Raw genomic sequence first — 57971 nt, forward strand, 5'->3', positions numbered from 1 at the left:
TCATTATTGACTGCTACAAATCGCATTTAGAAGTGTTTTTTTTTTAATCAAATATAAGTCTCAGTATGCTGGTATAATTTTTTGACAGTATAAAAGTCGTTTTTGCAGAGATGGAGCAAAGAATTCTGTACGGTCGATAGACAGACGTAATGCATAATGGATCTAATTCAGATCTAGATCTAATGGATAGATCTAAATAATGAGAGAGGGGACAAACGAATTGGTGATATCAACTAAAAGTCATATCTTACGTTAATCCTTTCGTTGCGTTATGTACAAAATAAACATACCTCTGTGACTTTTCGAAGTTTTCTTGCGCTTCAGAAAACGAGAAAAGGGTTCTTTTCTGCTCGTCATCTTAGCCTTTTTTTCTTCGTTTCAGTTCTTTCGATAAAAGTACTTCTTTCTCTTCCCCCCTCCAGTTTTCGTCTGCATCGTAACACCAACTTTCAACAGATTCATTTGATTTCCGACAAAAGTACTACTGGGAGTAATCAAAAAGCTATGTCAAACATTGTCAACATACACACATGACTTTAATTGCTCGCGCATTGCTAGGTGACGTCATTATAAACGACGCGCATTGTGCGCTCACACGCGACAATGTTTATATGACGTAGTAATCAACAAATACAGGAAGGGTCAACGAACTGCTAAATGTACTGACATAACGCCATGAAAAACACTTCTGTACGGCATATAGTCTGCGGTCATTTCAGAAGGCCTTGAATATCTGTAAAACCCTTGAAATTACACGTTTGTACATGCAGTTTTTTTTCGGCGTGCGCAGCCAGCACGACGGTAGAGCAATATCATTTTCCACATAGGGCCCGCGCCCGGGGATAGGGCTTGCATCTCTCTTGCTCTCTCTCTCTCTCTCTCTCTCCTTCTCTCTCTCTGAATTTTACTGGTATGCACTTTATCAAAATTAAAACGGTTTATATTGAAAGTCATTGGAGTATTGCCTTCGCATTTACAAACAAAATAATACGGAGACTTCTCTGCGCAAAATCGGGGGGGGGGGGGAGGTGTTTCATAAAGCTGTTCGTAAAGTTACGAACGACTTACGAGTGACTGGTGATCAGTTCTTGTGCTAAATTATGGAAATTCTGATAAGTATAGCACATCTGCAGAACTGATCACCAGCCGCTCGTAAAGTTGTTCGTAACTTTATGAACAGCTTTATGAAGGGCTCACACCCGTAAATACAATGGAATGTCCCAGACCCCTTCACAAATTCGTACCAAAGATGCCAAAATAAATGAAGAAAAAAATTAATTAAAAATCAATGATGTAGTTTGGCAAAAAAACTGAATAGCTGTAGATATTGAGTATGAATTCCTCTACAAATTGCATTTTGGTTGGAAGATGATAGCTTTTCTGGTGGAATTTGAGGGGACTATATTTCATTGGGTACGTGTACGGAAAATTGGTGATTTTTTTGAGTGACAAGAACTCGTAGTCTGGCTTTGCGGACCCCTGGACAGAATTTGAACTGAATTATCCACCCGGAGAATTTGATGGATGAAAGGGTATATCTAACTTATCCAGGTTAGTGAAGCTGAAACACCTCATTTCTCCCAGCTATTTTACAGAATTTTTTGAAATTTGATTCTTAACACACATATTTATGGGTGTGAACCCTGAAACAGAGCCTGTTGTGCACAGATTGAAGAGCGCCAGCTTTTGCTGACTGTAGTTGCATGTGGTGCACCGGCCTATATTACTACGCTTCAAATATAGTTCTCCATTTAATCCATTTAGTTGGTTAAAAACGTGAAACATTCAATATTCAAATCAACATGATTTGATGTCAATTATAGGATATTCCTTTTTTTAAACACTGTAGTGGTTTATACACATAACCTGACATTTAGTAAGCCGAGCTTCACTAAGATATTATTACGCACACTGCCAAGCGGTCTTTTCCCCAGTCCCACGTACAGAAGGAAGGTACATGTGACAATTCATTTGCGAGAAAATCTGTAATTTGGGGGATAAAACCAATGAGTCCTGTAATGAATTTGTTATTCGATACGTTGAAATAAGTATAGAGTTTGTGTGTCTTGATTACAGTTTTGAAACAAACGCAAAATGACCCAACAATGTGATTTTGAGCCCAATGTCATGAGATGACCATTGACACATCGTATCCACGACACTGCGTGAATGGTGGCAATGCAATGCATGCTGTACTGGTACACTTATCACTTCTCACGGCCACGGAGCCTACATCGCATTGCCATTGGCTTGCTCACTTCGCGCTGGGAGGTGGAAGAGATCTCTCTCTTCCACCTCCCTGCTTCGCGCAACCTCCTGCGTGTGTAAATGTGTGTGGTGGTGTTCGTGTGGTGCCTATCAATGGCCGTACCCGTAGGCTTATGGCCGCTGTCCTGATTATAATCCTGTGATTTTAGCCAAAAACGGGTTGTTGGTTTGTCATGAAAACGATGCACAAGTTGTGTCGAGAATTATGCCATTTGGTGAATAGCAGAAATAACAACTGGTGCCTGTCCTTTTGCACTGGGTTGGGAAGGTCTAATGCACTTGTCAATGTAATGACGCACCCCACTACCCCCGGACATGGGTGCGTCATGGTCATTTTTTGACTGACCACACGGGGTTTTTGACGCACCCCCACAGTCACTTTTTGACGGACCACACGGGGTTTTTGACGAACACCACAGTCACTTTTTTGACGGACAACACGGGGTTTTTGACGAACACCTAGGTCACTTTCTTGACGGACATCCTCGGTACATTTGACGCACCCCGTAAATACTGAAAGGATTTTTGCATACGCTTTATTCACGCAATTTCATTTTCTTTCGGTTCGTAAACACAATTTGTCAAAGTTTCGGCAAGTTTCCCTTACCCTGGCCCTGTAAGCACCGTACCGTCATTCACCGTACATCACTCTGCTGCTACGATATTCCGAATGTATGTGTGCATGCAATCCATAGTCACCTAGTACCTAGCCATGACTTGTCTGCAGATGCGCTGTATGTGCGCGGCCATTTCTAGTCCGGTTGAATGCAACACATGGACGATGTACGTTCGATGAGGAATAACGAACACGCTGCTCACTTGCGAATTGCACAGCCATGACAGCATTAGGGAGCGAGTCGCGCACCACTAACACTCGACTTGCCTGCTACTATACTGCAGGTACGCGCAGTACGCACCACCACGCAACGGTATACCAAAGATCGTATACGGAATTCCGTATACGATCTTTGATTTTACTATTTAGTACTGTGAGGTTGAAATCGTTATATCGCTAAACAGTCCGTCTGGCTTGAGATTGAGTATGCGTGATTTCATGAGTTTGTTGGAAAGAAAATGTGAGGAGAAAGGGTGGCTTTTAAATCATTTGCTTGCCAGATTTGGGCAAGCATTTTTCCCTCTTAGGCCTACTCCAAAACGCTTCCCGACTTTGATTTTCACTTGCCGCGGGAAAGCGCTCACTGTAAATTCACTCGCGGTACGTACGTGTATCCGGTACTGGTAGCGTGCAAAAATGCGTGCAGTTTTCCATAGCCAAGTGCATACCATGACGCACCCCTCGGTTCAGAATAATGCGTGTTATTTTCCATAGCCAAGTGACGTACCATGACGCACCCCTCGGTCAAAAATTTGACGACAATGATGGGATTTTGACGCACCTCTCGGTCAAAAATTTGACGGACATAGCTAGTAAAATGACGCACACCTGGGTCACAAATTCGACGGACCAAACGAGGAAATGACGCACCCATGTCCGGGGGTAGTGGGGTGAGTCATTACATTGACAAGTGCATAAATTCCCTGTTTTTGTGTGCAATGTTTTGCCATCTAATTCGGAATTCAGATGTACCAATGCAATCGCCACTAGACCTTGACATTTTTTTTTTTTTTTTTGAGGGGGGGGGGGATTTGGGGAGACGAGCGTCATGTTTGTGGTTGGATATTCTGACTGGGGTATTAATGAATGTTTGTACTCGTAGCTAGCGAGCGCTTACTGCTATACTGGTGTAGTGAAGTAGATTGGACTGCCATAGGCATACGACTGGCAATTAATGCAATGTTAAAAACGTTCACTTGCAAAAGACTCGTGCGATAGCATGGGCATGTGCGCACTGTTTGGGTACAGAATTATGTTTCATTGTAACAAAAACGATGAAGAAACAATTCCGTTGCCTGTAAAAATACTGAACAAGTGCTTGGTGGACTATTCTATATATTTCTGTTAATCTAATTCAACTCTGCTGCTGCATTATGTATGCCTTACAAATTAGCAGCCAGTCATTTATACAATGTACTGTCTGCACCAAGCTTATTTTCACTATGTATCCACAGCCGTGCCCAATCTTAATGTGATTAACAGTGTGTAGGCTTGGATGGTGTGACTATGAGGAGTCATTTATTCCAAAAGCTTGGCAAAAAGAAGAAGTGTAGAATGGTGCATGTAAAGTTGTAAAATTATGTGTGCAGGGTCTTGCTCAAAAACTTGTATTTTCTCCAGTAATGCAGGTGACTCAGGGACTGTCCATAACAAAGTCTGGGGGAGCGGCAGATTTCTTTTGCTTTTTTTTTTTTTTTTTTTTTGCTTTTTTTTCATAGCCAAACATATGAATTATATAAAGATAAAGCTAATTCCTTATGGAGCTGAAATTTCATTTTAACGAATTTTTAGCCATTATGATGGGAGTGCACTGTACAAACGCATGGAGATCGGAATCTCGTTATAACAATGTACCAGGTACCAGGTACCAGGTACTGTAAGTTTCATCCCAAAAAGTTACTGTGTGATTTACTGCTAAATTTCTTGTTTTAGTACAACTTGCATGCTCCATTGGTTCTACCCCAAAGAGGTTTGTTACCAGTGTGAGCGTCCATTGTATATTCATATATGCAAGTAAATTCAAGTTTGTGCTATGTATCATTCTATCTCAGACAGGATGGCATCTGCTGATCTCCAGTGGCTAATTCTTCGTGACAACTCCTGCTTCCTGAGGAAGGGTGGCGGTGTTGTGCTCAGCACGGTGAGTGCATCACACTTTTCACTTTTTGGGTCTGAATTCACATCAGTTGTTTGAATTAATCTCCATGGTATAGATTTAGTCCATGGATTAGTGACAAAACAGCACAAGGTGTGTGTACCTTTCACATGCATGTATCAGCGCATTTTCATTACTGGATATCAGTTAATATTATGTGATCTGTCACACACTTTTACGCACAGACAAAATGTGAGTAATCCACGGGCTAAATTTGAACTAGATTTGTGAATTAGAACCTTAAGTTCTCACAATCTTGTGGGTGTTCAGCAATTGTTCCTGAGTGATTTGTGATGTTTCACTATGTGTTGTTATTATTGTGACTCATATTGATCTTAACTTGACTTACGTGATCTTTTTGCTGTCTACAATTGATTCTGCATGAGTTTTAAGTAAATGCTTGAACTGAAATGAAAAATATGTTGATTTACACCATTTATTTGGAGTATTGCTTATGCTGATATTAATACACAATGCTTATTTATGAATCCCAATGGATTAGAATTATGAACCATTAGATTGTGAATAGGTAGTGCTTTGTCTCATAAAGTAGACTGTGTTTATTACGAGAAAATAATCAGTTACCTTATGTATTTAAAGTTCATTTTGCATTTATACAATGTCATAGTGGTAGGCAGAATAGTTTGTGAGTTGTATGATATTTAGAGCTTTTCATTTTAAATTGGCTGACTTTTATTTGATTAGTTTGATATTGACAATGTGTGATGTTAGGTATCAAAGATGGAAGTGTAAATGCTAGGAAACAAAATGTTTCGAGACTGGAGAATGTAGTTTTTTAGCTCTCTCTCTCTTCAAGTAACAAGAAAATGACTTGCCGTGAGATGCTGCAAGTGATCAGAGCATGTCACAAGCAAGAGTTCAGGCTGCTCTCATCTTTAATCTTTACTATACATTATGTATGTTGCTTGTCTTTGTTGACAGCTACCACTGAATTGTATTCATAGGTTTGATAGTGAGAAACTCGCTGTATTTAAGATCAGGCTGACTTGTGAATGTTTGTAAGTTCTTCCAGAGACTGTCGCTTCTGTACCCTTCAGGTAACAAGAAAATGACCTCCTTGTAGGACACAGCAAGTGAACATAACAGGCGAGGGGAAAGCATAAGTTTCTCTGTTTATCTTAAATCCCATTCATGTCATGCTTTATGCATCTTGTCTTTGTCAACAGGAGCCAAACAACTTGAAGAACAGGAACTCCTTCAAGTACAATGGTCTCATTCACAAGAAGGTTTGTGAATTAATCTTTTTTTTTTCTGGATTGTATGAACAAGTTCAGTTATTTTTGATTACTTTTTTATTAAGTATAATTATGGTGTTGTTTTATTCAGGATGTGTCATTGAGCTTATGTGTTCACAATACAATCATTATTTCATTATGTACATGATTTGATTATTCTACATCAATTTGCATAGTGGCTCTACTTATGTTTGAAAAAGGGGGTATTGTGATCTGCCTAGATATATATTTGTCAATACCTGCTCTCACAAAATTTTGCTACAATGAAATGAACATTAAGGTTCCAAAATTAATATTTACATATCTGTAATATGATTTATTTGTTCGGCTTTGACAACATTTTAATGTAACGAAAGGAAACTGCTGGTCTTGAGGACTTTAAGCCTGTAACGTGTCTGCTTTGTACATCATAGCAATGCTGTGTACCATGGATTGTCTAATATCTTATTTCGATATCCTGCATAGACTGTCGGCGTTGAGGCTGCAGCTGATGGCAAGGGTGTTGTTCTTGTCACCAAGCGGATCAAGGGAGGTGAGTGGATCAAAGCACTTCATCAGAACTTTTAATATACCTCATATGTATTGTTGAATAAGAGGTGACAATTGAAAGCCATTCTGCATGTGTGCTGTTTGAATTGAATGTCTAGGGGAGATACTGATTGACTGCATTAATAATTTCCTGAGTTGTCAATTTAAAAGAAAAAATGTCAATGTATTAGCATAATCGTCTCATGTGTACATGACTATTTTTTATTAAAAGTGTAAATGTGCTCCCAGTAATACCTACTGAAGGTGATGCATATGAAATCCTCTGAGCAGAGTTTAATTGTGGCCCTTCATTGAAGCTCTTGGCGCTGTTGAACCTAATGTAATTAGCAAGAACGTGTTATGCTGTTTGTTTGTTTGTTTGTTTGTTTGTTTGCTTGTAAAGTTTCATCTTCATTAATATTGTTTTAGTAGATCAGGCAAGGTAAATGAAACAATGTGATACAGTAGGGAGCTATCCAGATATGATGTCTTCTCTTTTTATTGACAGAGAGTTCTTGACATCTTGAAAGCAAGGGAGCATTAGTGAAGCATATTACTGGAGGAGTTATGTTTTATATGTTAGGGGGTGTTTTGGTTAGAATTTAAACGTGATTTACATTTTTAATACATGCCCCATGTTTGCCATTTGACAGCAATGAACAAGCCCGCCAAGATGTACAATCGCGTGGAGATGAAGAAGGACTCCCGCCGCACCTTGACCGCCATCCGCCGTACCCTGAAGAAGGGATACCGCAAGGACCTCAAGATGGTGAGACTTTGCGAATCTACACTGCCAAATGAATGAAATCCTTGCCCCTGACTTCAGTGCTATGCATGCAGGGCCGTGTATCATAAAATTTGAGATCAAACATGAATCAGAAAATTAAACATACATGTAAGTCTCCCAGTATTCAATTCTGATTGGCTGATACCTGACTTATGTTTGCCTTTCTGACTGATGTTTGATTACATCTTTTTGTGTAACAGGGCCCAGATGTCAATTTTCTTTTCCTCCCCCTGGGATATTTATTTTTCTATGTCATATATGATACTCACCAAAGCAAATGCCTATCATATTTCTTCTTTTAAAAAAGATGCTATATTGGGACATACTATGAATCGCTGTGTCACAGAACAATGATAACATGATGTTATATCAAGGAAAGAAGTGTCTGAGCAAACACCACTTTTTTCTGAAATGCTTGCAGATTACAATTTTTTCTCAAAATGCATTTTTCATTATGATGCTCCCTAATGATATCCTTGCATGGATGGAAACATCAAATTAAGAACTACTGGTGCTTGTAAAAAGAAAAAAAAAATAATACTCATAATGATAAAAAATCAAATGCACTTGACCTAGGTTTGTGTCATTCTTTGCCTTTGCATTATGTTTGTTAGTCTTGTTTTAGTTCTTGGCCCTTTGTAACTTGGTGATGCCACAAAACAGCAGATGATTCTGAGCCCTATGCGAGCATACATTGACAAACTAATCAGAATGTGTCATTACGGGAAGGTTACAGTCAGAGGCCAAACATTTATGTTTCATTCAAAATATGTAAGGAGAGTATTCATATCCAGACTGTTAATTGGGTAATGGTTTGTACATTCTTTGTGATTCCCGAACCTTAGGACTTAGATCTGAATTGGTAAATTGAACTATGGTTTGAAGAGCATGGTACTTGAGTGACTGTGAGGAACCATCAAAAGCAGAGACGAGAGTAATTTCAAATTTTGAATATTTTCTGTGATAATACAGTCAAAATATTTTCTAAATAACCCAGCTCCGTACATAAAGATCATAAGAGAACTGTCAAATTGTTGTATGTGTGACAAGAGATGAGTTAATCGTTTGTGTCATGAATTTGAATCCTTCTCTCCTTCCAGGCCGCTCTCCGCCGAGCCAGTGCCATCATCAGGAGTCAGAGGCCGGTCACAACCGTTCAGAAGAAGCGCTCCGCCAAGAACAGGAGAACATAAGCTCCGTCTCCCCTCTTTTCGGGCGACTGGTCGTGATTTGTGAACTTTCATGACGTCATGTTGCTCATCCACCATGCTCAATAAATGATTGTCGGTCTGTACATGCAGCAAATGCAAATCCTCCCACAGTTTTTTTCTTGTTTTATTTGTTGTAACCTGTGCTTAACTCGTGAAATTCAGATCTGTATAATCGCATCAAGGAGGTCCAGGAATTTACTCTTAGAAGTGCAGTGACAATGTGCATCAAGTCATGTGTAGATTATGGCGTGTGTGTGTGTGTGTGTGTGTGTGTGTGGGGGGGGGTGGGGGCTTTGGTAGGGAGAAAATAATGATGCTTACACCAAGTTGACAGTAGCATGATTACCCTTCAGCTTTTGATGAATGTGTTGTTGGCAGTGGAATGACATGGAATTGAGTGCAATGATCAATTAAATTCTAATCCTATTACAGTATATTTTACACACACTCCTTCAGAATAAGAAGAGACAAATTCCGCCATGATATACATTACGGTAGCATGTATTAACAGGTACTTTTTGCTATCTTCACATGTATGTCTACTTACATGATGTTTATACATACATGTATCAAATATTACGATTTATTCCTTTGCCAATAAGGCCATTTGCCACTCCATGATGCAATAAGGACAATGCAAACTTGGACTTCACCACCAGCAGAACAGAAAGAAGTCCTGTGTGCCCAAGTGTATGAACAAGTGTGTGTGTGTGTGTACATGCTTCCATGTGAGTAAATGTCTCCACTCTCCTCTATTTATTCAATCTCGATGGTGAAATCAATTGACTCGGGTCTGTTCGCAGTACGTGTATGATGTGTGTTTTACTTTGTGCTTTGCAAGCATTCACACTGGGATTTTGCACAAGGACAGTGCAAAGGCAAATCCACTCATTTATACTTTTGCATTGTCAAAAATACACACCACACAACAATATTGCAACACATAATACTACAATGTAGTAGTCAAAAGGAGTGAAGGGAACAGATGAGTCAAAATTCCACGATCAACCACCAATACTCGGGGAAATGTGTGTTTATTAATGTATCACGCCTACTCTAGCGGCAAAACTTCTTCAAATCAAATTACATAAATCATGACTTCCATTTCTGATTTTGTTGTGCTTCAGATGAACATAAGCCTTGTCTCACTACCTGTGTCTCACAAATTGTGTCAGAGAAACCGTGGTGTCTCTGTTGGTATTGTCACATTCTAATTGTCACATTTTGTTGTGTTTGCATCTAATGTAACAGTACTCCCATCAACTGGAATACAAACAGTGTTTTCAGTGCAGTAATATCCATCGTTGCATAAGGCAGAAAACACTTGGGTAGTGTCAAAACATTGAACAGTTTTACTTAACTGCTGTACACTGCAATTAGCAAGCTTGTCTTGACATACAATAATGATGCACTCGGACAACACACCTAACAACACACTTGTATCACACAAGACAAAAGAAGTATATACATGTTGTACACGTCCAACCTATGTCAACTTTGGTCTTTGATATCTTTTTAAATCTTTTGAACGAAATGTGCCTTGAACTTACACACGCTAGTAATTGTCAATGTCTTAATATCTGTGGTTTATGGGAGGACCAATGTTACTTTTTTGAGTATTTTTGCCCTTTACCCTTCTGCGCTAACAGATAGAGAATTAGCAACTCTAAACGTAGAGCAGTTTATTGACAGATTCTCCGACATCGGAGATCTTGTCATTTGATGTGTTGGCTAACATGGCCTCAGTACTCTTGCCATAGAGGGCGATAGCACCTGTAAACAAATCAACAGAAGCAGAAGCAACTTAGCATGATGTCGAAAGAGAGAGGAGCAAGTCAGAATAATCATTAAACGTATTAGATTGCATTAATTTTTTTCTAGTGTGGTGGATTCACAATACATTTTGTTTTAATTGTGCCGTAATGCCTTTTAAAGACACTGTGTAACATAATGTATTATGATTGTGCTTGCTCAATTAGACGAAAATGAACAACTTCGACTGCTCTTTATAATGACGTTATATAATTGTGAAAACACACTCTGTCCATACACAAGTTTTGAATATTATACTTTCATTATGAGTATTATCTAAAAAAAAAAAAAAACAACATGATACATGTAACATGCACTCCCGATGGTAGGAAATTTTTGAGTCTGCGAAAACTGGTCCCTTCGATACATTTTTCATAATTTTTTTTTTCGGTATTTAATACATTTTAAGCAAGCATACCTCCATAGTTTATTATTATCTATGCAATTTCAGGAACAAAGCTTTTTTTTTTAGAATTGTAACGTCACCTTTTAGATAATGTATTGCCAATATCACACGACTGCCTCATATGATGCATTTCTCATCAATTACTATGTGATTGCATAATGGATAAATATGACGCAATGGGAAGGTTATTGAATAAGCTTTAGCAATTAGAATGAATTCTGAGAATTGGTTATAAAGGAAATTGATATCCATTTACTATTGATCATACTGATTATGACAGAACTCGTAATGATCGTGTATCTTCGTACCTGCGACGTGTGGACAAGCCATGGAAGTTCCGCTCAAAGTCGCGATGGCCGTGTCGCTGGTGTACCACGTGGAAGTTATGCTGACACCAGGGGCGAAGATATCAAGGCAGGAGCCGTAGTTAGAGGAGGATGAGCGAGTATCGGAGCTGTCCGTGGCGCCAACGGTGATGGCCTGTGCACAACACATAGTTTTATGTCATTATCCCTTTGTGTGCTTCGGTGCCGATTGACGCCGAAAGCCCCACAGCCTTGCACACACTGTCCATAATAATTTATAAATCCATGACGTGGTACATGCATGCTGAGTTCATTCAGTGACGTCACAAATATCGGGCATGTTCGGCGAGTTTCGGTAGGTTTTCGAAATACATGTAGAAAGGATTCTTCTCGCTTCATGTCACGCAAATCTTTTCCGTGAGGTCGGGAATTGTAATAACTGGGGCTAGCTTAAACTCTATATGCAATTTCATGAAATATTATTCATGTTTAACATCTTAGAATGTACAGTTTAAACCGCTCAAAATTGTGTGACAACGTAACAGAAATAGAAATTTGGCCAACACTTTCAAGCTCTATCACAGATTCTTAGCGGGCCATATACTAGTATATTCTATATTTCATAATGTTGATCTGTGACAGAAACGGTTCTAATATGCGTTATATGCTAGAATAGTGTGAAGCACCGTTGAACCAGGGTGCGTGAAGCTGCTTGATCGAACTGACCCTAATCCACTTTGACTTATCCGGTGTGTGGGTCGCTTCTCTAACAGTTTAACGACTCCTTACCGCCGAGACGCGAGCTGGAGAATAGTTGCACGCATCTGCATTGCTACCGCCAGCTGAAACGGCGGTTGGGATACCCGCTGCAATCATGGCCGAGACAGCGTCGTCGAGAGAAGTAGATGCTCCTCCACCCACAGACATGGACGCGATGGAGTTACCATCAGCATTGGCTATGACGTACTCGCATCCTGTAATTAAACCAAGAAGAAATGTACATTGTATACGAGGACAGGAGACTCCAGAGGACTTGAGCCGGACTGAACTTTAGCCCGACTCCGATGCCACGTATACTCTATTCTTTCTTTATATTGGCATCTGTTGGGTAGTAGAAGGCTTAATGGTACACTACAATATATTCTTTCTTGGTTATATATGACCCTGAAAAGGGGCCTATATACTCTCGACCGCCACGGAAGACTTCAAAGATTTCATCATACGCCTCTACGGGGAGCAGGTCTTCAAGGATACACTCAGGAAGTATTTTCTTATCCCGTTACCGTTAGGCCTTCTACCACCCAACTTTCTACTGTCACGGAAGCCTTCAAAAATTGGCATGTGTTGTTTTGCACATGATCTCGTTTATGGTTTATGATGTATGTGTGTGTCTTTTCATTTCGTTTTGGTTTTGTTTGTTTGTTTGTTGTTTTTTTTTAGGACATCCGGATTTTGATTTGTAGTCAACTTAAAACTAATGAAAATCGGTATTTGAAAGCCGATATGATACCGCTTAAAATGCCGCCAGTGCTACCGCTCCCAAAGCAGTTGAGGGTCTTGACACCCCTGATCTGAACCTCCGTAGCCACCCCGTAGGAGTCCGATCCCACGATACCAGCACAGTGGGTGCCGTGGCCGTTGCAATCTTCCTGTAATAAAAGGAGTGAAGGTGTAGCCAAACAATTTGGTGTAGCAAACAGTTACTGTCATAGAATCATTGGTTTACGGTGTTCATTCAAACCTTGTCATGATATAAGGAAGTATAATGATATACCCTTTTTGGAATACAAAAGGAAAATTCGCCAAACGTTATCTCGTGACCAGTTTCAAAGATGTGTGGTATGGAGTGTACTATGTATTTTACTGCTATCCACCAATGCCTACAGCTTGTTATCTTGCAAAATTTGATGTAGATTACACGGACTTCACTTGTCACAACTAAAGAAAATGACTTTGCCACTTAATGATGCAAAGACCAATACGTAGAATGGATTGATTACGGATGCTCAACATCAATAGAAACAATACAAAACTGACCTAGCCAGGAGTGCAGAAGTAGGATGAACATTCATACTCTTTCAGGGTTTTGTTTTACATGAAGACTTACGTTTTCACCTCCAGCATAGTTCACCACCTGCTGAGCACGGCCTGAAAATTCTTCATGGGTGTCGCGAACTCCGGTATCGATCACCCAGACAGTGTAGCCACTTCCGGTACCTTATACGAGATCATTGAAAAATCAGCACGTGCCTAAACTTTCTAATGTCTAATGCAGATCCTCTCCTATGATAGGCCATCATTGCTCATCACAATCAGATTTCATTCCTTTTTATTACAGGAAATTATGAAGTTTTTGATCATGCAAGATTTGAAAATTGTTTGGGGAATCTATCGTTAGGCCCTGCGGGATGGTGTGTTTATTTGGTTTCCTCATGTTTTGGTCAATGGATATGTCTGAGTTTCGTTTCATTCACACTTTTCGCTCTCACATAACTATACTTGCCTAATACGCTTCTGGTTTGATGGATAACATAACTATGTCATGTCTGATTTTCGTTTCGCTTCAACTCTATTTTCTCACAGAAGACGAATGCCTTTCAAATCTTGCCTACCCCTCGGTCCATAGTAGTTATCAAGGGGTAGATCCCTCTGGTCGATACGATCCAGACCCCAGGTCACCTGAGCGCGGTAAACGCCTTCCTGCTCCACATATTCAACGGCTTCAAGGCTGCGGACCTGTCAGGGTGTACAGCAACAAGAAGTCGAGAACCACTACTGAGGCCCTATATTATTGCTTCTCCAGGGACTCTGGAGGGAGTGGACGGAAGAGCGTATAGAGGGACCAGGAGAGTTGGGGAGGGATCTAGGGGAAGTTGGGTGCATGGATTGGGGCGGGGAGGGAAAGGATGGGAGGAGACATGAAGAAAGGGGGTCCGAAACCACTGCCGATGGTCATCATGTTCTTGGTTAATTCTTTTATTGCAGTTCGCGAATCAAACACAACAAAACATAAATTCATTCGACAAAGTACAATCTTATCAGCATTAACATAAGAAAGAAAAGGTTTGTACAACTGGCACGTACACATGAATAGAAGTCTTATACAGCGCTTGGTTTTCTACGAGTCTCTTTTCACACTTACGACATCAAGAACCCTGTCGGACAGATCCGCGGCGAATCCTCGCAGGACGCGACGGAACTTGTTTCCAACACGACCACCAGTAAGACTGACAGCGGAAGCGATTTCGTCGATATCGTACTCGTCCTGAAGTGGGATGTATTTTATGAAAGACACAATCATGATATTGATGCAAATGGAAAAAAAAAAGTTTAACAATGAATTACCCTGAAAGGGCCTATGATAGTTATTTTCTTTTTAAGTTTTTGTACAAGGAGGAGGTGGACACCATGCACCCTTCAAATCATCAACAGAAACCAGTAGTAAGGGTGCATACAAAATTTGAGAATGTTTGTTATATGTTATCAAGGTACATGTATGATGCATTAATACAGAACGTATAGCAATAACGAGACTCTCTATGAGACTGACCTTGAGTTTGATGATGTACTTGCCCGGGATGGGTTCCGAGTGCTTGAGTAGCGGAGCCAACTCGGCTGTGGCAGCAGCCACGAGAAGGAGAGCGAGAAAAGCACGCATCTTGCTATACGAGAGAGGTCACAGAATAATTATGTGCTGTTTGCAGTTCGTTATTTCGAAGGTTCGTTGATCCGAAAATGCATATAGGGGAGGGGGGGGGGGGGGGAGAAGGGGTTTCGTATCTCAGAAAGTTCCTGTATCCAAAATGAAATAAGGTTCTTTAATCCGAAGGTTCGTTATTCTTCTAGTTCGTTAATCCGAAAACGATGTAAGGTTCTTTATTCCGAACGTTTTATAGTAATTCCGAAGGTTCGTCAATCCAAAAATGATGTAAGGTTCGTTATTCCGAAAGTTCGTTAATCCGAAAATGAAATAAGGTTCGTTATTCCGAAGGTTCGTTAATCCGAAAACCAAACAAGGTGCTCAATTCCGAAGACTCGTTAGTATGATAGGCACTTTCTTCATGGATTATTTAGCGTTTTTCTACAAGAGTTTTGCCTTCTTAGTGAACGGAGATTGAGTTTGGTGGCGATGCCCACTTAGGAAACCTTGAATGAATATTGAGCAAAACTGACTACTGCACTATCAGTGTATGAAGAGTTTCCAAAATGTTTGCACAAAGACTCACCGTTTATGAAAAGCACCGGTCGATTTTGCAAAATATAAGTGTAATAAGATAATTTGGACGCCTTTTCACAGGAATATCTATAAAATGCGTCGTAGTTTTTAGTGTGCGCTCGTCCAACACTTATTATTTAATGCGCTTTGAGAGATACAATATGCGACGCATCAATGTTCAACTAAACCTTAGATAAAGCTGTTTACTCAATTTGTATTGCACGCATATCACATGACAAGACAAGCTGTTTAAACTCCCACAATATCATCCAGAAGATGATATTATGATATGTGCATATTCAGTAAATACTACTCATAATTTGACGAATTACATATAGATTCATGCAGGGTCATTATGCTTCATTCAACTGTGGATCGTGTTTCGGCATGAATCGTACATAATTTTATGATTTCAGTAAGTCACAAAATATGCACGTTGTCATTTTCTGATCACTAAAAAATCAGTAAAGAGTTATACCTTCCAGTTGCCATCATAGGCTAAAGAAGAATAATTTGTCAATGGAAACACCTCTCGAATTTCTCGTCGTATTTTGCTATAAAAGGCGAATAACGATATACAAGATTGTGAAGAGAGGGGTTTACGTGTATGTTCGAAATTATATATTACTTTTGTTTTTCCATAACCATGAAGAGAGCTTGCCTATGTAAATGTTCACAATCACAATGATACAAGCAGCAAACAGTTAGTAATGATACAGACTGTCAGACTGTTCCTGCAGAAAAAAAACACAATATGAAACACAGTGGGACCGTTTTAACAATGGGATCGCGAACACACCTTAATGGAACACTGTGTTCTTTTCTGCAGAGATGGTCCAATATACATCTCAGTACGACTGAGTTGGTCTGTCAGAAGAGCTGTATCTGAATTATCATGAACCATTAAACTGGCCTAGATAGATCAAGGCAGGCATAAGATTTGCATGTCAAGAAAACCGGTATGGTCGGCATCAATAGTGCCGAAACTCATAGGTTACTGATATTATGAAGGCTACCATGATCAATCTACAGATGTCTTACTATCTCATTTGACCTGGATCTGTCACATTTTGATGAACACATTATCATAATAGAGATAAGCACCATCTTCCACCCCAACGTAGCCTTTGTCAAATGCCCTCTCTATGTTAGTAATTGGAAGAGCAGCGAGCAGAGGTCTTCACGCGAGACTAATTCAGCGACAGTCGAGCCTCTGCGACAGGTCTCGAGCTGACGCGCTTGACATGAATGCTTGCTCACAGCTGTTTTAAGGACATCTAAAAAGAAAAAAGAAAAAAGGTAAGTAAACACTTGTGTTCATTATAGTTTATATATCCCTGTCTGCATAGCTTCTCAACAACAAGACGTGAAATAAAGGTTTTGATATTGTAAAAGGGGCATCTATCATTTTTTTGGATGCATAATGGGGGGGGGGGGAGGACAAAACTTGAAGGATTATTACCGTATGCGAGGGAGCGAGAGAGGGGGGTTCCTCCAACATGAGGGAGCTATTGATTTTTTTTTTTTTATTAAACACGATCTGGTGCACTCTTTCGATGGAATATTTGGACAATTACTAAATATTTCATAAGTTTTATTAGCTATCGGCCTATGCAACGCTTGCTCAATTTGCCATTCATGTTTTAGCAGTCTATACCTGTAACACAATACATGTACAATGTATATATATTTTTGCTCATTTCTGGAAATGGGGGGGGGGGGCAATATAATGCTTGCTCTCCTCACCAACTTTGTTTATTGGAGGAACATCTCCACCTGCTTCCCCCCCCCCCTCCCCTCCCATTGACGCCCCTGTAATATTGAAGGGATGGGGAGGATAAGGTTTTGGCGAGAAGTGCACAATGTTCACATAATCATATCGATATCACTTCGGGACTGCGACCAGTGCGCTTTTATGGGGTCCATGCGATAAAGAAGTGGTCCTCAGATCTAAGTTCTTCCCCGAGGGCAGAGATGACACATTTACGTATAGTAACTAACACAGCACAATTCCTGTGTATGAAATTGGCATGCTGTGATTCAATGAGTGGAGAAGCTGGCATTGAAGATGGGATTGTAGTGAACGAGAGAGATCGAGATGACATGTGTAGGCCCTATACTTCGCGATAATCAGCGAATAATTGACGGTTAATTGATATAGTATAGATCTGCGTCCGGGACTGCGTGCTTTCGTGTCGAAGTTTATCAAGAAGTGTGTAAATATAGCACGAGAATGAATGACCGAGTCCACATGAATGTTCAATGGGAAGTTGTAAAAGGCGAAGGAAACTTCTTCGAGAGTTTTAGCGCAAGAAAGAAAGTGATTGGTCAATAGTAATGTCCCTCTCGCGTAGCTATGGTAACGCAAGGCGTGACTTGTGGTGAAACGACGAACATGCATCGTCTCGAAACAGTCGAACCGTGGCGTAAAAGCATTCTTTGAGTCAAACCAAGGAGGTACTAGCTCGCCTAGTACCTCCTTGGTCAAACCAAGGAGGTGCTAATACCTCCTTGGTCAAACCCACTGATCTCCCACCGCACCCATAACCCACTCTAGAGATCATTAGACCATGGTCAAACCACGAGCAGATGTGATCTCGAGTCCAAAAACGAGAAGAGAATGGGCAAAACGATTTCAATGATGGAGGTGACGAGTTCTAAAAGTGAGGAGAAATGACAGTGTTCTTGATAGTGGCGCTACAATATGATATCATGGTACACTGTAGTTCTGATTGTTCTGTTGTCATTGCTCTAGGCAGCCGCTTTGTCAAAGGATATACTGTATTAGTTACTCTCCGTATTGGCACATTCGGATTAATTAATGTCCTCGTATAGGGGGTAAAATGGATGCTTGTAGCCCTGCATATTTTTGCTCCTATAAAAAAATCACTGATGGTGAAAATGAACTTTGAAACGAAGTGGAGGGTGCCATCATGGGACAAGAAGGTCTGACCTCTGTATCGGATGTAAATGAACGATCGACACGGGGAAAGGTAAACATCCCGACGATGGCCTTTGCTTTGACTTTGTACAAAAGGGAGCCTTCGCCCCCTCAAACTCCGACTGCCGATCACCGAAAAGTTACTGGCCTGCCTGCCGTCGGATCCCATCGATGCATATCCATGTGGGGAACGTAACCATATGCATAGCTAGCTAGCGATGTACCGTATGTACTACACAGCGTGCGTACGCGGTGCAGCCATATCCTAAAAATTCATCCAGCAGCGAGGATGTGGTACACAATCGCGCAGGCTTTCCACGTGCTCTTCTTACTTTGATCGTCATATTTAGTGCAATATATCATTATCTGGGCCCTACTTACAATGCTTCCTTACACTACTCATCGACTTTTGCTTACGCAAAGTCGTTTCGTCAAAACGTCGCGATGTTTATCCAGCACATTCTGGGATCAGCCGCTAAATTTTATCGGCGGCGAAAGGGTACGGCCCACCGGCGATCAGCGCAGCCAGGACTTCAGCGTGCTGGAGCCATCAACAGGTACTCTCGGGCCAGAAGTGCTCAGCGCTGTGATCAGATTTCTTTCGGCGTATCAATCAGATTCTGTTACGATTTTTATTGATTCGTTGCAAAAAGTATTTTTTTTTTAACTTTTGATTGATGTCTCACATCTCTCCACTATTTCACGTTAAATTTTGATGATCATTTGCCATTCTCAAGTGTAACACTAAATGCCATGGCATTAAATGAATGTTAACGTTAATTGTTACTTCTTTGTTTTCAATAGCTGAGGAGGACACATCAAACATAATTTCTCTTAGAAAAACGTTTCTTTTTCTCTAGACTCTAAATTAAATACCATCTGATTTGTCTTTTTTCTTACAAAAGCAGCACAATGTGAGAATGGAATTTCCCTTTAATTCATGTATGTTATCTGTGATGGTTTCTGAACATCTGTTTCCACTCCAACAGGTCGGTTGCTCTGTGAAAGTCCCAGCTCGGGGAAGGAGGATGTTGACAGGGCAGTGGCTGCAGCACAAGACGCCTTCGGGGTGTGGTCGGAGACTCCTGCCATTGAGAGAGCGCGGACGATGCAGCGCGCTGCTCAGAAAATGAGGGTAGGGCCAAGCAATTCAACCATCGATCTGTAGAGACTCTGTAACTGTAATGATAAAGTTAAACGTACCTATATGTAGTGAAAATGGCACAGGATATCACGATACTCTAGATATCAAATCGTATTGCCAGTCACGGTGGCTTTTATCAGTTTGGACTAAAATTTTAGTGAACATTGAAAAGACTCAGTTTCTGATTATGAGTACTCAGTTTGATCCTAGTCTAATTTTACACATATGATTGCATTATAATTTATGCGAGGCTCTGTGATTCCCAAAGGGACCCTGCTACAATAGGATGACATCAAAATCTCTTGGAATATTTCTTCATCAGTTTTGACTGATGTATATGCATACGACTTTGTGTCTGAATGTGTCTGAAATGCCAGTAACAGAAAAGTAGGTGACTGTAAATGAGCCCTAGAAGAAGAAGAAGAAGAAGGAAAGAAAGAATCACTTTTGAAACTTGATCTGTGCACCCACTTAAAGGACAAGTTCACCTTCATAGACATGTGGGTTGAGTGAATGCAGCAATATTAGTAGAACACATCAGTGAGAGTTTAATTGAGGAAAATCGGACAATCCATTAAAAAGTTATGAATTTTTGAAGTTTCTGCACAGTCACGGCTGGATGAAAAGACTAAGTAAGCTTGTGATGTCACATGAGTACAACGATATAAAGAAAGAATAAAGAAAATTAAACAGATTTCCATTTTTCTCACATAACAAAAGAACACTCGACTTCTCTCTTTCAGATGGCAGGGGGAATAATATTACCCTTAACATACATCAGTAGCAAGTCAAAGAAATGTGCACTTCATTCAAAAAGTAAAGTTTTGTAAAATTCTCTTTTTATTTTCCTTATATAGTTGTACGCATGTAAAATCATACACTGTAGTAATCTTCTCATCCAGCAGTGACTGTGCAGATACTTAAAATATTCATAACTTTTGAACGGATTGTCCGATTTTCCTCAAACTTTCACTGATGTGTTCTACTAATATTGCTGCATTCTCTCAATCCTAATGTATATGAAGGTGGACTTGTCCTTTAATAGCTTCAGCTGGATTATTTTCTCCTGTTGGTCTTCCTTGTGCTTCTTGTGCACTGCAGGATAACCTAGAAGATTTTGCCAGGCTAGAGTCGACCAACAATGGGAAAGCCATCTGGGAGGCCAGATTCGATATTCACTCTGCCATTGATGCCATCGATTTTTACGCCGGATTGGCCCCATCTTTGACTGGTGAGTCTCCATGTGAAGCTATCACCGTGACCCCTTTGCTGGTAAACATGCATGTGTCTGATTTTGAAGTTCTTGCTCTGAAAGGTCCTTTTGAAGATCACTGCATTACCCATTGAGGACGCACTGATTTTGCTACAACATGTATTTCCCATAGACACTTGCCAGAGTATACTCTGACTCGTCCTCAATGGGTTACAGGGAAGATTCATCTTGACATTATGTTGCTTTCTATGAAAATGGAATTAAACCAGAGGAGTAAGTTGGTGAAAACTTGGGGGGGGGGGGGGGCGGAAATCAAACTCCCCCTTAAACGTATGATTTGTAAGAGTTTAAAAGTGATACATTTTGGCAACTCTGTGTGTTTGAGTTGTTGAGCAGATCTCCATTTGTTTTGTAATAAAGATTTCACCAATTCATATTTTCTCAAATATTTGAGCACAGACAGAACTCATCCCATGAGGAGGACACACAAAAATGTATCACTGTTTGTTATATACCACGAACAGGTCTGGAGAAATTTATCCTTGGGAGATAAATTGAGAATTAGTGAAATTTCCATCATGTCTTTAATGGTATACTGTAGCAGTTGAGTAGACATTAAAGTTCCTCCTTTCATCCCATGTTCAAGTTTTTGGTATTACATACAGATAAATCTGACCAAAGAGATTTTTCTCCTCCCCACCATGAGAGGGTGGGCTCTACAATGGTGTCAGTGATTTCATGGGGGCTGCCATTGTACCCACTTAGTAATGGCGGACTTTGTTACTAAGTAACATTTCTACAGCGCGTATTGCGCGAACTTCTGAACTTTTACGTGAGTACGCACTTCTTGATTTTGCTGCTCGTTGGTTGCTCGTTTCCTAGCGTGTTAGCACAAGGGGTGAGCCTACCGCCTCGTTGTCATCCTGTGCTCCCCGTGTGCTCACAAAACAATAGCACAGGGCGTATGAAGAGTCCGCACTCTAGCAGTCACTGGGGAAAATCTCTTTGTATCAGGCAGACAAAATGGTAGCATTTTCATCAAATTTGGATATAAAATCAAGGTTTCACATGTTTTTACGAAATTATGATCAATGAGTCATAATGCATGTGCAAATCAGATGAGGGAATGATGAGTTTAGAGCAAAAACAATTTCCACCCAAGAGATATACAGGGTGCTCCTGGTACAAGTAAACAAAATTTTGTTATAACGAAGTAGAAATTCAGGTCCCAAAACTATTGTCACTAAAGTCTGTGGTGCAAATGTCCCTATGATTATAATGGAAATTTTGATGTAACTAAAGAAAACTGCCGGTCCCAAAGACTTTGTGACAATGGGAGTTGCTGGTATGAGTCAAGATTTTGTAGCATTGATTGTCATTTCGCATTTACTGTAAAACATGATATATTCGCGGCATGAATTTTTCGCGAATTGGAGCCGACAGCCTTTTTCGTGGCATGAAATTTTCGCGAAATGCCACTGGCGTTCAATGCGTATAGTGTAAACAAGGACTTTCGCGTGCATTTTAATTTCGCGAATCTTGGCGCTCGCGAAATTCGCGAAATTAAAATGCACGTGAAAATTCCTCATTTTATATCGTAATTTCGTGAGAGATTACGTCATATATGAGATCCCGCTAGTGCGCGCGCCACTCAATTCGTTAGTCGCCGCCATCTTGCTAACACGCGAATTTCTGTGCTCGGAAAATTCGCCGGAATTGCACTTGAATATTCAAGTTTTCGTTCGAGTTGGATCGACGTAATAGCGAAAGTTACCTCTACGGGAGGTTTTGCCAGGTTTTTTCTGGTTTTAACGATCATTCTTCAGCTGAACAGCAACGGAATTTATGTCTTCGACCAACGTTCCAAACGTGGGCGGCGCAGCCGCACCACCGCTGCTGACAGCAGTCGCGTCCCCGGCAGCCACCGGCGGGGGTCGCGGAGAACAGCACGCACAAGAGTGCAAGCAGAAAACTGCGACAGCCAAAGGTAAAACGCCTACTAGAGCCGGCAAGGCAGGTACTAGTAATAGTACTACTACAACAAGCAGTGCTAACCCTAGCGGTAGTACCGGTGCAAACAAAACAGTGAAACCACCTGCCAAACTGGCCTCTAAAGTTTCAACTTTGGAAGATAGACTCGGCAAGCTTGAAGGCCAATTAGCTGTGGTTGTTCAATTTGTGGAGGCACAGTCGGCAAAGCAGACACCAGCCCGTGAAGGCGGTGGCAATGGAAAGAGTATCAGGACTCGTTCTGAATACTCCCCTTCAGACTCGGCAGATACTGACTGCCATTATGATGATGAATATGCGGCACCATTTCTGGGCCGAGATATGGATGAAAACTCTGTGATTATCCAACCAGGTCAAGGGGATAGTCGTGATAACAAATTTGATATTGAAGAAGGCGAAGTTCCCCCTTCTGTAGTGGAGAAAGTGCCAAACATTGCAGCCAAATTTGCTGTGGCTGAGGAAGTTGGTCCCCCCATTGACCCAGAAATTGCTAAGTCTACAGCCTACCTTCTGACCCACCAGCTCGAGCCCAAAGTGGTAGATGAAACGATCACTAAATACCCCATTCCCAGCAACTGTGAGCTGGTGGATGTGCCGAAAGTCAACCAAAGAATCTGGAATGGGCTACCTGCCTTTTCAAAGACACGAGACCTCAAATTTCAGAGACTCCAAAAGAATCTCACGAGAGGCATCAATGCCTACATACATACAGTGTCGGCACAAGATATCACTGAACAGCAACAAGATGCACTAGCACTTCTGTGCAGTGCGAATTTCGAGCTAAATTCCTTGCGTAAGGAATTCATGAAACCAGACATTGGTTATCAATTCCAGCATCTCCGGTCTCCAAATTCCTTTTTGGTGACGACCTGGGAAGGCAAATGAAAGACATAAGAGATGAACAAAAAGCAACTGAGGGTGTCCTCAGGAGTGAGCATAGCAGACAATACAAAAAGCAGCGTTTCAGCCCATATGACTATGGCAGGAGTGCATATGGCAGGGGCAGGAGCAAGATTACATCAGGAAGCTCAAATTTGCCCCAACAGTACCGCGACGCGGGCTGGACTACTTCTCGTGCAAGTACAAGTGATGTCACTAGGCCTACAGGTGCAAAAGGACCGTGGACTGGAGCTACCAGCCATGCTTTTTTAGGCCAGCGCCCCAAGGGGAGGGGGAAGCCGTCGGCTCCCCACACCTTCACACATCCCAGCCAGCACCAACCGCACTGCGGCAGCAAGCAGGGCTCAGGGATGAAGAGAGCACGATAACCTCCAGTTCAACTGACGAGGTAAACATGACATCTGATTCTAGTGATTATGCAAAGCTATGTCATAATAATGTAGAACCTATGGTAGGAGGTCGACTGAAGCAATTCCTCCCAAAGTGGCGCAAAATTACTTCAGACCCACATGTGCTAAATGCTGTAAGTGGCTACAGGCTTGAATTCAGTAAAGAGATGGGTGCACCATCTAGAACTAAACCCCCTTACCTTTTTCGGTGTAATAAAGCCGAAGAGGCTGATATTGATCTTGAAATTTCTAAACTCCATGACAAGGGAGTAATCGAACCGTGCCAGATGGAAACTGGAGAATTCGTGTCTAATATTTTTACACGGCCTAAAAAAGACGGGGGTACACGCGTTATCCTAGACCTGTCTGATCTCAACAAATATCTCCAGTACCAGCATTTTAAGATGGAAAATATCCATACTGCTATTGAACTCATTTCAGAAAATAGCTTCTTAGCTTCAGTCGACCTTCGGGACGCGTACTATACAGTACCTGTGCACCCAACACACAGGAAGTTCTTAAAGTTCTCCTGGAAAAATCAACTTTGGCAATTCAAAGTACTGCCTAATGGCCTGAGCACGGCGCCAAGGTTATTCACTAAACTACTGAAACCTGTATTTACATTACTGAGAGAGCAAGGGCATGTAGTAATTGGATACCTTGACGATGTACTCATTATTGGAGAAAGTGAGAATCAAACATTGCAAACGGTTTTTGAAACCACTAGCATCCTTGCACAACTTGGGTTCTTGGTACACCCAGAAAAATCAGTACTATGCCCCACTCAAGAAATACAATTTCTTGGTTTCATTCTCAATCCCAGGTAACATGCCCATATGGGTTGCATATGGGCCCAATATGGGTTTGAATATGGGTCCCACATGGGTATGCCCATATGGGACCCCTAGGATTTTGCACCCAAGATTTACATGGGACCCATATGGGCGATCCCAGATGGCCCATATGAGTTCCCGCTGGGGCCCATGTGGGTAATGTATGTGGTAAATATGTGGGCACTATGAGGGTTTTCCCATATGGGCTTTAGCTGGGAAATCATCATGGGTCCCACATGGGTATGCCCATATGGGGCCCCTAGGATTTTGCACCCAAGATTTACATGGGACCCATATGGGCAATCCCAAATGACACATATGGGTTCCTTGTGGGACCCATCTGGGCAACGTATGTGGTAAATATGTGGGCACTGTGTGGGTTATCCCATATGGGCTTTGTGTGGGGTTTCATCATGGGTCCCACATGGGTTCGCCCATATGGGGCCCCTAGGATTTTGCACCCAAGATTTACATGGGACCCATATGGGCGATCCCAAATGACACATATGGGTTCCTTGTGGGACCCATCTGGGCAACGTATGTGGTAAATATGTGGGCACCATGTGGGTTATCCTATATGGGCTTTTGGTGGGGTTTCATCATGGGTCCCAAATGGGTATGCCCATATGGGGCCCCTAGTATTTTGCACCCTAGATTTACATGGGACCCATATGGGCAATCCAAAATGACCCATATGGGTTCCCAATGGGACCCATCTTGGTAATGTATGTGGTAAATATGTGGGCACCATGTGGGTTCCCCATATGGGCTTTTGATGGGGTTTCACCATGGGTCCCACATGGGTATGCATATATGGGGCCCCTAGGAATTTGCACCCAAGATTTACATGGGACCCATATGGGGGATCCAAGATGTTACATATAGGTACACCGTGGGTCCCATCTGGGTAATTTGGCTAACATTTTTGCAAACGGTGAGTTTACCATATCGTGTCTTTAACCTATGGAACAGGCCTACCTCATTATGATTAACCACAGCTTGCCCAGCGGCAATGGCAGGAGACACTGGCACGTTGAGTTGATGGAAAACTGACACCAAACCTCTGTTATGAGCAGTCCACTTATTGTGTAGATTTTGTGTTTATTTCTTCGATGAACAGCCCTAGTAAGGTGGCACATCTTCGAAATCTACCTAAATACCATGTAAACATACTGTAAATACACTGTACATCCACCACCACCAATGACCTACACATAGAGAAGTATTATTCCCCTCAATTCACTCTTGAATGTATGTAGTCAATAGATCAAGTATCTTATTCTCAAAGTGAATATACAAGTACAGTGTATTTGTGCATTGTTCTAATTGAAAACTGTTGACCTGTGTCCCTCAGCTGGATATAGGCATTCATATAATATTACTTGATAAACAAGCGTAAAAGCTATAAATGGTGAGATCTTTTTAACAGCTTCTGTAAGGGGAAAATACCCAAACTAAACATGTTGATTGAGTGAATGCAGCAATATGAAAAGAACAGTTCAGTAAGGTTTGAAGAAAATTGCACAATTCTGTCAAAAATTATGCACTTTTGAAATTTTGGTGTTGCTATCTAATTCTCCCTGAACCTGTGCTGCAAACCGCCTCTGTTTTTGTTCATCCTGCTATTTTATTCCACTGTTCTGATTTCTTATGAAATATTGTGTAGACCTTAAAATGTGTGCTGCGTGAAGTCTTGCTGTGTTTTTCCATCTTTTCTCTTCGCCAGATCTGCAAGGACAGAGGAAGAAATATATTCACGAAATTACAATCTTCATATAGAATGTGTTACACATGTTATTCATCAGAAATATTGCTAGATTCAATTATTGAGAGATACAAAATCAGTCCAAGGATAAATATAGTTGTTATACATGCAGAGCAAAGGAAATTACAACAATTACGAATTAGGATAAACGACTTAGAACATTGCATATTAAGTTACTGCTTGAGGGTGAGTAGAAAGATATCAACTTACACCTCATCTCATTACGTAGGATTTTTTTTTTTGAATGAATCTTTTAATTCATTTGATTGTAAAACAAACCCAGGAAGATCAAAGGACAAGTTTTGATTATCCATGAAATGGTAAATGACAATTAAGATTTAGGAGAAGCTATAATTTGAGTAAATTTTGAGTATAATTTGATTAAGTGAACAGAAAGACAGACACAGACAAAGGAATATGTGTATACATAAAAAAAGATTGCGAGTGGTCAATAAATATTTTGGACAAACGATATGAAGTTAAACCTACAATTAATTGCTATTTACTCGATATTGACTACCAGTAGGGCCTTTTGAAATTAAATCTATTTAAGCTCATAATCTGGTATGATTTATAAACCTATATATGACTTATTTCTTAGAAAGGATTTGAGATAACAATACACTATAGATAGCCTTTAAACCCCCCAAACTATCTTACAATTGTACTTCTATCATAAGAGGGAATGCATTGTGGTTATCAATTACCTCTTTAGAGAAGGAGTAATACAACTTAAACAACATAAATATATTTATAGTAGATAGAAAAAAAATATGCCAACTAGAGCTATGATGACACAAATATCAGTAGGCCTATACTTGTTTTCATATATTTCCAAATGCCACTGCTATACTGATTACTATACTGTGAAACGTATATACTGTGTTTAAAGTGTTACGTACACGTTATACACATCTCTGATAATACAGGAGCATGGAAATCGCAGTTAGGCTTCACTCAGATCTCCTCCTAAATACATTTTATGCATGTCACAGTAAAACTAACTGCAGTATTTCTGAAGCTAAGCCTCTTTCTCACACTAGCACGCTTAGTATTTGGTAACTGCAAAATACTTGTGCTTTCCAGTTAAAATTGTCAGGACATACAGTCAATCTAGTAATAGAGCCAAGCTAAATATGCATATGTCTTCCACTCATTTGAGAATTGGTGTTTTCTTATGGAATCAGGGAGGTGAGTCTCCCTGATGGAATGTGACCTTTGTGACTTTATAACCCAAACAACTGACCACAGCCTTCTGCAGAGATGCTGTGGAGTTGGGGAGTTGAATGACCTTGCCAGCTCCTCATACTAAGTACCGTACGGTGTGGGTGTGTTTAGATGGTTCAGGATTGAATACTACACAGCTGTACTACCACTACTGTGTGGGACGTGTTCATACCAATGCATTACACAGTACTGCGCATAAACTTATTCTCCACTTGGGCTTTCGTGGTGAACCCGAAAATAGCGAGTCTAGTTTTTTAATGTTTCCATTATAATACATGTATGTAAAAACGTAATTTCTGATTTGATATCATCATAATGTATACTTTACTTTAAACTATGAGTGAACTGCAATTGCAATCACTGAGTGCTTTCAGCAGCTCCCTTTGTTTCAATACAGCTCACAGCTAGTGTTTTCCCTCATTGCAATTATTTGTAAAATTTCGTATGCGTAAATGCTTTCTCAAATACTGTTACTGCATTTTTTTTAAATGAAGCTCAATGGTATGAAGTATTGAAATGAAAATGCAATAATGCTAGACAGGTTGAGCGGTATACAGCATTGATTTCTATACACAGAGTACGAGATTAAACCCCAAATCAAATCTATAAAGCAATATTGACATAAGAATTAAACAAAATCATATAACACAGCAGGCATATAACCTTAGAATACACCTCTCTATCAACATGACTTGTGTATAATTCTATGGATGATCCATTGAGGCAACATGCTCACATACCATCCCAACTTACATATTTGTTATATTGCCTATATAGCTTGCCGACTTGGGATTAGCTTTTTCAATAACTCGCAATCAACATCTTTACCTGAAATACAACATGCTGACAAAAATAAGTTTATTTACTTACCTAAAATGAGGCGAAGACAGATGATCATCAAGCTCTGACTGTACTGAAGGAGATCAATCAGTCCTAATGCCAATGCATATACTGCACTGCATAACGGGCATGAACCAGACCCTCTTTTCAAATTCTGGGTCAGTTCCATTTTTAGGTAGGGGTGTGTTATGATGAGCAGGTGGGTTAACCCAGTTCATTCCCATGTAAATCCCATATGGGCATTTGCATATCTTACCCAGATGGTTCTACCCAGGTTGACCCCATATGAAACCCATATAAGCATTTACATCTATTCCCCAGGTGGGTTTGCCCAGGTCATTCCCATATGATACCCAAATAGATATGCTCATCTCCTACCCAGATGGGTTCGCCCAGTTCATTCCAGTATGGTACCCACATCATCCCCTACCCAAATGGGTTTGCCCAGTTCATTCCAATATTTTACCCACATAAATATGTTCATCTCATGCCCTTATGGGTTTGCCCAGTTCATTCCCATAACGTACCCAAATAGATATGTCCATCTCTAACCCAGATGGGTTTACCAAGTTCATTCCCGTATGGCACCCACATAGATATGTTCATCTCTTACCCAGATTGGTTGCCCAGTTCATTCCAATAATATGGTATACCCTCATAGATATGTTAATCTATTACCCAGATGGCTTTGCCCAGTTCTTTCCCAAATGGTATAGCCAAAAAGATTATGTTCAGCTCTTACTCAAATGGGTTTGCCCAGTTCATTCCAACATGGTATACCACATAAATATGTTTATCTCCTACCCGGATTTGTGCTCAGTTCATTCCCATATGGTACCCACTTAATTATGTTCATCTCTTTCCCAGATGGGTTGCCCAGTTCATTCTAATATGGTACCTACATAGATATGTTCATCTATTACCCAGATGGGTTTGCCTAGTTTTTTTTCCCATAAAGTTCCCAAAAAGATATGATCAGCTCTTACCCAGATGGGTTTACCCAGTTCATTCTAATATGCTGCCCACAGAGATAATTATGTTCACCTCTAACCCACCTGGGTTTACCCACTTCATATCCATATGAAACCCATATGTATATTGACAGATCTCACACAGATCGGTTTGCCCAGTTGTATCCCATATGGTATGCATATGGGCATTTGTATATCTCATCCATATGGGTTTGCTCATTCCATGCCCATATGGAGCCCATACGGGCATAGGCCTATAGGCTACATGTATTACACGGGTGGGTTAACCCATTTACTTCCCATTTGGAGTCCATATGGGCATTTACATGTACTGCCCAGATGGTTTCCCCATTCATTTCCCATGTGAAACCCGTATGGGCATTGACTTATTTTACCCAGATGGGTTTGCCCAGCTCATTCCAATATGAAACCCATATAGATATTTACATATCTCACCCAGATGGGTTTACCCATTTATTTCACATGTGTAACCCATATAGACATTTACTTATTTTACCCAGATGGGTTTCCCCAGCTTATTCCCACATGAAACCCATATAGATATTTACATATCTCACCCAGATGGATTTGCCCATTTATTTCTCACACGAAACCCACATGGACATTCACTTATTTTACCCAGATGGGTATGCCCAGCTCATTCCCATATGAAGCCCATATGGATATTTACATTTATTACCCAGATAGATTCACCCAGTAGATTCCCATATGGTATGCATATGGGCTTTGCATATTCTACCCAGATACCTTTGCCCAATTTATACCCATATGAAACCCATATGGGCATTTACATATCTCACCCAGATGGGTTTACCCATTTTGTTCACATGTGTAACCCATATGGACATTTACTTATTTTACCCAGATGAGTTTGCCCAGCTCATTCCCATATGAAACCCATATGGATATTTACATTTATTACCCAGATGGATTCACCCAGTAGATTCCCATATGGTATGCATATGGGCATTGCATATCTTACCCAGATAGCTTAGCCCATTTTATACCCATATGAAACCCATATGGGTATTTACATATCTCGCCCAGATGGGTTTACCCATTTTGTTCACATGTGTAACCCATATGGACATTTACTTATTTCACCCAGATGGGTTTGCCCAGCTCATTCCCATGTGAAACCCATATGGATATTTACATTTAATACCCAGATGGATTCACCCAGTAGATTCCCATATGGTATGCATATGGGCATTGCATATCTTACCCAGATAGCTTTGCCCATTTTATACCCACATGAAACCCATATGGGTATTTACATATCTCGCCCAGATGGGTTTACCCATTTTTTTCGCATGTGTAACCCATATGGGCATTTAACAATCTTACCCAGATGGGTTTGCCCAGTTCATTTCCATTATGATACCCACATGGGCAGTCCCATTAAAAAACCCATATGGGTTATCCCATATGGGTCTGATGCTAAATACATATGGGATTCACCCTAACCCAGCTGGCCCACGTGGCCCGGAGTATGCCCATATGGGTCCCATATGGGCATGTTACCTGGGATACTCAGGCCATGACAATTCGACTGCCTGATAACAAATCAGAGGAAATACAGTCCTTGTGCAATGAACTTATGCAAATGGCAAACCCCAGTATCAGGCAGGTGGCTAGAATTATCGGGAAAATGGTAGCATCATTTCCCGCAGTCCAGTATGGACAGCTCTATTACAGGGCTTTAGAAAGGGACAAAATCAAAGCACTCAAAATGAATAAGGGGCATTTTGACAGAAAAATGAGCCTATCTTTGGAAGCAAAACAAGAGCTGCAATGGTGGACAGACAATGTGCAGTCTACTTTCTCACCCTTACGACACCCTAAACCTATGCTCGAATTGTGCACGGATGCCAGTGGCAAAGGCTGGGGGGCATCTGATCATACCACCCATACAGGGGGTAGATGGAATGAAGACGAGCTGCAAAAAGCCAGGGAGAATAAGATTAATTATCTGGAGACCCTGGCTGCTGGCATGGGACTCAAGTCCTTCTGTTCTAATTCACAAAACATTCATGTTTTGTTACGGCTAGATAACAGTACTGCTGTTGCGTACATTAACAACATGGGAGGCATTAAATCCCTTGACTGTGATCGGGCAGCCCGAGAGATTTGGCAGTGGTGCGAAACTCGTAAAATTTGGGTCACTGCAGCACACTTGCCAGGAAAGCTGAATGTGGAGGCAGACCGCATGTCTAGAATTTTCAATGACCGCACAGAATGGATGCTTGACCACACAGTTTTCCAAGAAATAACTTCACGTTTTGGGACACCAGAAATAGACCTATTTGCCTCCAGACTTAACAAGCAGGTAGAGAACTATGTCACATGGTTGCCCGACCCACATGCCAAGGCTGTTGATGCCTTTACTCTCGATTGGGGAAAGTGGTACTTTTACGCATTTCCTCCTTTCTGCTTAGTTGCTAAGTGCATTCAAAAAATCAAATCTGATAATGCAACTGGGATACTAGTAGTCCCAAAATGGCCAAGCCAGCCATGGTTTCCTCTCCTAAACAGGATGATGAATGAGGAACCACTTGTTATTCATAGGAGTGAATCCTTACTAACATTGCCAGTTTCTAACACTCCTCACCCACTAAACACTCAGATTGATCTTCTTGCTTGCAGGTTCTGTGCAAGCCCTTCAGAGATGCGGGATTGAATGCACGTATAACTGCTGTAATGGCCTCCTCTTGGAGAAAAGGGACTAAAAAACAGTATGCAGTGTACATAAACAAATGGAAAGCATTTTGTGACAAAAAATGCAGCAACTACTTGTACTCGGATGTTCAAGCTATCCTGGAATTCCTGAGTGACATTTTCTTCGATAAAGGGGCAGGTTACAGTGTCATAAACTTAGCACGGAGTGCTCTATCTTCATTTGTGATTCTTCGAGATACTATGTTTACAGTTGGAAACCATCCCTTTATCCAGAGGTTTATGAAGGGAGTCTTTCAGCTACGCCCACCCAAGCCTAGATACATGGAAATGTGGGACGTTAACCTTGTTTTCAATTTTCTTCGTTCTTGGTCCCCAGCGCACATTTTGGACCTGAAAAAATTGACGCTTAAATTGTGTGTGATTATTGCATTAATCTCAGCACAAAGGATTCAATCATTACACTATCTAAGCTTGGATGGTATGGTGTTAAGAGATAATGCAGTCAACTTTCACCTTCATGATCTCCTAAAACAGAGCAAGCCTGGAAATTACTCACACAGTGTCAAGCTCCAGGCATACCCGCCAGACAGGAGACTTTGTGTAGTCAGGTACTTGCAGGAATACATCAGCAGGACCCGCAGAATCAGAGCTAGTGAACGGTACCTTTTTGTTAGCTACAAGAAACCGTATCACAGGGTATCATCTCAAACAATCGCTCGCTGGATTAAGGAGGTTTTGGAGGCTGCGGGTATTGATACAGAGATCTACAAGGCGCACTCTACTCGGGCAGCGTCTACCTCCGCAGCCAATAAGGGAAATTTCCCAGTATCTAAAATACTTGCGCAAGCCGGTTGGGCCAACGAAAGAACATTTCGCAAGTACTACAACAAGCCCTGTCCTGCTGAGAAAACCTTTGTAGAAACAATTATCAAAAAATAGACTGTGAAGCCCTAAGATTTGGGCAGACATGTCTTGAACTGCCTGAACTTGTGAACTCTTGGAGACACAATATCTCTGCAGCATTCAACCTGAATGAGATTTGCAATGGAACCTCTTGTAAGGTATGCTTCCTACCCCTTTTCGGGGGGGTTGCCTCGAGAATGTAACCACTGGCTTTGAAATCTCATATATGACGTAATCTCTCACGAAATTACGATATAAAATGGAAGATTAAACGAGAACTTACCGTTTGAAGTTTAATATTAATTTTATGAGTAATTGGAGGGTGAGATTACGTCCCACCTCACCCTCCCCCAAATTTCAAACGGTAACTTAATCTCTCGTTATCTTCCTACATCAGTGGTCACATTCTTGCTTCTAATATTGAGTGGCGCGCGCACTAGCGGGATCTCATATATGACGTAATCTCACCCTCCAATTACTCATAAAATTAATATTAAACTTCAAACGGTAAGTTCTCGTTTAATCTTCCATTTTACAGTATCTATTCATGTTTTCTGTTAAGATACAGTGTAGACACACGCAGTCTGATAATTAACTGCTTTAATAATGCCTGCAAATAAAATGATATGTACATCAAAGGTGGAAGAGAACTTGGAGTGGGACAGAGTAGAAGTGAATAAACTGAAGGTGTTGGATTTATGGAGTACTTGTAGATCTGAAGCACTATGGATAAATCTTAACAACTTGTTTTAGATACATTAGCTGTACTTGCCCTGTTGCTAGTCTGAATAACACATATATTTTGCTCATGTACAAGAGAAAGTACTTTTGTCCTTGCTTCCTTGTGTCAAAGTAGAGTTTATCTGGCTGTCAAAGATTATCAAAATACTTACATAACCAACATGATATGTACTAATTTGGTGTTAAATTATTGGAGAGCAACCAATCTTTCATTATCTGCCCCGTTTCCTGCGGTGCTGTGGTAGGTCATCACATACCCTGCCCCGGGGGATCCTACGCCTACACGCGACGGGAGCCCCTGGGAGTGTGTGCGGGGATCGGGGCATGGAACTACCCCATCCAGATGGCGGGCTGGAAGTCGGCCCCCGCCCTGGCCTGTGGGAACACCATGGTCTTCAAACCTTCTCAGTTCACTCCAGCTACAGCACTGCTCCTTGCTGAGATCTACAGTGGTCAGTCTACATATGCAGCCCTGAAATGTAGTCTTAATGTGTCTATCCAGCTATTCATTACCTCCGCCAAGGGAGGAGGTTATGTTTTTGTTACTGTTTGTTTGTTTGTTTGTCCATGTGCAAAATAACTCAAAAAGTTGTAAATGGCTTTGGATGAAACTTATAGGAAAGGCTGAGAATGACACAAGGAACAGATTATTAAATTTTGGTAGTGATCCGGGAATTTTTATGGATTTTATGAAGGATTTTCGTTATTTTTGCAGGTAGGGTCAGTGAACTTGGGAGTTCAAGCTGCGTATTTTTGAGGTTTTCATACGCGCACTAGGATGCGTGCTCTAGTTTCTGGTCCAGGGTGTGGCGCGCCGCGCAGCTGGCATTGATGACGTAACAAAAGATTTCTATATTGGGATGGAAACTGGGCGATTTTCAGCATGCATACGTATGGGAAGAAACCACTGATCTCTATGGAAGAACAAGATCAGTGGTGGAAATGAGCTGCTTGGCGGAGGCCTGCGCTCTCAGAGTGCTTAAATCTAGTTCATTGATAAATTCATTTCATTGTTTGTACATTCCTTCCTTCATTTATTCTTTCATGCATTCATTTATCTATTCTTTCTCCATTCATTCATCATCCATTTCAGTTTAATCATCCATATTCATTTTCCTTCATTTATTCTTCCATTCATTCATTCATTCATTCATTCATTTATTCATTCACTTATAATCATTTTTTAAAGCCAAATACTCTAATGGTAGGCAAATTTTTAGAAGTACTCTCTCTCACTCTCTCTTTCTGTTTAGATTGTGGCTTGCCCAAAGGAGTTTTCAATGTTATCCAGGGCCAAGGTGAAACTGGTCACCTTTTGACCTCCCACCCTGGGGTCAGCAAGGTCTCATTTACCGGCAGTGTGCCAACCGGCAAGTTGGTGAGATATTTTTTTAATTCTTCTCAGATTTCTTGAATTGGTCTGTGAGCATAATGGTTGACATTTCCTGTTGTGATATCCCTTTGCTATTGAGGAGTGTGCATGCTGTAATAGCTCCAACCACTGGGTTTTATGTTGTGTTTTCAGATCATGAAGACTTGTGCTGATGATGTCAAACACCTGACCCTTGAACTTGGGGGCAAGTCTCCTCTTCTGATCTTCAGCGATGCTGACCTAGACAATGCTGCCAAGGGTGCTGTGATGGCCAACTTTCTCTCACAGGGGGAGGTAAGAATCAGTGGCTAAGTAGTTCATGGTCACCAGTGGCCATGATAAAATGCTTGTTTTTATTCAATCGGCCCGTACAAGCAGTTTCTACTTTAAAGCTTCTATTCCTTCATCTCCACCACTATACTATTTGAGAGAAGTTGATGTAACAGGATGTGAGTAGCTCAGTCAAACTTGTCCATCATCCCTGTGTTGAGTATGAGTGTTGAGTCTTTGTACAATTTTATGAGCAGATTGAGTTTGTGTGTTGGGTATTTGTATATTTTTATGAGCAGACGGTCAACAATGAGTAAAATTCTTTACTTGTGAGGGGATGATATCGATCATCTAATCAAAATCACATACACATGTAGTTGTAGAACACATTGAACATAATACTCCATTGGTTTCTTATCATTTATCCACTTTGAATGCATACTTGCACTGCAGAAGTTTTCTCATTTTGTGTTGTTTACTCAACTCATACTCTGTGTCGATTAATATATCAGAAAAGATATTTGTTTGCCGTACTATGCTAATAATCATTTGAAAATTTTTCAAGGTACACAGAAAAACTCAGTCTGAGGTTATGGAAGATGGAAGATTGCATAGAGCATCTTTTAGATTATTATGCACCATATTCTTGCATGTTATTAGTAGAGTGAAATGAACTTTGTTGCATCACTTTCGTTTTTAGTGAATGTCTACTTCTCTTTATTTGTTTTTCCCCACCTTACTTATAGCTTTAACAAGACATTGCATATGCTAGTAGTAATGTACATGACATTAATTTATGAAAGGTTTGTGAATTGTAGAAATACACAAACAGAAAACTTTAAATGTCTATGCATCATTGTATAGGTATGCAGCAATGCGACTAGAGTGTTTGTCCACCGCAGCATCAAGGATGCCTTCGTTGAGCGCTTCTTGGAGCGAACCAGGAGGATGAAGTTTGGCAACCCTCTCCTGGAAGACACGACGGTCGGGGCGGTCATCTCGAGGGAGCACCAGGAGAAGATCATGGGGTACATTGAGGGAGCCATAAAGGAGGTAAATGCTCTGTGGAAAGTTTATGAAACAGTTATAGTAGATGAAGACATCATTTAAGTCCATGCTTCTCAACCGGTTTTCCGCAAAGCTCTCACAAGTGGGCCGTGATGTCAGCCAAAAGTAAGATAAAAACAGATTTGTTTGAGATCTAACTGGGCCTAAAAAAAAATGTTGTAAGAGCCAAAGTGGGCCTGGGGCTAAGAAAAGGTTGAGAAGGGCAGATCTAAGCGATGCATGTCTGTGTGTTTGGGTGTGTATGTAAGTGTATCATAGTGCTTGAGACAGGGAATCATGTTTGTACATAGATATTTTCACAAGGGAATCAACTGCAGGCATTTTATCTGACACCTGAATACTGCCTTTCCATGGCTAATTTTATATTAAGTAAAGAGGTTTGCCCTGATGCATACTGCAACATTCGTCCAACTGTAATTATTATTATAAAAGTAACTAGGAGAAAAACAACAACACATAACTGAAATAAAAATTAATGTTACAAGAGGCAATATTTTTTTTCTCATTAATGATTTTGCAATGAAAGGATGACTCCTGTATTTCGCAAATATAATAACACTGCACGAGTAATACAGCATAGACATTACGTTTGAGGAAATTTCCCTTTAATTCTTTTTTTGTTGTTGACAAAATGATGATCTCATATCATATTTTTCTGGTGTCTCCTTTTCTCTCTTTATCCCCAGGGAGCCACAGTCCTATGTGGAGGTGAGCGTGCGGTCCCGGAGGACCCTGCCCTAGCCAGTGGTTTCTATGTCGCGCCCACCATCTTGGATGATGTCACTGATGACATGGTGATTGCTCAAGAGGAAGTCTTTGGTCCCGTGGCTACCATCTTGACCTTTGACACGGAGGAAGAGGCAATAGAGAGAGCCAACAACACCAAGCTCGGATTGGCTTGTGGGCTTTTCACCAGGTGGGGAGGAAAAACTTGACTCATGTCAGGTCACAAATAACTTGGATGTTATTTCATCAGTGTACCGCACGATATATTCCATATAGTTTTAAGAGAGGGACTTGTTTTGATGATGTTGAAACATCAGGGGCCCGTTTCATAAAACTTGTCATCAGTAACAACTGCCGCATTTCTGTGACAAATTTGCTCTCAGCCAATCAGATGCAAGGATTTCAGTAGCTTGTCACATCTATGACAACTTGTCACTGATGACAAGCTTTATGAAACGGGCCCCAGGTTGGCTGTGCTCTGAAGCTACTACAGTTTGTGCATGCCAGTTTCTTACATTGGCTTCACTGCTTTCAATGTCAACCAAATAATACCTGATGTCTAAAGTCTCTGAAATTCGTCCATTTCATAGTTTGTTGATTTAAAAAAAAAAAAAACACCCTCCCCACATTAAAGGATAGTAGTTACTCCTTAAACTATTGTAGAGATGCTTTGCTTTGAGATGCAACAATTTTTGCAATACTGTGGGCCGAAGAGTTTTGATGTGATTAAATGTGATTGATGTTGCATGCAAGGCAGGTTTTTGTTTTCCACCTAATTTGCAAAGAAATCCAAAGAGCAGCAGTTGCCTGTGTGTTGATACCCTGATTGATATGTGATTGACATTGTGTGCAATGCAAATTTTTGTTTTCCACCTGATTTGCAGAGACCTCCAGAGAGCACATCGTGTAGCAGCAAGACTCCAAGCTGGCAACTGCTGGATCAACAACTACAACAACCTGGCCCCCGGCGTGCCCTTTGGTGGTTACAAGCAGTCGGGGCTGGGTAGAGAGAATGGACTCGCAACTGTAGACTACTACACACAGATGAAGACTATCTATGTTGAGTTAGGCGATGTTGATTGCCCTGTGTGAAGAATGTGTGACTTCTAATCTTAAAATTAGCCTTGCCTCCAGACTGCTTGCCAATTTTCCCCTCAGCTGTGCCTTGTGGTTTTCGATAAATGGGCGAGTCTGCAAAAAAGGTCATCGTCTCCAATACTGACAGTCGTGTCCAGGTCCCTAATGCATTGTAATTTGCCTAAGAAGGATCTGTTTGAGAGTGAATATCCTCGCGTAAACTGACCAATGATGCAATACACAATGGGGGAAAAGAGGGCTCAAGCCTGGAAGATGGGCTAAGGTTTGATGACTGCATCTCATATGTCTCTGTAGAAGTTTTGATAGAAATGACAAACTTTTCAATTTCAAATGCTGCTGAAATATAAAACCAAATGCTCTTTCAAGACCAGAATGAAAGAAAGTGTTCCCCAGGGAGGAAGTTATTTTTAAATCAAAGAATTATGAAACAACAACAACAACAGAGAGAAGAAGAAAAAAAAAGGAAAGTGAGTGAAAATTTGATGGAAATGTAACAAACTGGAAAAAGATTATAATCATTTGAATTGCAGCAGTTCATCTGACTCGTCATTAATCTATCACCTATTTGAGCGTGGTTGAAATTTTTACTGATAAAATTTGTACATATTAGTACTCATATGAAAACAGTTTTTCACTGAGACATAGAATATCCTGCTATACTGTCTTAGCAATAAGTTATATGCTAGAATTCCTGCCCCCCCCCCCCTTTTTCCTTTCTTTCATTTTTCTTTGCTGGCACTAAAGTGATCTCGGCATATGGATACAGCTCGTGTGCTCATGCTGATTACTCATTCTCCGGTCACAAGATCTTGTATGTGTAATATGAAGTGCGCTAAATGTCACACAACTCTCTTGAATTAAACAGTTTAGTGCCATAAAACTTTGTGTATTTTTTGAAGATGCACAGTGAATCTGCTTTGAACATTCCTTATTATCTTTGAATCATCAGTTATCTTTGAGTCTATTGAGCCTGTTTCGTACATCTCTATGTGAAAGTTTACATTTTTGTATGAATATATAAATTTCAACGATTTTGGATTTGTTTTTTTAAGCTGTTTTGGGTATATATACATGTGTAATTTAAACAGCTATCAAGCAGACAGAAATCTATTGCAGTGCAGAAGAGTATACATAATAGCACCTGCACTATACAAATATACCTTATGGTTATAATTTTATGATAATGATTATCATTATTGTTATTGCTCATTTAGTTTTTATGTTAACAGTACACAATGTGACTGAAATGTTTCTTTTGCTGTGATTGAAAATTGTAAGCCACAAAGAGATGTACATATACGTGTACATTAAACAAAAAGAAAATCAAAAAGCAGTACTATCTATCATGACAAAGATGATTTCCCTCCTTGATACTGTATAAGCTGTTATTTTTGCAAATTTTGTGAATCACTGTTGGACCGCGAATTTAGCAACACGCGAAAATGTCGCCATGCCCTATAGGGTAATAGTGCACTTACGATAGGCGTGGTGTCAATTCGCAAAAACGACATCTCGCGAAAATGTTGATGACCTCATTTGTGAAAGTATCTGTACGCAAAAAGATAAGCACATACAGTATTCCTCTGGTGATATGGCGTTAGCTTAGCTGTAAGAGAGGAAAAAGCAGCCATTATGATGGAACCCATTGCTTGATGACAAGAGTTTGCTCTTGAACCATTTCATCTGTGTTTTTGTGAGAAAGAAAAATTGATTTCAGAAAATCTGATACATTATTCTTTTGTTTCTTTTTTTCAAATTTGCTGGCTCTCTGTTTACTGTAAAAATTGGTATTTTCATACGAGTAATTTTTCGTTGCTTAAGACAAGTTTAGACCTCAACTACTGGAACATGTGACAAGCAAAAATTTTTTTGTATTTTTTTTCGTGCTAGGTTCTGGTTGCGCAAAATGTATGAAAAATTCAACACCATGACAATTTCCACTTTTACAGAATTGAAGTTTTGTACTCCTGATGTAACAAACATAGTTACAACAAAATTTCATGACAAAAATTCAGGTCCCAGAATAACTATACATATCTTATAAACTTTATTTGTTCAGCTGTAATGAAATTTCCATGTAACAAAAGAAAACCTGCCGGTTCCAAGGACTTTGCTACGACAGTTGCCTGTATGAAATTATATTTTGTGAATTATTTGTGATTCAATCACAGTATAATTTACGTTTGTGTTACTGTCCATGGCCCTTCATGTACTGTAAAATTTGTTGGCTCTCCACTTGTAGCAATAGAATTGGGAGGTCATATATGCGAGATAATTATGATAGCCTTGCTCTGTAGAATTTCATGTTAGCTGTATTGTATGATACATATCTGTATTAGATTTTGTATCAAATTGATAATTTTATGCACCATTACACACTTTTGATATCATTGTATTGCTAGGGTTCAGTGTTTTCCAGTCTGATATTGTGCAAAGATTGGTGATGATATATCTCTATGCTGCACTTTGAATGCAGCGGAGGATGCTGCAAAATCAGGCAATTTTGCAAGCTTTGATCTGTTTGTATGACATTGTTGATTGAGGCTGTGATTGTGATGATATGACTTTATTTTTCTTGCAGCTGCAGATGCCACAAAACCAAACTATTTCAGCCAGCTTTGATCCAGTGTGTGATTTTTTTTTTTTTTTTTAATTGATAAAGGATGCGAAATAGAGCATGCAATGTATGAGGTAGCCTTTATTGCAAGCTTATAGGTCCAAACAATGTTATCTATATATTTCATGTTATACATGTGAATGAATGAAACTAGTGAGAGAAGTATGGTGAAAAGATGTATATGTAGATTAAAGTGTCATAATTTTTACATACATATTGTTATGGTCATTTTTTTTTTGTCGTAGTTTGTGGGGTTGGTTTTTTTTTCAGCAATAGGCATGAAAAACAGTTGTGATGTGGGCAATGAAAGTACACAGGTGCATTTTTACCGAAAAGGATTTCATCCGAGAAACAGAGTGTTGGATGTTAAGTTGTAAGGGAAGATATTTTCACTCTTGCTACTTTGCTCCAAAGATTTCTACAAAAGAATAAATCCTGGAGCTTAGGGATGTCCAAATTGAAGTCCCAACCCCCTAGCCATTTCACTTTTTACAAAATACTTGAAGATCAATAATTGGACAAGTATGGGAAAATCATATATGCAGTACATTGTAATGTGTTTCTTCGTTCTTATGTTTATAAACAGTGTATATTTATACTTGAAGATCAATAAATGACTAGCATGGGAAAATCACATATGCATTACATTGTAATGTGTTTCTTCCTTTGTATGTACCTCTACAATGTACAGTACATGTATTAGGGGAATGGAGGGGAAGCACCACTTAAAATCATAATACATGTACAGTATTATTCAATATTCAAGATGACTTTTTTTAAAAATAGACCTGGACACGAAATACATGTACTGTAAAGCCAGAAACATACGCAGTATGAAACTTTTGCAAATTGGAGCAGCCAGCCTTTTTCATGGGGCAAGACTGTCATTCAGTGCATTGCGCAAATACAGTATGTCCACACAAAAAAAAAAAATTACAGCCGGATTTTCGCACTGAAAACTTCCAGTATGATTTAACTGTCTGAATGCTACTTCAGGGTCTCAAAATATAACATCTTAGCCATATTTTGTTGAAAACTCCATTCAGTTTGGTTAAGGAGTCACAGAGAAATATAGATCTTTGTAAAGCATGTCATGTGTCTGATTCTTCCACATTTTATAGTACTTAGATGCTCTTGGAATTGCATAATGTGTGAACACAATAGATAGAACCTAGAGGGAAGGGATTCCTGACATCCTCTACAAAACTACTCATTTCTCTTTGAACACTGAAGCAAATCGGATGGGGTTTTCAGTAAGATGTGGGTAAGAAGTTATAGTTTGACACCCTGAAATTGCATGTGGATTGATTCACTACACTGTATTTCTAAAGTTACCAATGCAGAGGGTCCCGTTGTATTTTTTTTTTTTTTTTTGGGGGGGGGGGGGGGGGACATACGGTACAAAGCTTTCGTGTGCAATCTTGGCTCCTCACGAAATTCACAAGTCTCATGCAAGCAAAAATTTTCTCGTTTCATGGTAAAGTATGGAATTTCAATATATAGATTTACTCAATAATGTTGATACTGGTCACCATTACGCATACAAATAGGATGGATTGATGATGTCATCACCCTGGCCGGCCCTCAGATCTTCAAAAAATTTTCTTTTTGACATGAAATATAAACACAAACATACATGTACTTCATTTACATACACTGCACACTGAGAAAATGCAGCGTACATTGTATTGTGATCTTCACACTTTGTAATATCACATGAACACACAATGACATGACTAGAAATAACTAAACAGACAAAAAGCACAATATTCATTAAAAACGTATTTTATCTTCTCAATTTCTCTTGACATCACATGAACAGTGTTGAGGGAATTAATACATATTACACATTTGCATTATGTTTTCAAAAATAACAATGCTGAGCTGCTTACTGGACGAAATCACAACAAATCAGAAATAAGAATAACAGCCTCCCTCACTCAATGTGCATGGCATCTTTTGACCACATCACTTTTAATCATCGATTACCTTTGTTATCTACTGGTCAGTGGTTCTTGCTTTACATTGCACCTTTACAGTTTGTGTACAACATCTGTTTACATTTGTGTTTGCATCTGTGTGTCAAGAAGGTGTTTTTGAATTTTGATTCTTTTTTTAAATGTTGGGGAAAAGAAGAATTCAACAAAGTGCATTGTAAGAATTTTGACATAAATTATCTATATTTCAGAAATGTACTATGACTAAAACATGACACTCTGTCTGTAAAAACATTGTACATGTATTAATAACTATGCTCACTTACTGTGTGACATTTCTGACAGTTGTGTATGATTTTTAAAAGGTGCCAAAAAACAATTAGTGCCAAAGGGACAATATTGTCAAATGAGTATTATCTGGTGGCATTCTAATACAAAAGTAACTTGCAAATTAAGAATGATGTTAACTTGATATGGCACTCAGATGAGAGGCACTAATTCTGGGTTTGTTTTGGAGGAATGCTCATAATAAAACAGTATACCGGTACTCTACACTGATAACTTTAAATGGCTAATGACAATGAATGAATTACAAATTAGCGTCACAAATCATATTCTTTTGTGCAGTGAAGAAGAAGAAGAAGGAAAAAAAGAGAGATGAAAATAAATAGTGAAAATGGGAATAATACTATCTCTTCAGTAAATTACTCACATTGTTGTAGGATGTAGCAAGCTGCACCACACATAATTCATCCAACAGTGCACACCGTCCGGTTTCCTGCACTGTTTTCATCCAGTGTGGCACAGCCTGACCTTACTGCCAGTAACTATCGTACATGTATCACCAACTTGAAAAGTGTGAGTGTGCGTGCTTCTCATGCATGTGTGTGGACAAAATGTATCTGTCAGGCTCTCACCAGGTCTATTTTCCACTTCACACTCAAAAAAGGAGAATATCTTTTTTTTTTTTCATGCAAAGATTACTGAATATTGCAATATTTTCTCTGTAATGTGCAGCAGCCCACGCACGTTGGGGAAGTTCTAGCTAGAACAAAATTAGAGTGCGACTGACAAAAGCTCATCTTAGAATTAATAGACCATACAGTAGTTGGCAGAAACGATAGTTACTGAGAGCACAGATTCCTCCAACATGAAAGATGTCACACTAGTACATTGCTTTTTCTATCCAAAATCTAAACGGAGGAAGACAATACTACTTGGAATGTACATGTATGAACTGCATATGAGTAAGGACATCCACGACCTGAAAACGACATCCAGAAATAATCTTTGCCCTTTTTTAGCACAGAGGGAATCAGCTTTTTTTTTGCTTTTTTGGATACAAAAAAAAAGGTCTTCAAGACAGTCTAACCATCAGCTTTTGTTAACCATGTGCTGATATATAAAAATCTATAGGGCTGTTTGTAAGGGACTTAAAAAGTCGTCATCATATCAGTCAACAATCTGCTTCTTGATTTTCTTGCACACAGAAATTGTGACAGAAACATCTTGATTATGGGTCAGAAACAGATACGAAATATTTTTATAAAAAGAGGGCTTGGAGCAAGTCATACATGGAATTTCATTTTCTGAACTGCATCTCACTTCTTTAAAAAAAAATCCAGCTGCAATGTACTAGCGCGACATCTCTGTGAGTGCGTTTCTCGGAAGCCATCTATGCAAGTTTTTCCTGAAGGAATTCTTCAACGGAGTCGGTGTTCCACTTTTCAATGTTCAGAGTCTCGACCACATTCTTGTCCTCGTCCAGGAACTTCAGGACGGGATCAGCACCTCGCACATACTGCAAAGAAAGCAAAAAAGGACATCGAGATTCACATTCTAAATCAATCTCACAAGATGAATGTAGTACCACATAGGGAAAACACACAAAAAACAACAACAAAAAAAAAACAACAACAACAACAACAATTTGTACAGGGGGACTCCTGTTGTAATGAAGTCGTCAGGACGGGCATTTTTCCTTCGTTATCCATTATAACCGAACAATTAAACAATAAAGATATATATAATGGATAATGTTGCTGCCTGAATTCTTAATTCTCTGTAACTAGAATTTGTTACATGGATAACCGTGTTCATTATAACGGGAGTGCACTGTATTGCAGACTGCACAGAATTACAGTAGAGCACTGCCCACAGCAGTGTCATGCTCATTTGTTTACTGGCACAGTAACTGAAAAGTCAAAATCTATCATAAAACATGAAATGTTGCTATGGTGGCTGGCATGCCTCCATCATCTCGCGTTATTTTCCCAATAGTTCTGTAGTACATTGTGACAATGTGAGATGACAGTTTCACGAGATTGGCAAATAATCAAAATATCATGTTTGAAAGTTTGATGGCACAACCTCACATATGTTGAGCGTTGATACATATGTATTCCTTGAACCAAGATTCAGTTGATGGGTGAATTGTTTCAAAGTGCAAGTATCTGAGAATTTCAGCATTTTTATTTAACCTTTGACCCCAATGTCCACAACTTTCCTCAAATAATAACAATGGGTAACTACTGGTAATATCTAATTTTCACAATATTTGAGCTACATCAAAAATATGGGGAAAATAGTGACATTATAACATTTTCACTTCACCTTTAACCCCATTACCCAAATCTTTCCCCACAGAATTATTGTGCAGTAACACATACTGTACATGTATATATGTACCCAGTTTTATGTACATACTTCAATCAAGTGTATGCATTGAGTAATTTCCAAAGGTAGAAAAGAGAAAAGAAAAGAAATTATCACCATTCAACTACTTCATGACTCCATTTCTTACTCTATCAGTGTGTGTTTGATGCTAGCATTTCCAAATTTGCATGATAAAATAATGATCAACATTTCTGTGTGTGTCACCGTACCTTGATCTTGAGGTTTGGAAACTTCTTTGGTCTCTCACTCTTCACAAAGGCTGCAAAAAAATAGGAGAGAAAAAAGGAGGTAGGTAATGATTGTGTGCAACGAAAAGGAAAAACATTCCACTTACACTAACTTAATAAAAAAAAAAAATCATCTTTTGTTACTGTTAATGCTGATTTTGTTAATGTTATTGTGTTTTCTAATCTATTTGTATGAGTAGCAAAGTGCGCTTAGAAACGTCAGTATGAAGCGCCATATAAATGCAATTATTATTATTATTATAAATAAAGGCAGCTATAAAGGGGCTTTGTAGTGAAAGACACTGGGTGACAGAATGGGTTTTTATACTCAAGTTTGCTTGTAATTGAACACATTTTCACATTCATACATTACTTACATTATTTGTGATTTCATGCAGAACAAGCACAACTTCATTTCTCATTGCTTCTGGAGAACAATGATCATGTTATGGTAGGATAATAATCACTCCAGTGGTGTTAACATCAGGAACAGGTATGCAGGAAAAATGTGCAATTTCATTACCTATCCCATAATATCCCAGGGTGGATGCTCCAGTTATTAATTTAGACTAAACAGGTAATGATTCTGGTTCTAAACAAACAGAAGGTGTTGTATTCCCTTCGTATGCATACAGTTTTGAGCATCCAACCACACTATAAATGTATACAAGTACAGCAAAGGTGTCATATTCATTTAACAATTATACCCCACATCTAATAACATATTGGGCGAACATAAGATCTTGACTAACAATGACATGAATGTACACCAAATTTAATACAAGCAATCTGAATTACAATCACATTTCACTACAAGAAAAAAATAAATCCACTCATGATGAACAAGACACTCTTAAACATTGTAATCTACAATGTATGTGCCATAACATTATATCAGCAGCAGCAATCACTATCTTTCAAAAAAAAAAATAGAACAGTTTCCTTTTTGCTGCATTCCCACTACAGAAACCTTGACAGGGTCAAAGGTACCTCTCAACATTGCTACTGAGATCTGAATTGAACAACTACCCAAAAAAAAAAAAATGAATTAAAATAAAATATCATAATAATCTATCTTCTCCCTCAACATTAAAAGGTCAAAGGCTGCCTGTCAGTTGCTGTTACTTGCTGTATCATATGGTTCCATTCTTACCTTGAATTTGTGGAAACCGACCCAATTTTCATCCACATACTTCCAAGTGGGCATGCTTGAAGGACTGCAGTGACCAGGGAGAAATGAATAGACAACAAATTACACAGATGGGACGACATACAAGTGTATGTCACTGACATCATTATGCAGTGCATAGTGGACAGTTATTTTCCCACCATTACTGTATTCCACAAAAGAATTACGCAGAGGCAAAACATTTCAATGCATGTATTGAAATCTAATGAATCATTCACCAGGTAGGTTTTGACCAATTATAAACCAGTGTCACTTAATGAAAGACTGTCAATTGTCAGCACAGATACAGTGCACTCCCATTATAACCTAACGAAATTCTGCTTTCAACGAAATAAAAATTCAGGCCGTAACATCATCGGCTCTATGTTTTTTATTGTTTATATGTCTGCTTATAATGATACTGCGATACAATGGAAAAAAACTGCCTGTCCCAAGGACTTTTTATATAAAGGGAGTCCACTGTAGGGTGTGACTGATGTGGACCTAGAAACAGAAAACAACTTGGTCATATTATGACCATTCCAATCTCTGTAATGGAAGAGTTGTGAAAAAAGAGTGTGGGTAAAGCATACCACCACTGCTGTGTCTTCTGTGTCCTGCTGGCAGCAGTCCTTGCACTCCCCTACCAGACACTCCAGCTTGAAATCCTTGAGGGTGTCACAAGAGCTGCACAGCAGGTTGGAGGAAAAGCCCCTGGAGAGACAGAAATCTGGTGACAGTTGCCCCTGGCTCCCTGTCGTCCTCGAGATCTGTTGCCATTAGCAACAAGAGGGCAAAGAAACACAAAACAGTGGAAAAAAAAAATCAAGTTATCAACACACAAACTTTCTTGAAGACTAGGAGTTTCTGAGATTTTCTTTTGCACAGCTTGTGAATGTAGATCACCATTCATCAGCAACCCTGTATCGACAGCAATGACAATATTCATCTGACTATTAAAGGCATAATTTACCATTGCAGATGAAATAAAAACCCAGCATTAGTGCTTCAAAATGGTTCTAAAATGTGATTTAGGGATAGGAACAACCAATGCAAAAATTTGACCTAGTATAATCAATTTTAAGTAGTGTTAAATATACAAAATGTGGACAATGGTTTATAATAAAAATGTTTCAAGACTAACCCGTCTACAGTTACAGTTTATTGAGAAAAAGAATGATATCTCCTTTTATTTTAGGTTTTATTGCAAAATTCTTATATGTTAGGATGTTTTGTTACACAACTGACCACACATATGCATCAAATGTGATATCTTGAACATTTTTTAATCACTGCTCCCCGTGGTAAACAGGACCTTTAATGTCATGAATGCATTTTGTATTGTACAATTTGTATGCCTTCCTTATCACCAGTGATTTCTGTACAAGTGACATACATTGTACTTGATCATTCATAATTTGAATTAAAGACATATTGTGCATGTGAAGATCTAAACATTACACGCTTTTAATCACAACTGACAAAAATTGCACAATAATCTCTGTGAGATCATGATTTTTAAAAAGCTCTGCATTCTAAAGGACAAATCAATAAAAACTGCTCGTGATGCAGCATTACTTCACAATGTTCCAGTGCTGCTTAATTCAATGCAGATTTCATTTTCTCTACTTTTTTCCTTTAACTCTGGATTGATCACTATAATTTCTTTGGAATGGTATATTTCAACGATTAGTCAACTGACCTGGAAGATGAGGAGGAAGAGGGCCAGGAACAACCACAGGTCCACCATGTTGGTGGTGAATACTTTGCCACCTACAGCTGTAGGTGCACTTGATGAAGATGTCACACAGCAAATTCAATTAACCTAATGGAATACAAATCATAAAGATATTTTTTTTCTGTCTAAGAAAAATATCTAAGATGTAACTAAAAGCAAGCAAACAAACAAGCATACAGCTGTTTCATTTGCCACTGAGATGAGACATACAGTGTATATTGCACACACTTGATCATTTAAATGCTCATTTATTGTTTGCGAACTGACATTCCCAATATAAGATGCAGATTTTCCATGGTGTAACATGCCAAAGTACTGTATGTTGCTGTGTCATTCATAATATTAAGGGCAAAGTTTTGTTCCAGTCTCTATCATACAATGGGTGAAGACAATTCTATGATGTCATTGGTCAAGAGCTGTGATTTTCTCTTGTTACACATTCAATATCAAATCATCACAGCGATCACGGACAATGGCGACTGTAAACATGGTATCACGCACTTAAAGCAAGTTTGCACACTTGGCTCGCCATGCATCCTACTACTTTGTCATGTGTAAATGATTGATTGATGGTCATGATTAAAAAAAAAAAAAAATCCATAGTTGTAGTTGCCTTACAAATACATGCACAATTCCTACTGATGCACTCAGGCATGTACATCACTTTCTATTAATGCACTTGTCAATGTAATGACTCACCCCACTACCCCCGGACATGGGTGCGTCATTTCCTCGTTTGGTCCGTCAATTTTGTGACCCAGGTGTTCGTCATTTTACCAGCTTTGTCCGTCAAATTTTTGACCGAGGGGTGCGTCAAAATCCCATCAATGTCGGTCAAAATTTTGACCGAGGGGTGCGTCATGGTACGTCACTTGGCTATGGAAAATAACACGCATTTTCGCACGCTGGATACACGCACCGCGAGTGAAATTACAGTGAGCGCTTTCCCGCGGCAAGTGAAAATCAAAGTCGGGAAGCGTTTTGGAATAAGAGGAAAAAATGCTTGCCAGAATCTGGCAAGCAAAGAATTTAAAAGCCACCCTTTCTCCTTACATTTTCCCTCCAACAAACCCATGAAATCATGCATACTCAATCTCAAACCAGGGACTGTTCAGCGATGTAACAACTTAGTTCAATCTTTCCTGTCGAAACGGCAGCAGAAGAATTGCTTGCCGCATGCCATTTTCTGCTCGCGGGATAGCCCGACCAGCTGGCCAAACGCGCGCGCGACGCTGTTAGCTGTGCGAATCTCTACGTACCGCGACTTGGCTGTAGTTACGCAGTACTCGAGCGGGAATATGAATGCCGTGGCGTGGTGTGTACCTACCTGCGCTGCAGCAGTATACATCCACCGCACTAGCAATGGCCGCGCACACACAGCGCATTCTGCACACATTACATGTGATTGTCATGTATGGATTGCATGCACAGAATACTACTGCACGGAATATCGTAGCAGCAGCGTGATGTACGGTGAATGACAATACGGTGCTTACATGGTAAGGGAAACTTGCCGAAACTTTTACAAATTATGTGTACGAACCAAAAGAAAATGAAATTGCTTGAATAAAACGTATGCAAAAATCGTTTCAGTATTTACGGGGGTGCGTCAAATGTACCGAGGATGTCCGTCAAAAAAGTGACCGAGGTGTGCGTCACTTTCAACGTGTTGTCCGTCAAAAAAGTGACTGTGGTGTTCGTCACTTGCAGCGTTATGTCCGTCAAAAAAGTGACTGTGGTGTCCGTCAAAAACCCCGTGTGGTCAGTCAAAAAATGACCATGACGCACCCATGTCCGGGGGTAGTGGGGTGCGTCATTACATTGACAAGTGCATAATACTCCAGGTAGATAGAATAGACTGTGGAGTTTAGGTTACAAATACAATGTACAGTGAAACCCCATTTAAATAACGAGGTCTGTGGGGCTGTCAATTTCCTCATTCGGTATATTACTGCACGCATTAAAAACAAAGAAAAACATAAGCACAAAGTCATAAAACCAATAAATCAAACTTAGAGCAGTCTTTGCTTTGTTATTTCACAAGTATGGATCATTTTTCATTTAACATGAGAATATTAGCTAAAATTATTCTAACTCTGTTACAAGGAATTAATTATATTTGTGAATTGATACACACACAAAAAAAAAGAAGACAAAAAAGTTGGGGTTGAAATAGATCTATATTCTTTATATTTCTTCCGAATATCTCTTCGGATGCATGCACCCTGCGGTGGGGCCTATTCACGATTTTGCCATGGTTTATATTCGTGTTATTTACCTAACTGTAAAGACACATTAATTAATACGACTGCACTGGCTGGCTGGCCTTATCATTTTGCCACTGGAGCTGGAGTTAATCCCCACACGTAATTATAGGTGTGGGACTACAATGGCATTATTCCATTGCATTGATCGTTTCCCTGTCCCTGAAGCGTTTTCCATTTACAGATCTCACCATAAGGAACTGCCATTAAGTAAGAAATCTAAGAGTATCCTTTCCCTTTCACACCTTCATATCTAAAACATCATAATCATAATGACAATGAAATTAATGTTTGTTAGCTTACCAATTTTCAGGTCTTCATACCCGGCGTTTTGGTTTATTACCGTTCTTCCACGTTCATACATATCACATGTACATCACATACACACGATTCATACACCGTACACATACACACACACAACTGAGTACACGCACGCACACTCCAAACACCACGTCAGCTTTCCGAAGCAGCAGGATGTACTCTGTGTGTACCAGCTCGACTTTTCTTTTCTTTCTTTTCTTTTCTTTTCTTCTTTGCAGTTGGGAATTACAGGAAACTTGAAGTTAGTACATCGTGGATTGAGTGGAAACAGCGATATTACCAGAACACATCAGTGAAAATTTGAGGAATCCTCACACGTACTCGAGTAAAAAGTTATAAATTGTAAAATTTCCGGTGCAGAAAACTACATGCATGTACTACATTTGCGTACGTGCTCAAAAGGTAACCGAAAAAAAAAAAAGCAGAAAGGGATAATTTTCCACCTACAGATGTACATGTATTCCGCCGAAAATACGTATAGAGGCCTATCTTACCCTATGCACCAGCTGTTGCCAGGTATCTTGTCAGCAAACAATCAGGGGACCAAATAGCCGACCAAACAAAGGCCATCATTTTTTTTTACTAAATTCTGTGAGGAAAGTGATGAAACACGTACATCAATTTGACCAACAAAAAAAAAAGAGAGAAAAAGTGAAATGAAAAAGAACCTGATGGCGTAAATACATGTACTCAATTCTGAGTGATACACGCCATTAAAAACAAAACAACAACAAAAGCAATCGAAGAACGACCCTTTTTAAGTCCAATTTTTGGCCAAATTTAGTTTGACATGGAAAATTGTAGCTCATGCATGGACTCATCTTGTGTATAAATGATAAATCCTAATTACCCCCGGAAGTGCCTGAAATGAATGAGTTAAATCTATCAATGTAAGAATGAAGGACTTGGGTCATTCTTACATTCAGTGCCGTATACAAAGTCTGGCCAACTTGGTTTTTGGCTTACGTGTTTTGAAGCCTGTGATTGTTCAAAAGCTGGTCCCGTGATCTACAGGCGCCATGTCGTTACTGAAGTGCGCTCATACGCAATGCCCATTGTTAACTGCCCCTTATTTGGCTTGGTTATTTTGTTACGTCTGAGCGTACACGCTAATCCTGTGACGCGTAATACGCGCGGTAACGACATGGCGTCCAAATTAGCAGTTGGCCAGACTCTCTTAATATATACTGTATATATATATATATATATATATATATATTATATATACTGCTTACATTCATATAATAGCGCCCTCTTTCATCCTTCTCCCATCTCTATAGCAGAATATATAATGAATCAAAGAATGACCCAAGTCCATATGAATCAAAGAACGACCCAAGTCCACCACACAAAATGGCCTCTCCACAATTAATGTAAATGTTAATTATGTTCTAATTTGTATATACAATGTTGCCTTCCCATCACAGTTAGATAGAATATTATTGGACAAATAAAAAAGATATGAAGTTTTTTTTTAGTTTACTCGAAATGGTCTTCCATGGACTTGGGTCGTTCTTATATTCATATACTCAATTGCCCTGCAAATCGCTAAAACGTAAGCTTCCTCGCTTATATAGGGATACGTGGGAGGGGGCAAACAATTCCCCTTAAATTCTTTCTCGCGATCGGCCCTTTTTAAATAGTCCAAGAGCATTAGGGTATAGGCTTAAACATGGACATTTCTGGTAACAAGCTGATGTTCTTTTTTTCCAGGATAGGTCCAGAAATATGTCTTCAATAATTTACATACTAAAAGTCCTCATAAATCCTCCATGAGCGTTTTCCGCAATTCAAGACGGCGTCCAAAATGGTCGCCATTATTCCTGAAATTCGTATAACTCAAGAACTCAATAAAATAAAAGATATTGACGCACACAAGTACCAATCCAAGATGGCGTCCGAAATGGCCGCCATTGGGCCTGACTAAATTCGCATAACTTTTCAACCAGGTAACCCAAATAGAAAATTTAAATGTCTAAATATACTATGTTTTTAAGGATGCAGAACTCAATAAAATTCATAACTTAAAAGAGATGATGATGCACACAAGCTATGTAATCCAAGATGGCGTCCAAAGTGACTGCCATTTCCTAAGATTCTTATAACATTTTAACCAGGCATTTTCGATACAAAATTTACTTATAAGTGTTTGAATAACTGTTTTGAAACATGAAGAATTCAATGCATATGAAAATACGTTGATGCGCACAATACCGTAATCCAAGATGGCATCAAAAGTGCCGCCATTTCCTGAAATTCTTATAAACTTTCAACCAGGTAACCTAAACGTCTAAATTATGTTTTGAAGAATGGAGAACACAGTTTAAGCTCTTCCTAAAATGCAAAATAGCGAACAAAATGGCCGGCAATGACAAATTTATCTCACAATTCTGTAAATACCTGACAGTATATACGATTAACATGTGATTTTTCATCCGGAAAATATTCACAAACTTTTTAATGAACTGTCAATTACCACTGAGGAAGGAAAAACAATTATTTTTGGTATCTTTACATACATGTTCAAAATCAATGTCTTATGTGCTACAAAATAATGTGTAATTTATCACACGACAATGAATTTCTCTGGTGCAGCCTTTTGATCCACTTATAAAAATATAGTGATTGAATTTATTCATGTCATGTAGATTAGATAGATAGAAATCAGAGAATAGCACTCATATTTATTGGCACATGGAGGAGGAATTACTCACCTCCCATACGAGGGAGTTTTTTGGGTTTTTTTTTTTTTTTTTAGACTTGAAGATGAAACATAATTTTGTAAGTGCACACGATGGTAAGATATTGAATTGTTTCCATCAAGAGTAAGAAAAGTATAACGCAGTATACTGTATTCAGGGAAACGGGCAACGGGAGGGTGTGGAAGGGGGATCCCCCCCCCCCCCATTAGGGGGATTTTGCATTTTATTTTCAGATTTGATATTCAGACATCTGATGCGCCCTATTAGTTAATAGAATATTCGATTTTTTTTTTCCATGGTGGTATAGGGTTGCCCTTCCCGCACGAGGGAGATTTTTTAATTTCGACTTGAAGTTCAGAGATCTGGTGCACCCTTTTGGTGTAATATTCGATATTTCTTTTCTATTTAAAAAAGTTGGAAAAATATTCAGGATAGTGTCGGGGAGTGTGGGAGGAGAATACTCCTTCACAGGGTTGAAATTTTGGCATTTTCCAACTTGAAATTTAGATATTTAACCCACTCTTTTGGCGAAATATTTGATATCTATTTTCATCATAAAAGTAAGAAAATACAATTAGGTCCTTTATTTATGGAAATTACCGGGGGAGGTGTACGAGTTGATTAACCCTCCCACAAGAGGGAGATTTTTGTTTTCATAAAAAATGTAGGTATTTAGAATATAGACTATATTCAAGGCAATGTGCTGGTGGAGGATGTGTTGGGAGGGGAAACCCCTTTCCACTGGAGGGATTTCTTGCATTTTTTATGGTCGCCTTTAAACGGCCTGGTGCACCCTTGGTGTTATATTGAGAAAATTGTCCATCCTCAAAGAGTATATAATTCATAAAGTCTCAGTTTCCCCAAACCCTCCAACACGAGGGAGCTTTCACATTTGAATTGAAATGAAAATGATAACATCACTTACACATTGATGGAATATTTTGAAATTGTTAATCAATAATAACAATAAGTTATCTCGTGGAACTAAGCGGCGGAACGCTCTAAAAACATCCGGGTCAACACTGAGCCGGAAAAGGTCAGGAATGAGGTCAGATGACCCCCTTCAGAGTCATGAATTGGGTCAGGGTGACCCCATTCCGGGTCTTCATGACCAAATTCCAAGTCATTTTTTACCCGGAATGGAGTGTGACACCAACGGATCCTTTCCGGGTCAGTTCTGACCCGGATATTTTTAGAGTGAAGGGTCAGGAATTGCATATATTACCCTCAAATACGAGGGAACTTTTACATATTGTAAGTGGTGCACAATTTTTAATGACATATTATTCGGAAATTAGTCAATCTCAAAACTATGCAAAGTCTCGCGTGGAAAAGGGCTGTGCGAGGGACGTTTTGCATTTTTATGATTGCAATTCAACGATGAAGTGCATATAACCCTTCAGGGGGCATTTCATGAAGCAGGTTGGTCGGATATTTTTCTGACAAACTGTTACAAGCTGCTGAAATCCTTGCATCTGATTGGCTGGGAGCAAATTTGTCCGACAACTTTGTCGGACAAAATGCCCCCTCCCCCAGGTTGAATATATCATTAGACAATAATGATTGTATATTCGGGATCCACAGCCACATACGTGTTTCGTGATCTCTGAATAAGTTTTTTTTTTTTTTTTTTTTTTTTTTTTGGGGGGGGGGGAGTGTTCCTTATGTCTCAAAATATTTACTTAAAGGGAAGGTAAACCCAAAGAACAATTGGGATTGAGTGAAAGCAGCAACATTAGTAGAACACATCAGTGAAAGTTTGAGGAAAATCGGACAATCGATGCAAAAGTTATGAATTTTTAAAGTTTTGGTGTTGGAATCGCTGGATGAGGAGACTACTAGAGGATATGACGTATGAGTGGACAACAATACAAAGAAAATATAAAGGAAATTCAACAAAAATTCACTTTTCTAGAATTATGAAAGAGAAATGGACCAACCATTTTCAGAAAGCAGGGAGAATAATTGCTACCCTTAACATAAGTCAATATCAAGTTGATGGAATTTGTAATTTTCATGAAAAATGGATTTTTGCAGAATTTTCTTTATATTTTCTTGGTATTGTTGTCCACTCATACGTCATAACCTCTAGTAGTCTCCTCATCCAGCGGTTCCAACATCAAAACTTTAAAAATTCTTAACTTTTGCATCGATTGTCCGATTTTCCTCAAACTTTCACTGATGTGTTCTACTAATGCTGCTGCTTTCACTCAATCCACATTGCTCTTGGGGTTTACCTTCCCTTTAAAGACTTAAGTGCGTATTCCGGGGTTACTTAGTTGCAGGGTTTTGAGAAAAACAGGAAATGGAAGCCATTTTGGACTCCATTTTCGATTAGTCTGAGAGTGCCTTTAGTAAAAGCGCTTAACATTGTGTGTTTCAGTATCTCTGAATAAGTATTTGGTTCCTTGTGACTCAAAACGTATATTTCGACATTTAAAGTGTGTGCAGGTGAAATAGCTACTTGTAAAGTTGTGAGGAAAAAAGGAAATGGCGCGGCCATTTTGGACGCCATCTTGGATTACGATACTGGCGTGCTTCAACAACTCTTAATATTTATCTTATTGAGTTATTCATGGTTCAAAACATATATTTAGGCCTAGACATTTACATTTTGTATTTGGGTTACTAATGGTTGAAAGTTATGGAGAGCCTAGTTTCAGGAATAATGGCGGCTACTTGGATTCCAACTTGGATTGCGGAAAACATTTATACTTCATACATTTTTTTTTTTTTTTTTAATCGATGAATGATGAAGTGGGGCTTATTTTCTCCTGAAACCGTATGCCACCCTCCCCCCTCTTCCACATCATCATCAGGATGAGCTGTTCTTTTCCACAGATTAACAACCTAAGCTAATATCTTTTTTTTCGGATTAACGAACCTTGCTGCATATTCATATTAATGAACCTTTGGAAATAAGACTGTAATTTCATTTTCGGATGAACAAACCTTCGGGATAACGAACCTTTGTTCATTTTCGGATTAACAAACATTTGGAATAACGAACCTTATTTCATTTTCGGTGTAGCGAACCTTAGGAATAATTACGAACCTTATTTCATTTTTGGATTAACGAACCTTTGGAATAGCACAATTTGATATTCGGATAAACGAACTAACCTTTTTTTTTCCCGGATTAACGAATTTTTTTCGAGTATTAATGAACCTTCGGAATCATACCTTCACACACGCATGACCCATTGCATCGCAAAGTGCATGAAGTTCGAAGAGCGCGCGCGCAACGGAACAACTCGCGTACGGATTCAGAGCATGCGCTGAGAAAACTGATATCGATATGAATAAAACTGTTCAATGCGCGCGATGTATATGTAGCGCCAGCATGCATGCTACATTTACGATGGCAATATGCTTTGCTGATTGCATGTGTATGCTGCGCGATGCGGTAAAAGATCTCGCGCGTACATCGTCCGTGTACGCGTTTATGTAGGGTTCGAAGATATCACGGATCCACCAAAGCCACAAAGGATCCACGGATAACGTGAGTTTTTGGCCTTCTCTTTCGACTACTCAACTTACAAGTACTACTAGTAACCGGTTAGGCTGACCTGGGAGAGCAAGTATTCATTAAATGTCTGTAGGCATAGACTGTATTAGTGTATTAAGTATGGGCTGGAAGCGTGAGATCT

The 57971-nt window shown here is 39.6% G+C and overlaps 4 protein-coding genes across 6 annotated transcripts; 2 read left to right on the top strand and 2 right to left on the bottom strand.

Annotated features, from left to right (window-relative positions):
- The first annotated feature begins 1922 nt into the window (after positions 1-1922).
- On the top strand, positions 1923-8921 carry LOC139737522 (large ribosomal subunit protein eL28-like). 3 transcript variants are annotated; one of them, XM_071648192.1, is made up of 6 exons: positions 1923-1953; positions 4936-5024; positions 6227-6286; positions 6761-6827; positions 7477-7592; positions 8711-8921. In XM_071648192.1, exons 2-6 carry the CDS (start codon positions 4941-4943, stop codon positions 8801-8803), a joined length of 420 nt encoding a protein of 139 aa, XP_071504293.1. In that variant the 5' UTR covers positions 1923-1953; positions 4936-4940; the 3' UTR covers positions 8804-8921. The 3 variants fall into 3 exon arrangements, with proteins under 3 accessions (XP_071504293.1, XP_071504294.1, XP_071504292.1); XM_071648193.1 differs by having other exon boundaries at positions 1942-1953; positions 4940-5024; XM_071648191.1 differs by lacking the exon at positions 1923-1953 and having other exon boundaries at positions 4917-5024.
- Positions 8922-10487: 1566 nt separating this feature from the next.
- Positions 10488-15002, bottom strand: LOC139737523 (aqualysin-1-like). The gene is made up of 8 exons (XM_071648194.1): positions 14895-15002; positions 14487-14609; positions 13957-14080; positions 13452-13561; positions 12855-12993; positions 12134-12318; positions 11348-11519; positions 10488-10594 (listed from the first exon to the last, which is right to left on the bottom strand). The coding sequence occupies exons 1-8, from the start codon at positions 15000-15002 to the stop codon at positions 10488-10490; spliced, it is 1068 nt and encodes a 355-aa protein (XP_071504295.1).
- A 3804-nt stretch (positions 15003-18806) lies between these two features.
- On the top strand, positions 18807-39107 carry LOC139737524 (4-trimethylaminobutyraldehyde dehydrogenase-like). The gene is made up of 9 exons (XM_071648195.1): positions 18807-19058; positions 19491-19636; positions 20747-20876; positions 34383-34589; positions 35391-35515; positions 35663-35803; positions 36644-36832; positions 37534-37763; positions 38458-39107. The coding sequence occupies exons 1-9, from the start codon at positions 18884-18886 to the stop codon at positions 38663-38665; spliced, it is 1551 nt and encodes a 516-aa protein (XP_071504296.1). The 5' UTR covers positions 18807-18883; the 3' UTR covers positions 38666-39107.
- A 4356-nt stretch (positions 39108-43463) lies between these two features.
- Positions 43464-51665, bottom strand: LOC139737525 (selenoprotein F-like). The gene is made up of 6 exons (XM_071648196.1): positions 51602-51665; positions 48999-49121; positions 47890-48066; positions 47282-47345; positions 46111-46160; positions 43464-45026 (listed from the first exon to the last, which is right to left on the bottom strand). The coding sequence occupies exons 2-6, from the start codon at positions 49044-49046 to the stop codon at positions 44901-44903; spliced, it is 465 nt and encodes a 154-aa protein (XP_071504297.1). The 5' UTR covers positions 49047-49121; positions 51602-51665; the 3' UTR covers positions 43464-44900.
- Positions 51666-57971: the final 6306 nt, after the last annotated feature.

The sequence above is a fragment of the Diadema antillarum genome, unplaced genomic scaffold (assembly GCF_040938485.1).
Source record: "Diadema antillarum isolate AM-2024a unplaced genomic scaffold, OU_Dant_1.0 seq00000694_RagTag, whole genome shotgun sequence".
Lineage (NCBI taxonomy): Eukaryota > Metazoa > Echinodermata > Echinoidea > Diadematoida > Diadematidae > Diadema > Diadema antillarum.

Bases quoted from the DNA above. Each gene is read 5' to 3' on its own strand.
- LOC139737522 (XM_071648191.1), top strand. From the start codon at position 4,917: ATGTATCATTCTATCTCAGACAGGATGGCATCTGCTGATCTCCAGTGG. The intron at 5,025-6,226 runs GTGAGTGCATCA...CTTTGTCAACAG, and splicing joins GCGGTGTTGTGCTCAGCACG to GAGCCAAACAACTTGAAGAA. The intron at 6,287-6,760 runs GTTTGTGAATTA...TATCCTGCATAG, and splicing joins ATGGTCTCATTCACAAGAAG to ACTGTCGGCGTTGAGGCTGC.
- LOC139737523 (XM_071648194.1), bottom strand. From the start codon at position 15,002: ATGCGTGCTTTTCTCGCTCTCCTTCTCGTGGCTGCTGCCACAGCCGAG. The intron at 14,081-14,486 runs GTAAGTGTGAAA...ACACCCTGACAG, and splicing joins CCGACAGGGTTCTTGATGTC to GTCCGCAGCCTTGAAGCCGT. The intron at 11,520-12,133 runs GTAAGGAGTCGT...TGTTGTGCACAG, and splicing joins CTCCAGCTCGCGTCTCGGCG to GCCATCACCGTTGGCGCCAC.
- LOC139737524 (XM_071648195.1), top strand. From the start codon at position 18,884: ATGCTTCCTTACACTACTCATCGACTTTTGCTTACGCAAAGTCGTTTC. The intron at 34,590-35,390 runs GTCAGTCTACAT...CTTTCTGTTTAG, and splicing joins CCTTGCTGAGATCTACAGTG to ATTGTGGCTTGCCCAAAGGA. The intron at 35,516-35,662 runs GTGAGATATTTT...TTGTGTTTTCAG, and splicing joins GTGTGCCAACCGGCAAGTTG to ATCATGAAGACTTGTGCTGA.